This window comes from Leptinotarsa decemlineata, unplaced genomic scaffold, assembly GCF_025532065.1.
Source record: "Leptinotarsa decemlineata unplaced genomic scaffold, Ldec_3_MD MMD2_tig00000505_RagTag_RagTag, whole genome shotgun sequence".
In the NCBI taxonomy this organism is placed as follows: Eukaryota; Metazoa; Arthropoda; class Insecta; order Coleoptera; family Chrysomelidae; genus Leptinotarsa; species Leptinotarsa decemlineata.
In genome coordinates this window covers 2,544,948-2,617,036 of record NW_027412549.1, presented here as the reverse complement: position 1 = coordinate 2,617,036, position 72,089 = coordinate 2,544,948, and the positions used below count along the sequence as shown (strand labels likewise).

Sequence of the window (72,089 nt, the reverse complement as noted above, 5' to 3'; positions counted from 1 at the left end):
CATTTTTCTGAATTTCTGTTTTTCCGGATATCTCCGGATACATTCGGAATTTCAGATCTTTCTCAACGGCATATTGTTAGGTAAATACGAAACTTTGCCCCAATTTAACATCTTCGTATCTTTCATAGTTTCCGAGATCCCAATGGTGAGGATCGAATTTGAAACACTCTGTATACCACGATCCTTTGGCATATACCACCACACAGTATAATAAATATTTATTGAGTTATGGAGCTACAAAAACACATGACATTGAAACGGACAAAACTTTTGTAACAACCTGATACTTGCTAGCTTGAAAGCAATTTTCGACACTGTCCTTAGAATGTAATAATAACGGATCTTTTCGATAGCAATATCAAGAATAGCTATAATCTAATTCCAATATATTGCATGAGATTTGTTTATATTGCAACACTCTAAAGACACTTGTCAGTCATAATTAGCAGTGATCTGGCCTTAGAATTTTTAATTCGATTAAATGCGTTCTTAGTTTCCAAACATCTACAGAAGATCTCTGCTGTTGAACTAGCATGTATGTATACCTACTTTTTGTTAAAACATCAGCTCTTCTAAAATCATGGCGGCTCTGGGTATCGGATTAATAATGTATGGTTTAGGCCTAACCCCTAGTTTATAATAATGCAAGGTAAGGTAAGGTAAGGTAATGCAGAGAGATAAGGTAAGGTATCCATTTTTTGACGTTCACGAAAAAGTAAAGTTTGAAGAATTTCCATGGTGATTATAGGTTTTGGTAATTTTTGGGTTGGCAGGAATGCATAAACAAATATTGACATTCCATTTCCATAATCTTGACAGCAGCAATCATTCAAATGAAATAAATAATAACTTTCATCTCTATAATACTATGGAAGACGCATATTTTATATCATTAATAGAACAATACCCAATAATTTATGATAAAAAAGATAAACATTTTAAAAATAAATTAATGAAGAAGAAGGCATGGCAGGTGATTGCCAGTGCGGAAAGTCTGGTAACGGTTGGTATTGTTGATTCCCATGCTAGTGAAGCACAAGAAAATGAAGGGTCTTGGTTAGAAGTTGAAGTGATAGAAAATTCCGAAGGTGTAAAACCACGCAAATCTTTCAAAAACACGTATTCAAATATTAAAAAAAGTAAATGGGAAGAAGATATTGTGGAAACTGTCACGAAAATTACTAATTCAATTACTACCCAGCCAAATTAACAAACAGATTCAGAGCTAGCCTTTGGAGATTATGTAGATTTAGCTTTGAAAGACATTACAAATAGAAAAATAAAGGCTAAACTGAAAACAAAAATTACACAACTTATAAATGACTCCTTATGTAATGACTCTGACTAAGTTTAAGTTTTCTTGATATAGAATATGTTTGAAATTTTTATACGATTTTCAGGTATTTTCTTGTGATAGGTACTGCAGTTTTGTTTTGATCATTTTGTCACAATAAGAATTTGAGTTCCTTATGTATTATTTATTTACTTGTCACCAACCTAGAAAGTAGATAAAATATTTTTTGTTCATGGAAATGTAGAAAAAACAATTGGGAGAATAAGAATTTTAATTTAAAGATCAAAGTAAAATAGTCTCTCGACAAAGTAATAGAAATATCACTTGAAAATGAATTATAACTCAAAGACTAGAGCTCAATTGAAACTTAAAAGTGTAATACTTTACATAGTGAAGGAAACAAAATTTGTAAATCGCATCAGTGACGAGTTCCAATCGACGCATATGTCAGTTTCCTGTCAGTAATTCTGTTTTTTCAAAAAATTGTGGAGAACTACACAAGCCTTGACTATATCGACACTATTATTTAGTTCATTCGGTATAACTCATCAATATTTACCAACTAGCTCTTGACATTCGAAAATTTAAAAATTAATTTTTTATCTGATAAGTTACTACCAGGATATGGTTTCATTCTTTTAAATAACTGAAGTTGCCTCTGAGTATTTCTGCTTCTCAGAATGGGTCTAACATTAAACCTCCTCCTTTTTAGTTTCTTTCTCTTGAGTAAAAAATACACACTATTGACACGATAGCGGCAATTTTTGTATTTATATCCATAAAAAAAAATCAAATTTCACAATGTGACGTTTTAGTTTATCTGGTGACATTACCTTTACACCATTCGGATATATCCGTCAAAGTTCGGTGTATGGCGCTTTCTGATTGGTTGGAGGTAAGAACGCAACGCAGAAAGTTGAAAATAGCCAACTCGTTACCTTGCATTACCTTGCCTTACCGACGTTACCTTACCTTACTTTTTATCTAGAACGCAAGTGTGTTTTCTCAATACTTCAACTTTCTCACCTTACCTTACCTCGTTACCTTGCGTTTTTATAAACTAGGGGTAACCGCAGACATTTTCGATATCGGTAACTTCCAAGTGAGTAGATATTTGAATTGAACTAAACATTTTTTTTTCATTTTTTTAAAGATTCTTTCAGGTATTGAGTTATAGCTATGAAATTTCAATTGTATCTATACATAGTGGTTAAACCATTTCAAACACTTTGAAGAAAATCACAATTTCTATTGGTGCTGAAATCTATTAGTTCTAGGGAATGTTTTTTTGTATTCTACTGCTCCAAATACTATAAAAAAAATTGATGGAAAATTTCACTACGAAGAAAAACTTTTATTCTCCAGGCGTATTTCTAGAAGATTCGGGGTAGAACACTTCAAAGTTTTTCACTGTTATTTAACGGAGTACTGAAGAACCTTATATACCTATATACAAGTGAATAAAGTTCACCATTTCGAAAAATTGGACTGTGAAAGGTGAAAATTCACAAAAAGTTCAAAAGATACCGTGTTGGATGTTCGTATGTTTCGTCCATATATTGCCTGCCTCCTGTGATTCAGCGCCTCACATTCGCATAAGTTGTGTAGAGCTGTTTCTATCCCTTCGTTGCATAATCTGCAGCTGAGGTATTCGTTGTACAGCCCCATTTTATTCAGGTGTCCTCTAAGCGTACAATGACCGGTTAGTAACCCTGTAATTATTCTGAGCCGATCCCTACTATATTGAAGTAGTTCTTCGATTCTTTTCTCGGACGGTTCCCTAATGAAGGTTCTAATGTGTTTGTTGCCAGATACTTTTGTCCAGTACTCTGTGTGCTTCTTATTGGTCCATGTCCTATCTGGTTTCGTATCAATGATTTTGGTACCCCCATAGCTGGTTCAGGACCTATATATGAAGTTGCTGATCCGCGTCTAGCGCATTCATCAGCTTTATCATTACCTGTGATTCCTGAATGCCGTGGCACCCAGTGCAAAGTTAATTTGTTCCTGTTTGCAAGTTCATTCAGTTCTACATGGAATTCCCACACCAGTTTTGATGTCACCTTCGGATTTGTCAGAGTCCCTAGTACGTTCTTGCTGTCTGTTAAAATATTGATCCGCTCATTTCTTTGAGGTCTCAATTTAATAAAAGCCTTGCACACTGCAAGATAGCATACACTTCCGCCTGAAAGACGGATGTGTATAGTCCTAGCGGATAGCTGTAGTTTAAATTTCTATCCGCTCGGTATATTCCAGCTCCCGTTCCATGTTTGGTCTTGGATTCATCTGTATACCTGGTGTTTTTTCCAAACATGTTTTCGCCCTTACTACTAAATGGGGGATGAGATTTTGACAGTGAACCAGAAATCCTTGTTAAACGTACCCGATAAATTGGCGTGAAGTTATCCACAGATAAAATCTGTGGTTGGGATACGGAATTATTAGTACCCGTACTAATATCTGTGGCTGGAAATACCTATTCACTAGGTTGGACTATTTGGTGTTTAACTTTTTTATAGAATCTTGACTAGATTGACGCGTCGATGATCGTTTTCTCATCAACAATACAGTTTTAGGGAATAATAAAATTGTAAATATTAGACTTACTTCCAATAACCCATATAGAAATGATATCAGATGATGTGCGTCCATCAAAATCACACAACTTCTATAGTTTCTTGAGAATATTAACTTGGTGATGACAGTTTTCTTGTCATCTAAACAGATTTCGAAAAAGAAATTGTTGAAACAATCAGACTCATTTTTGAGATTCCTTGTATTCATGAAAATCACACAACTCTTATAGAATCTTGGGTAGATCGATAAAGTGAAAACTGTTTTCTTGACACCCATACAGATTTCGAGAGAAAAATTGTTGCAAAAATCAGACTCACATTTTAAAACACCTTGTAGAATTGGAACCAGAAGATGTGCGTTCATGAAAATTACACAACTGTTATAGAATCTTGGGTAGATTGATATAGTGAAAACCGTTTTCTTGTCACCCAAACAGATTTCGAGAGAAAAATTGTTGCAACAATCAGACTCACTTTTTAAAACACCTTGTAGAATTGGAACCAGAAGATGTGCGTTCATGAAAATTACACAACTGTTATAGAATCTTCGGTAGATTGATATAGTGAAACCCGTTTTCTTGTCACCCATACAGATTTCGAGAAAAAAATTGTTGCAAAAATCAGACTCACTTTTTGAAACACCTTGTAGAATTGGAACCAGAAGATGTGCGTTCATGAAAATTACACAACTGTTATAGAATCTTGAATAAATTGATATAGTGAAAACCGTTTTCTTGTCACCCATACAGATTTCGAGAGAAAAATTGTTGCAAAAATCAGACTCACTTTTTAAAACACCTTGTAGAATTGGAATCAGAAGATGTGCGTTCATAAAAATTACACAACTGTTATAGAATCTTGGGTAGATTAATATAGTGAAAACCGTTTTCTTGTCACTCATACAGATTTCGAGAGAAAAATAGTTGCAAAAATCAGACTCACTTTTTAAAACACCTTGAAGAATTGGAACTAGAAGATGTGCGTTCATGGAAATTACACAACTGTTATAGAATCTTGGGTAGATCAATATAGTGAAAACCGTTTCCTTGTCACCCATACAGATTTCGAGAGAAAAATTGTTGACAAAGAAACGGTTTTCACTATATTGATCTACCTAAGATTCTATAACAGTTGTGTAATTTTCATGAACGCACATCTTCTGGTTTAAATTCTACAAGGTGTTTTAAAAAGTGAGTCTGATTGTTGCAACAATTTTTCTCTCGAAATCTGTATGGCTGACAAGGAAACGGTTTTCACTATATGGATCTACCCAAAATTCTATAACAGTTGTGTAATTTTCATGAACGCACATCTTCTGGTTCCAATTCTACAAGGTGTTTTAAAAAGTAAGTCTGATTGTTGCAACAATTTTTCTCTCGAAATCTGTATGGGTGACAAGGAAACGGTTTTCACTCTATCAATCTACCGAAAATTCTATAACAGTTTTGTAATTTTCATGAACGCACATCTTCTGGTTACAATTCTACAAGGTGTTTAAAAAGTGAGTCTGATTGTTGCTACAATTTTTCTTTCGAAATCTGTATGGGTGACAAGGAAACGGTTTTCACTATATCAATCTACCGAAAATTCTATAACAATTGTGTAATTTTCATGAACGCACATCTTCTGGTTACAATTCTACAAGGTGTTTTAAAAAGTGAGTCTAATTTTTGCAACAATTTTTCTCTCGAAATCTGTATGGGTGACAAGAAAATGGTTTTCACTATATTGATATACCCAAGATTCTATAGGAGTTGTGTGATTTTCATGAATACAAGGAATCTCAAAAAATTATTCTGATTGTTTCAACAATTTCTTTTTTGAAATCTGTTTAGATGACAAGAAAACTGTCATCACCAAGTTAATCTACTCAAGAAACTATGGAAGTTGTGTGATTTTGATGGACGCACATCATCGGATATCATTTTTATATGGGGTATTGGAAAGTAAGTCTAATATTTCCAATTTTATTTTTCCCTAAATTTGTATTGTTGATGAGAAAACGATTATCAACGCGTCAATCTACTCAAGATTCTATAAAAAAGTTTTACACCAAATAGTCCTAATAATTTCACGTTCAACCTATAGTGAATACTTATTTCCAGCCACAGATATTAGTACGGGTGCTAATAATTTCGTATCCCAACCACAGATTTTTATTTTCCTCTACGTCAGCATGTGTGCCTAGAAATCTGTGGGTAACTTCACGCCAATACACGATAATATGATCAAAAGGTCCAATAACTGATAGACCAATCCTTCTGAAAATTTTACGATTTCATGTGTCTTGAAAAGATAAACCTGCTCCGTTGAAACATTCACAACTGGTTAACTCAATTTTTTCATTCAAAAGAGTCATTTTCATGAAGAAAATAAAATGTATTTTTCTAATTTACTGAAACTTTCAATTCTACTTTCCTGCGTAAATGAAATATTCAATTTTGAATGGATTTGAACAGTAGGAACTATCAGTAATAAAATAATGGTAAAATACCATCTGACAAAATCACGAAGACATATTATTCGCATTTATAGCCATTTCTTTGTTATACGTTTCAGAACTCTATTAGTCGAACCCTTGGTATTTCAAACAGTGATTGTAATTCAGATATACTGCGAACATCAATAGGAAGAGGCCCTTTTGTCGGCTTTGTGAAGCCTCTTTGAAGTCATGTTAGCTATTTTAAAAACGTCCTACTTATCTCTATTCTTCGGTAAGACACCTTCAAAAGACACTCATGAATGTACTTATGCATGTCAGCGGGCTGTTGCTGATTATACGGCAAAAATTTTCTCCTACAATAGTTACTCGAAAGTTACTATACGTATAAAGACTATTAAGAAAATTGTTAACAAAAATGAGTAATTCATTTTTCTCATTTCTTTTCAGAATTACCTAGATTATCTATCAGTCGTTAGCCTTTTGGTGGGTTCAGATATTATGAATGAGGGTTAGATCCCTTCTCTCAAGCGATGGCTCTTTACTGTTTCCCCAAGCAAATACGTTATAGTTTCTATGTACTCAGTGTTATGTTTTACCTGAAATATCTAGGTTTAATCCGGTCTCGAAGAACGAAATATTGAAATTCAATATCAGTAAAAAATGTTTTTATGCTCCTTGTTGTAGTTACAACAACTGATCATCAAACTGAATATTACTATATACAGGGTAAAACACAGAAAAAACAAATAATACTGAATAAAAATACTGAACAGTCAGAACATGGATAAAATACAGAAATAATAATAATGGTTCCAGGACGATTTGATGATACTATTTATTCAATTTATCAATTGTCGCATTAAAAATTTTATTTGAGTTTTACTACATGTTAGCTTCATCAGCTGGACTGGTACCATTTAGAGTACCAAAATTTGTGACGGTTCTTTTGAAAAATTCATCAGCCGTTTTCGCATTTACTTCTCTTGCCATCTCGTCCAGCAAAAAACTTTTCCGCTCTTCCTAATTTCCAAAAATTCCTGAGAACATTATTTTCGAGAACAATGACTTGCCGTCGTCACGTCAGTGTCGGTATATATTCCTTTTTCCATCTTTTCAAAAATCCATTGGTTACTCGTTGTATTTTTTCTCCACTATATCCTTCCTTAGATCACAATCTTCCATTTCTCAGAATTTATCTACATTTGAATTCCCAAGGAGAAAAGGGTTAGGTGTCAAGGCCTTGTAATCGTTGGAATCTGTAGATACTTTCTTTATTGGCCTAGTATTGATCATCGTCTCTATTTCAGCAAATAGTGTCAACAAAAAATCATCCTTCAATTGTTGAGTTTGCAAAATAGTACAAACGACACTTTGACCTCAAACTCCTCCCATGTGGGGTGATGGCCGGTGGGATGATTTTCTATTCAATAATATTAATTTGGATTTTTCATCGACCTTTTTTGGGTATTTTTTACCTTCCACAATCTGAAAAAATATAAAAATTATAATGGAGAACTTTATAAAAGTGTAGAAAGGGTAAACTAAAAAGGTCGATGAAAAACTGATTTTCTTCCACAAAAAATGACTTTCGTTGAATATTAATTTGGATGTATTCTTGAATCTTCTGGTTATCAATTTTTTTCACGCTTTTTTAAATTCTTCTGAAGCTCTTCAGAAATAAGTTGCCTTATCAGAAAAAAATCTCCCGTGGATGTTTGTTTGAAGGTGATTGACAATGTTTCATGATGACTTTCACTAGTTCGGACTTCCATTGTCTACTATATAAAATGATTTGAAATCCCTGAAACAACTAAAAAAGAAGAATTGAAAATGAATAGCTGAAAATAACAATTATATTATAAATATTATAAATATATAATAACTATATAAATAATAATAATATTTTGGTTAATATAATTGTTATTTTCAGCTATTCATTTTCAATTCTTCTTTTTTAGTTGTTTCAGGAATTTCAAATCATTTTATATAGTAGAACTAGTGAAATTCAGGAAGAGACGTGTAGGGCCGTGACAGTGGAATCGGTTAATAATGAATATGCTATCTCAAGATGGATAGCACGAGTCGAATGGTTTGCATTTTTTAATAACTGGTTTTAATAACTGGAGAGACAAGAGGGAAAAAGGTAGGGGTAGAGTAGGTCCAAAGTGAATGGTTCCCTTTGACCCTTCCAATGCAAACCGCCAGGGTTTATTGTTATTCACACCTATTGAAACTCGGCCAAATAAATCTTAATTCTCAACGGAGGCGATAACTCTATTGAATTATCTTCGATACTTGAAACATTAATAAAATCGAGAGAAGATGTTTTGAAGAACTGGAAAAACAAGGTGAACGAGAATAGCTGCCAGGATACTTAGGAATCAAAAGTAAAGCAAAAACTGAAGAGTTTGCTAAACAGGAAAGAACACTATATATGAATCGTTAGCTGTGGAAGTGAATATGCTTAATAATATATACGGAAAATTATTTGTAAAGGGACCACCCGAAAATAGAACTGAAGAATTGCATCATAGAACATCATAGAACATAATAACTGAGACCCCAGATGTTTAATGAATATTTTAGCTGCAACGAAGGGACAGGGACAGATTATATCCAGAAGAACCTATAGTCAAACCCATACAGAAAAATTGGTAGATCTTCTATAATGAGCCCTTGAGGCTGACTAGTTTACCGAAAATTTGAAAAAAAAATGAAAAAGACACCATACACATGAAAATATTCTATACAGATGAAATTTCATTCATCTAATTCCAAACAGAAAAATCGAAATAAAAATATACATATGCAGGAGAGAAGAGACCTAGACATTGCAGTTTTTCTTCAATAAGACCATTTTAGTGCTGAAGATATCAATGGAATATAAAAAAAGTGATAAAATTTGGAAATATAAAAATTTAGAAATCATTTAAAAAAACGAAGTTTTTTAAAGGCGGGATTATATCAAAACTAGACTAGAATGATATGCGAAAGTAACCACAATAGTAGCAAAAAGAAAAGAACTTCGCAAAAAATAACAAACAAACAATACAACATTGAATTTCATACACTCAATATCAGCTGTAATGATAAAATACGAAAAGAAGAATCTATATTTCTTCTCTATTCTAAAGAAAAAATCAATACTTAACATAACATAACTTGAAACAAAAAGAGGATGATTTCTCCACCTAATGGGCAAGGGACATTTCCATTGATATTGGGATAACCGTATAGGTTATCTAACTCGTTTTGATTTTTTACAATTTTTTCAACAGTGGTGTTTTTAATCTGGCAAAAACAATGATCGTTACGACACTAACATTGAACATAAACTTGGCAACATCGTATAACTTATATATAACATATTCAAAAAACACTTCATTGTTCTGACTGTGTGTGCGAAAATGCCCATTTGTTTTTGAGGTCGAATTGATGGTTAATTCCGAAATTAAGAAACATTTCATATTACGAAACAGATACTTAATATTTGAAAATTTGTTAAAGATATATTTGATTGAGTAGTACTAATTGAATAACTATGTCGTATAACTCATTCTTGTACTCGTTTCTGCTTTACAACGTAGTTGTAAAATCACGTTTGGAATGTCGTTCAAAAGGGGATGGGTGACGTCACAGTCGTTTGTGAAACTTCAGTGTTACTTCCTGAAGAAAGATCCATTTTTATAAAGAACTGAATAATATTGATTTTATAATTTTTTTTTGGGAAAGTAAAGGTCTAGTGCAGTTGTTGGATCTTTGCTAGTTGCATCATGATTTGTTGATGAACTCAATAGCACACCTACGCTTGACATGCGATCGTGACTGTTTTCACGAAATGCGAGATATAAACATCTCTTCGGGTTACTAATGGTCACGATCTTCGTATCTTCGGCCAGATGGTACTCACTGTAGTAATAATGATCAAGTTCGTAGATCAAGATTATTTTTTTATTCGTACTTGTTATCCATTGAACTGAAAATTAAGTATTTGACTGATATATCACGAAACAAATCTTTATTATTCGAGCGTACTTCCCCCATTCCTAACAACTCCGTACTTCAGTATCATCAATATTGCCACAATACTTTCGATTCATTGTCTTTAGGAGAATTCAATTGCACTCACATGTGTATAATGGAATTGAAAATCCACTGAGTTGGAAAATGAATGACAAAGGTAAGGTAATAATTTTCGAAATGTACGAGTATATAGTGTTGTTTTACAGGCGTATAGCTAAGATTATCTATAACTCTTCCACATATGTCATTATAAAAATTGGTCTGGATGGTAAATGTTTTATTTTTCAATTTTCTCCAGAAGAAGTAATTTTTTTCAATATATCTCGTAGGGCACTATTCTAATGCTTCTTTACTTTCCAATTACTCTTCCAATTACTGACCAATTACTGTCCAACAAAGGACCAAAGCCAAAAATATATTTTTTATACACTATACGAGAAAGATAACAATTCTTACTATATATTATGGAACTGAACAATTTGCTGAGGCTATTGCGGAAATTGCTAGGAAAAAACGTAACATATCAGTACAAATTGATACGTCCATGGAACCAGTATCAGAGCAAAATATGACATTAGGCAGTCTCTATTGCGTTGTAGGACATGCTGTAATTATTGACATTATGGAGTATCTAAATGCAGCCTATATCTGACAGAAGTTGAATGTCCTCCCTATAACATTTATTGATGAATATTTTCCTCAATACATGGAAACGATGAAACAGTTGAAGATGCTTTCGTGCAGGAATCACACGTTGAAAGACCTCGTTATTGTTTAGCTCGCACTAGATTCGACTTTTGAGAGTTGTCATTCGTAGGAGTGCGACAGCTGAATAACGGCAAAATAGATTTTGACGAACATATTTTTCTCAGGCATCATTTAGAGTTTCACGGTGATTAACTGCACTGGACATATTTATTCGATTATAATAAATCCGAACTAGGTTGAGTTAGGTCCAAAGTGAGTGGTTCTATTCGACCCTCCACCGCAACCCGTAAGGGTTTATTGTGGCACACACCTATTCACACTCGACCAAATGAACCCAGCTTCTTAACGAAGCCGATTAGTTTGTATGGTGAGTGGTCTTTCAGGTCAGATGGTAAGAGTACGATTCTACAGAACTCTAAAAACCTGATTCGGTCCCCGGCTGGGCAGGCACAAAGTATGTGCTCTGCTGTTTCATCATTTTCCAAATAGAGGCGACACACACTGTCTTTCGACAGTCCGAGTCTCTGCATATGATGATTCAAATGACAGTGATCTGTAAGAAGGCCTATTAGACATCCTAGTTCATCTCTACTGCAGTCCAACAACTGATGTTTGGTATCAATCTTCGAAGGGTGAATAAACGCCTTGGAGTGAGCCAATCCTGGAAGATTTTGCCAGAAGTCCATAAATCTTCTTGCCATCTAGGTGTTCAATCTTTGTTTGGCAAAGCCTAAAGCGATGGCAATGACAGGTTCTGGTCCGATGAAACTGCTTGCAGCATCCTCCTTTGCATGGGAGTCAGCAGTCTCATTGCCTTCCAGGCCAGTATGGCCAGGAATCCAGACCAGATACAATCTGTCAAGTCTTTTTATCGAGGAAAATCGTTTTTGGCAATTTGCTACCAATTTAGAGGTTGCTCAGTAGGAGCCAAGAGCTTCCAACGTCGCTTGACTGTCCGAGAATATTTTTATTGACTTGTTTATGAGGTTGGATCTGTGAACCAACAACTATCTGCTATTAATATTTCATTCTCCCGAAGGATCCAGTCCTCTCTACTCGGGAACAATATTCTATAAGGCAGCTGGTAGTTGACAGTTGGAGGAATAAAGTCAGAGGTCATTTCCAGAATGCTGTGACTTCCAGTGTCAACCAACAGTCTGTTGGACTCTGCACTCTGCATTAAATTGATTTGTGCAATTGTCAATGTGCACAAGTCTATATGTAGCCCATCTAGCCTCTCTCTCCAGAAAAATGTGGAGAGGAGGTAGATCTAGATGGATTCCTATGGCAGCTGACGGTGTGGTACTGATGGCACAACTGATAGCCAGACAAGCCTGTCTCTGAAAGTCAGAGAGCATCGCCTGGGCCGTTTTCTGTACAGCCTTCGGCCACCAGGCAGTTGCACCATAAGTGATCATTGGTCTGACAATCATCACATAAATCCAATGAATATGTTTGAGACCTAAACCCCAAGTTTTACCGAAGTAACCTCAATTCTGAATATTGAATTTCAAGTTCATATTATCGTTTTATTTTTCTGGAAAAAATCTCAATATAGGTATATCCTTTATACACCAACCTCAATCGAATATGCAATCCCAAAAGTTTAAAAATTTTGCTTTGAAAGAAGTGCTTTCGTATATAATAATTGAAGATCTCCAAACAATAGTTCGAATAATGTTATCAAATTGCTATATAACTCAGTATAAGTTTTAAAATTATGGATTGGCATACATTTTTATCGGAAAAAAAACTCGAGGGCACTCGGGATATAATCATTGATGATGATTATCTCTAGAATATGTGCTTTTTATTTATTTATTTGAATGGCCATGTGAATAGGTAAAATCGCAAATGCTTGAATAATGTAAATCAATATTTATACAGAAAAACCCAATCACAATCAACCCAGAAACTGCATTTTCAAACTATGATTTTGTTGTGTTGTGTTATTGTGTTGCACCTGTAGGAACCTCTTGCCTTGAATGGAAATTTCATAGAGTGATGGAATGGAAGGTGAAAACAAAACGAATGCGAGATCTTCTGATTCATCATTATTAGACTTACACTAGTAAAAACAAAAAATGTTCAACCAGCCTCGTTATGCTGATGAATAATGCAGAAGAATTGGAGATGAGGATCGTGTAGTGACCGTAGAAATGTTGAGAATATGCAAGGACATTTTGAATATCTTTTAAATGTCTGTGAGGAATGATATATAATGATACACAAGTATAACAGAAATTCATGACATCTAAATACATGTTCAACACAAACTTTGCAGTTAAGGTCATAGAACAATGAAGAGTGAATAATAAACAGTCATCCCGAAAACATACCCATCGGAATTGCCTGGCATACAAACGAGCCAAAAACCGAACATGGGACGAGAGCTGAAATCAACTGCAGGGTAAGAACCACACTTCAGTACCGCCCTGTCAGTACATATCAGTCTTTCAGGTTGAAGTGTATGTGAAACATTGATTGAAGTCTAAACAAAGTGAGTGGATTAATATTTCAATAGACAAGACAGGCTACACTTGGGGTCTTAAAAGTGACATCGAGACCGGTCTCATCGCATGTGACGGTGTCACATGCAATGAAACAGCTGATGAGTGTACCAAGTACGGATCATAAACTCCATATATACATATTGTTGCTTGCTTAACCAAGCAGCAATCGGCAAAGAACAATTACATGACTATTTTAATTACTGCACATTGTCCATGGAAGGTACAAAAACAGAAACAATAGATATCATAGCTGCAGGTAGAGCAATGAAGTGACAGAGACATCCCATCATATTTCATGCGAATGTGAAAAATTGGACTAGAGGAGGCATCAATTTGAGAACAACTGAAATTATCGCCAGAAGGATATCAGTAAACATCCAGCATGGGACATGTGAAAACTAGTGCAGGAAACGAGATGGTTGGAGTGGGTGTTATGAAGATGGGGAATAAAATAAGTAAAAATGTGTTAAGAAATGTACTAAAAACTAAAAAATAATTCTGCAATCTGCGGTATTGATCAGATAAAAAGAAACAATAAAATCGTTGGGCATAACCTGAGTAATGTCACATAATTCTCGGCACGTGTATCGCTAACGACATATCAATTTCAGCCACCTTAACGCCACACAGTCCTCGACACGAAACAAAATCCATGCTTATATCTCGATTCTGAGTTCTAGGTATAGATTATATTGGATTCGCATCTTTTTTATAGTGTACTACTATAGTACTAGTCAAGCCCTGTCATTTGATATCCATATTGGTGTAGTTGTGAAAGGTATATAATCCGCCATTTTGTAGCTGTGGCCATCTTGAATTCGCATCTTTTTCAAAGTTTACTATTCTTCTATTAGTCAAGCCCTGTTCATTTGATATCTATATTGAGGTAGTTGTGAAAAAATATGTAATTCGCCATTTTGTAGCTGTGGCCATCTTGGATTTACAATGACACTGAATTTATTATCATTTATATTGTCATCAAAACTTAATGTGCATAACAAATTTAAAATCAATTTGTCAACAGGGAGGGGGTCAAATTTCAGTTACTAAATTTCATCCAAATAAATAAATGAATAAACAAACAGGGCAAGCTCAATAAAATTGTTTGACAACATAGTAAGCCCATGTGGCTTTTGTCTTTTCCTGAGTCTTGAAAGAAAGGGACAAGTCTGACGGCACTCAAGTAGTAGACGATGAAATTTCAGATGATGAGAAAAAGTATCTATCATTGGATTTACAATATTCTTTCGATATTCAATTATATTATACAAACTAAAGAGTTAATGAGGTTTCAGAAGCGATACATTTTTATGTAAAAAATATTTTATTTTTCACTTTTCTAACATTATATAAAAAGTGTAGAACTCCCGAAGAAGAGAAGAAAAATTGAATATACAGTGTCACCATTAAAGTGCGCACCATATGTGAAACTTTTTTTTTCGAAAAGTTTCAATGAAGTTTAACTTCGGCACTTGTTTGTGCTTTAAATTTTACTTAAAATAATGTGGCCAACTGCGACCCACTGACGTTCAGTGTCTGTCAAATTCAACTTTTTTTTTGAAAAAAATTGAAAAAGTGCATTTCTAGATCGAATTTAACAAAAAGTTACTTGAAAAAGTTGTGTCTACGGCAATTTTATATCCATATGCCAAATTTTTTGCAACTAGGATACAGTTAACGTTTTGCTTATTTTTGACAGATATCCCTTTATTTTAAAAAACAAGTTTGGTTAATTGTCATCAATTCATGTAAACATAACAAACTCATCATGAAGTTTAACTTTTCTGATGAATTTTTACTTATACGGACATTTTTAGAGAGAAATTAAAAATGTGCTATAAAATTTTTAACATGACTGGTGCAAAGTTTCAATCACTTGGCTATTTTCTTAAACAAACGTCAGTACCTTCAATTTTGAAAAAGCAGACACAACTCAAAAACTGCAATAAGTATTATTGAAATTACTAGAGTTGAAATTACATTAAAATTTCAATATTCAGTATTTACAGATTATTTATAAACACTAACTAGGGCGGTAAGGATGTTTAATCACGATGAATAAATTTTTTAAGTAGGTCTTCACAAACAAAATGCATGTTATGGTAGTGTCAAGTTGTTGATTTATTTATCAAATGTTTAACAGTTATTGTTGCAATAATGTTGTCTCTTCAGGAAAGAATAGAAATAGTTTTAATATGTGGTGAGAATACACCATACCGGCAAGTGGCTAACATTTTTAATGAACGGCATCCAGGAAAAAATGTTCAACATACTACTGTGTCAAGGATAATGTCGAAATTCAGAGAAACAGGATCCGTAGCAAATCAATTTAAGAAAAAGCACACTCCAAGTAAATATGATGAGGAGGCCCAACTTAACATTTGTTTAAAAGTTATTGAACACGGGCAAACGAGCATAACCGATGTTATAAAAATACCGATTACAAGAGAGAAAGTGTTAGAAAATAGTATATTATGCAACGATCATGTAATGATGGTTATTAAGACACGAGCATTAACCGGGATACGAAACGAGCCGAAGGCGAGTTTTGTATGGTATATGCGAGTGTATTAATAACCATTACATGAGAGTTGCATACGCTATTTTTTCTAAACCCGATAAATAATGAAAAACTATAAATATTATATTTGTATTGAACACATTTACAGTAATTAACTCATATTTTTTTAAAAAAACACAAACTTAATGGTATTATCATGGATATATGAAAACTATAAAGATTCTAATTATATTTATATTGAATATAACAACTGTAATTAATCTGATCTTTTAAAAATATTGGAGTCGATGGTATTCCTTCTATATCGCTGTTTTCAGACACTTTGATAATATAGGTAGGTAATATGAAAACTGATTTTGACAAATGAAGCAATTAGTTACTTAGGTTAGAATCTAGGACAAACAAAGGAACAAAATTCTTGATTGAAAAATTATAGGTTTCTATTGGTTGATAATCTGTATCGTTATGAAAAATCTGTATCATAATGGATATCATTATGAAACGGATTTTGGTCATATAAGTGTATTGTTAGAGTACGGGTGTAGAAACATTTTATTAAAGAATACATTTTGGCCTTACAAGCCAAAATTTATTAACACATTAAAAGAACGAGATTTTGATGTCCGTTTGGGGTTTTCATTCTGGTTTCAAGGAGAGAGAGAAGAAAATGTAAAGTTTCCGTATAAAATTTTATGGACAGATGAGGCAACGTTCCCTTCAAAAGGAACGGTAAGTTTTCAAAATTGCCGATGGTGGGCCCAATAAAATCCCAATTCCTTCAAAACTAATGTATGGTGTGGGATACCAAATAATTGGGCCATTTTTCTTTGGGGAAAATTTATCATCCGTCGGTTATCTCAACCTTTTAAATAATGAGATTAGTGAAGTTTTAAATAATATGCCTTTAAATATTAAATACGACCTATGGAATCAGCTTGATGGCGCACCAAAACATCACACGGTTGCTGTAAAACAGTACCTCCAACAAATGTTCAGAGGCAAAGTTATTGGACATAACTGGGAACATTATTGTCCACCTTGATCACCCGACTTGACGCCTTTAGACTTTTTCTTGTGAGGTTACCTGAAACAAAAAGTGTACCGAAGTAGACTATTTACTGACATACAACATTTGGAAAATACCATTCGCGAGTGCTGTGCAAATATAAATCCCCGATTTATTAAAAAATGCAGTTACAGATGTCAGTAGAAGGACCATAATTTGTATTGAACGTGGAGGACGACATACTGAAATGTAGGCTATAAGTGTTTGACAACCTCATTTAGATCAATGAGTAATTTTTTGTACCCATTTGTATTTTCTATAATATTATTGTTGTTTAAAATTTTTAATAATAATAATATTTCTATCGAAATTATTTGCATTTTTTTTTAGTTGCCTCTGCTTTTTCGAAATCAAAGGTTTGTTTAAGAAAATAGCCAAGTGATTGAAACTTTTTATAGCAAATTTTTAATTTCTCTCTAAAAATGTCCATATAAGTAAAAATGTATCAGAAAAGTTAAACTTCATGATGAGTTTGTTATGTATACATGAGTTGATGACAATTAACCGAAATTGTTTTTTAAAATAAAGGGGATATATGTCAAAAATAAGCAAAACGTTAACTTTATCCTAGTTGCATGAAATTTGGCATATGGATATAAAATTGCCGTAGACACAACTTTTTCAAGTAACTTTTTGTTAAATTCGATCTAGAAATGCACTTTTTCAATTTTTTTCAAAAAAAAGTTGAATCAAATTTAAAACGGCACGAACAAGTGCCGAATTTAAACTACATCGAAATTTTTCGAAAAAATAGTTTCTCATATGGTGCGCACGGTGCGCACTTTAATGGTGACACTGTATACGTATACATTTTTCACAACGATGTTGAGATCATGCACGTGAGTTTCAGATGAAAAATTAAAAAATAATCCCATCCAAAACAATTAGATAATTTTGAAAACGAACATTGAATTACATGAAGAAAGCAATTATTCTTAATCACTTTGTGATCCATCAATATTGTGATGAAATTGAAACATATATCATACAAAGGAACCTCTGGTAGAAGTCCATTATATCTCAAAGTGGAGTGCAGTAGGTTTGCGAAGAATAGAAACTCAATTTATTATCACCCTCAGATGGTAGAACGGTAAAACCATCAATCAGTACATGTTTCGAACCTATATAGGTCCAACATCAGCTAATTATTTAAAATTCTACAATAAAAGAAGAATAACATAAAACTAGTTAATACAATGGAGTATAAAATACATAGAAAATACAAGAAAATATTTTATACTTCATTGTATTAACTATTTTTATGTTATTCTTCTTTTAATGTAGAATGATGATTAACCTATATAGGTTCGAAACATGTACTGATTGATGGTTTTACCGTTCTAACATCTGAGGATGATAATAAATTGTGGAGACGACTTTGACTTTTTATTCTTCGCAAATACAAAGGAACGCTACACAACGTACGTAACGAATATTCTAGATGTCCGCCTGGAGATTGAAAGTTTTTCCTTGCAAGTGAAATTCCATAGTGTTTTTGTTGATGATATCGTTTTCAATTCCAATACTGATGCTTGCAGTATACTGCTCATTATCAGAAGTAATTGATTTCCTATAATTTGTACCTGAAATAAACTACTGTGCATGATGTTGTTTTTTTATGTATTTATTTTTTCCTTCCCTTATTCGGAAAATCGATCTATCTGAGTGATGATCAGCTTTTTTAAATTGTTTTGTATTTATTCGAAACATATTTTCCAGATACGAATGAGAAATTTTTCAAAAATGTCCCAGCTATAAACATTCGAGTTGTTGGTACTGCAGATAACAAAAGTGATGCGTTATGCCCAAATGTCTGTCGGATATAATTCAATATCCAGCGTGTTAGTAGCTGGGAAAGAAGTTATTTTCCGACAGACGTTTACCAGACCCTACTGTGTAGGTAGTTGGGAGGGATTGATATTTCAAAATATTTATTTCCTTATACCTACAACAGATAATGTTGATGAATCTATTGAAAATAATCACTTCTCTTTGTGGGGGAATACATTGAGGAAAAACAAAACTAGGAACGGAACCATTTAGCATAGTTGAAGATGAATCATAAAGCCAACGATAGACTGAAGCTGATTGTTCCATTTCAGTTATTCCCAGAAGTGAACAAACTTATCAGTGATACCATAAAATCCATTTAGACCAGTTCGTATCTAAATTTTGTATTTTATCACCAAGTCAACAATGCAATGGTGCATTTCGCTGCCGGCTCGAGTGGCATTAATAAACAATGTTTGACCCACTTCGAAATAATCATCGTTATCAACATGTTCAATTCAAGTAGTTGGAGCTCACAGGATTTGGGAAAATATGTATATGTATATCTTCCAACACATTACATCCGCTGGAACGGAACGGAATGTAGGGTTTGGTATTTGAATACTTGAGGTAAATCAGTGAAATGTTCCATTGATGGAACTTTGGGATTCAATGATTTCCTCACACAAGACACACAACGTGAAACAAATAACATGAGAAAGTCATTCTATGTTTGAACGAATGATTGAATATAGAAAAAAAAAGTTGAAAAATCAATATGTAACAGCGAAATGAACAAACAGATTGATGTGATAGAAAAAAGAACAATACACAACCTAAAACGGCAATAACTAGGAAAAATCATTCTTTGTTTGAAATAATGTTTGAACATAGAGAGAGAAAAGCTTGAGAAAGCAACATAAAATAAGAAAATAAGAAAACCAAGGGTCGACTCAAGACTTTTGTTTTCATTCTGCCAGCTGTTTCTAAGTTACTCGAAAGAGTGATTTACAAACAACTATATGAATTTGTTTCAACTAAAAACCTTTTACCAGAAACACAATCGGGCTTCGGCCCATCCCATCTCATAGTCGTGAAACGACAATTTTAAACATTACAGATGATGTTTTCAGCGCACTTGACCATAAGAAAGCTACAGCACTTGTTGTGTTATTCTCCTCACTATCTTCGAATCCATTGGTTTGTCAAATGTCGCGGTTCAACTTTTTGAAAACTATTTGAGCGAACGAGTGCAAAGAATCAAACTAAATAATATAGTATCCAGTCCATTGAAGATAAATCGCGGTGTTCCACAAGGCTCGATTTTAGGTCCTCTTCTATTTATATAACACACCCCAAACTTTGTGAACGTAGTTAAATACTCCAAAATAAACATATACGCTGATGATGCACAATTACATATTTCATTCCACCCATCGGACATGAGCACTGCAATGCAGATACTAAATGAAGACATAGCCTTATTGATTCCTACCTCTGCGCAGCTTTGTCATCAAATCAATGCTAGTAAAAGTTCAGTTTTGGTCTTTGGGGTTAAGAGAGAATTGAATGGCTTTCAATCAACTGTAGACAAGGACGTTGTTGCACCGACTGAACATGCAAAAAATTTAGGTATCTTTCTTGATTCAAATTGTAATTCAAACATCACATCAATAAATGCATCAGTATTGCCTATATGAATATCAAACAAATTTATACTAACAGACAATGTCTCAACAAAAATGTAAAAACTATACTCTGTGAATCTCTTGTATTATCCAGATTTAATTTTGGAAGCACAGTATATGGGCCAAGCATTGATTATGAAGATAAACGAAGAATTCAAGTTGTTCAAAACAATTGTCTACGTCTACACGGCATCAAACGTGGCCAACATATATCACATAAACTCAAATATACCAACTGGCTCAATATGAATATTTAGAACGAAACCATTTGGGTTGTTTGGAGTAGGTATTATTCGTTAACACTTTTATCCAGTTGGATATATTTATGACCCCGACCATATTGTCAGTGATGATTATTCGAAAGTGACTTCGAACTTTTTTTCTTAACCGATGCCTCCATTCGGTTCTGACATTTCGGCCGGTTACTAATCCTAATTCTGATTCTCCGTGCCACGAGATTACACTGTTATTTTCTGTTTGTTCATTTGTTGGTGTCAATAAATTTTATTTTTTGTGAACGCTGTGTCCGTCTGATTAATAATTCACCTATCACACCTGTCTCGACAGTACACAACGTGAAACAGAAATAATCTAGAAAAATCATTCTATGTTTGAAATGATGCTCAAACACAGAAAATGAAAGATGTTCACAACGAAACAGCATTTTTTATTTTTTGAACACCCGTTAATTTCCGGCTCATTCCTCAGAAATTAAATAGAGAAATTGTTCTATATGTGAACGAATAATAGAAAGGGCCAAGGAAGCAACATGCGGATAACATTATAATAAAAATTCATTCATAAAATTACGGTTTTTTGTTGAGATTGTTGCAATAAGTAGATGACACTAAACTATGATGGCTTCAAAATTCTAGAGTTTTTATATAGAATGTGATATGAACAGAGAGAAGTCTCATTCCGAACATTGAAATTAATTGCTTCCCTTCTTTCTCTGGAAGATTCCCACATTTTTTGTATCAATAGGTTTCATATTAGGTTCGATCAACATATCTTTCATCACAGTCTTGACAGTTTGTTTAATAAATCCCAAACTTTTTGATTTGCAGTCTTTATGGTTATCTATAACACTTATTGAAATGAACAATCAGAACAATATCCAATAATGTACCTTTTAGCATGTCCTTCAATATCGTTTTTTCGTGTATGGGAAACAATAGTATGGCCAAGAAAGTGTAGTCACTTGATAAAAATCCATTTGTAAGTAATGACTAATATAAGTAATGAAATTTTTTTGTCAAAAATAGCAAATACATAATTTCACTTGTGGAATTTGTATTTCCTATTGTAGTGTCTTCAAGTGTCTGTAGAAAGAGTTGTTTTATGACGATTTGTGCAAGCTGAATGCATTCTTAGACTGTTTGAAACATTGGTTCCAGGAAAATGTTGTAGGTACATGATAACAACTTGGACATCTCTTCTTCATGACCTGACATTCTTATTTTTTTTTAATGAATTCGTGTGAATCATACTTCACTTGAAATTGAAAAGGATTTGAACTGATGTGTTAATCATTTGGCTATTCGATGACCAAATGTATTCGAAGGTATGGCAGAGACAATTGATTGTACTGACTTATCAGGTTTGTGAATTATTAGCAGATTTAGGTACTGCAGGATTACAGACTTGTAAATTTCTTCATAACCTCACATTCTTATTTTTTATGATTTCGTGTGAATCAATCACACTTCAGCCGAAATTGAAACGGATTTGAACTGATTTGTTAATCATTTGGCTATTCTATGACCAAATGTATTCGAAGGTATGGCAGAGACAATTGATCGTATCGACTTATCAGGTTTGTGAATGTTTAGCAGATTAAGGTACTGCTGGATTACAGACTTGGAAATTGCTTCATGACCTGACATTCTTATTTTTTTAAGAATTTGTGTGAATCAATCACACGTCAACCGAAATTGAAAAGGATTTGAACTGATTTGTGAATCATTTGGCTATTCTATGACCAAATTCGAAGGTATGGCAGAGACAATTGATCGTACCGACTTATCAGGTTTGCGAATTATTAGCAGATTTAGGTACTGCGGGATTACAGAATTGTAAATTTCTTCATGACCTGACATTCTCATTTTTTTATGAATTTGTGTGAATCAACCTTACTTCAGCTGAAATTGAAAAGGATTTGAACTGATTTGTTAATCATTTGGCTATTCTATGACTAAATGTATTCGAAGGTATGGCAAAGCCAATTATTGATCGTACCGCTTATCAGGTTTGTGAATTTTCAGCAGATTTAGGTACTGCAGGATCACAGACTTGGAAATTTCTTCATGACATTTCTTATTTTTTTATGAATTTGTGTGAATCAACCTTACTTCAGCTGAAATTGAAAAGGATTTGAACTGATTTGTTAATCATTTGGCTATTCTATGACCAAATGTATTCGAAGGTATGGCAGAGACAATTGATCGTATCGACTTATCAGGTTTGTGAATGTTTAGCAGATTAAGGTACTGCTGGATTACAGACTTGGAAATTGCTTCATGACCTGACATTCTTATTTTTTTAAGAATTTGTGTGAATCAATCACACGTCAACCGAAATTGAAAAGGATTTGAACTGATTTGTGAATCATTTGGCTATTCTATGACCAAATTCGAAGGTATGGCAGAGACAATTGATCGTACCGACTTATCAGGTTTGCGAATTATTAGCAGATTTAGGTACTGCGGGATTACAGAATTGTAAATTTCTTCATGACCTGACATTCTCATTTTTTTATGAATTTGTGTGAATCAACCTTACTTCAGCTGAAATTGAAAAGGATTTGAACTGATTTGTTAATCATTTGGCTATTCTATGACTAAATGTATTCGAAGGTATGGCAAAGCCAATTATTGATCGTACCGCTTATCAGGTTTGTGAATTTTCAGCAGATTTAGGTACTGCAGGATCACAGACTTGGAAATTTCTTCATGACATTTCTTATTTTTTTATGAATTTGTGTGAATCAACCTTACTTCAGCTGAAATTGAAAAGGATTAGAACTGATTTGTTAATCCTTTGACTATTCTATGACCAAATGTATTCGAAGGTATGGCAGAGACAATTGATCGTACCGACTTATCAGTTTTGTGAATTTTCAGAAGATTCAGGTTTTTTTTCCAAAAACAAAATGTCCAAGTTTTAACATTTCTCGAACGTGCCTTTTCACTTCTAACATCTTTGGGTAATGTATCACAAGGACCGTCAGAGTAATATAATTTTTCCAATATCACAACCTTATGTTTTTGTGGACTTAAAAAATAATCATAGTCAAAAAAAAAATATTGCTAGAGGTCGTTGAAATGAGTAGATGACACTGAACTATGATGTCCTCAAAACTCTAGAGTTTTCATGTAGAGTGTGATATGAACAGAGAAAGGTCTCATTACAAACATCACATAGGTTTATAGTCCTGGTGTGTGGGGAAGAGGGTTTAATTCACCAAAGTTGATCATTATTAAAATCCATAACACCAATCTCCATAACAGTGAATATTACTGGAGTGTTATCCCAACACCAAACCGTTATTTTTAACACCTCGACACGTTTTTCAATCACCAAGTGATCATCTTTAAGATTGAACCAGCTATTTTAATATTTCTTGTGATTCAAGATTGAACCAGTTATTTTAATCTTCCTCTTGAAGATGATCACGTGATGGTAGAAACACGTGTCGAGGTGTTGAAAGTAACGGTTTGGTGTTGGGATAAAACTCCAGTAATATTCATTACTACACCAAAGTTTCCAAACAGTGCATCACAACTCCATAACACTGTTGTAAAGAATGTATTTGTACACTTTATCTTACCGTTTATACCTCACTTCATTTACATAATCTACTTCTTTAGTTGGATACGTGATTGTTCATGTTTTTACTTTCATAAAAGTGTTATCTCTTGTTTTCTTCAGTTCCACCTAATTTTTGAGGGACAATTCTTTCTGTTTCCTTCTGTAAATGCCGTATACATTTTCCTATAACGAATTCAACAAATTTACATCTGAAGTATGTTTATTGGCAGTATCTTGCGACAGACACTTCGCAAATCTTTCAGCCGTAAACTTTTTCGAACAAGATTCGAACAATTCACTCTGCTATCTCTTTGGAGGTTTGTGAGAGCTATAGAAACAAACAAACTTCACGAAAGTTGTAATGGAATGAATGGTTGTACGTAGTTCAATTTTTTGTGTTTTTCGAAATTTGAATGTAGAAAACGGGAGGAAATCCTTTCGAACTTTTCGTAAAAATCTGGTCGACATACTCGAGTATGTCTGTTGTTTATTGATAGTAAATGAGCATACTGAAGTAATACACTATAAATACAATAAACATTACAATGAACCAACAGAAGTTGTTGAGAGCTTCAACAACTTGTACGTGGTAATACAACACATAATTACATTTTTTACAATAATAAATTTAGTACACTAAACACAATATTCTATCATGTAGGTTGTATATAAGTATATAAGTACAATAATGAAAATTAAAAGATGTATATAACAAACAAGAAGAATAAAACGTAAAATTTGAATTGTAGAAACAAAACAGCATCATTCAATTATAGTTTACCAGAATTATCTTGACAATCCACTCAACGATGTGTAGTTGTATTTATGATTATTATCATTATCATTATTGTATCTCAATCAACTCACGAATCTCTCTTCTGGATCTACTTCTGATATGAGCTATGAGGCTCCTTTTGAATTTTCTTACATTATTTTCACTTCTGACATATTCCGGTAGGTTGTTATAAAATTTAACTCCTTTGTCTGATATTTCTTCTCATAGTAGGTGCAACACATCTATCCTTATTTCTTGTTTCATGAGTATGAATGATACGTTGCAATTTGAATCTATTTGAGTATTGCCATATGTTGACCTGCATATAAAACAGCTGTCGAATGTCAAGAAGATTTGTTTCAGAAAATAGTAATTCGATGTTTGTTCAACAGGATTCTCAGAAATTTATTTTGGGACACTTGTAACGTATTACAATATGTTTTTGAAACACCGCCCCAACCTATAATCCCATATTTCAAATGTGATTCCACAATACACTATGATTTTTTCTCTTGAATTCAAATATTCTACTATTTTCTTATATCTGTACAGTATGCATCTCAGTTTTTGTATCAGATAGTCAATGTGGATATTCCATTCAAAACAACAATCCAACATAATTCCTAAATATTTTATTTTATTTGTGGGTCGTATAACAAATAAGTTTTGTATGGTAATGTTGTAGTTTGGGAGTGAAGTTTCAAAATTGCTAAATGGTAGATAAAATGTTTTCTTAAAATTGATTGATAGAAGCCTATTATCTAACCAAGATTTTATTTTTGTGAAATCATTTTCAATTTTCAATTTCATGTCATACCAGGGCGATTGGTCAGGGCACATGATTCTCGGACCCAATGATCACTTACCCCATGGTGTGGTAGTTGATTGATAATGCTGGCGCGCCCTCCCGAATGTATCGGGGCTTCGGAGGATAAGGCCTGACCAGCGCACACTACGGTAGAAAAAGAAAAACAAATAATACTCCCTCATCCCTTATACCTTATCCGTTGCGCTCAGAAATACTCGAGGGTATAACTGTCGCACCCTCAAAAACAGAAGGCAAAATGCCACCCATTTGTTTTATATGGGTGATCTTAAACTTTATGTCTCTGGAGAGAAGGATCTCCATCAGTCCTTGAGGGTGCTGGAAGAGTACACACATGCTATCGGAATGAAATTCGGGATCTCTCAAAAGAGAACGATGCGGGGACTACGAAGAGAATGTGCAGCTCATAGATGGAAGCGTCCTACACCATATGGATTCCGGAGAGACATATACTTACCTCGGGGTGGAACAACGCCACTCACAAGAGGTAACAGCAGTGAAGAACTCTCTCCGCGGCAAGTATCAGCACAAACTTCGACAGATCTGGTCATCGGAACTGTCGGGAAGAACAGAGTTGCTGAAACGAATATGCTTGCCGTTCCAATCTTATTATACTCGTTTGGAGTAGTGAAGTGGACTCGGGAGGAGCTGTATCAACTCGACGTAAAGACCCAAAAAATAATCCATCTCTATAGGAGTTTGCATCCCAATTCGTCCGTTCCACGGTTGTACTTCCCCAGACAACAGGGAGGCCGTGGATTTTTGAGTTTGGAGTGTCTACATGACGTAATGGTACTTACTGGATATAGCCTGTTAAGTCGTCAGGAGTTGTCTGCATGGTCCGTGACCCTGAGAGAGCAGGAATTGGAGCATTTCTCTTTAGGGCAGCTGCCCGAGCAGCTGATGAACACGGTATAGTTTTCGACACTGAACGAAATGACCAAAACTCTGTCACCGAGTTGGAACCCGGTCAGCAAGAAGCTCAGATGAAAGCCGCAGAGATCACCTCACTTTTGCGGAGACACAAGGATAAGTCAATGCATGAGGCCTTCTTTAATAACATTGAAGACCTTGACTTACAAAGCGCCTGACTTTCGCTTTCCTCAGGTCGAGTGGGCTGACGTCGAAAATTGAGGGGTTCATCATGGCTTACCAGAATGGTGTCTTCAACATCTTAGTCTACCGCAGTCGCGTGATGGGTATATAGGGGCCTGACACAAGGTGCAGGGCCTGCCGCGAGGCGCCTGAGACCCTAATGCACTTGCTATCAGCATATCCAGCATATGTGGTATCGGCTTATGTCCATCGACATAACACGACCCTGAGAGTGCTATATTACAATCTACGGCACTCTTACGGTAATGACGAGACATCGGTGTTGCTCTAAGCTCCGGGGGCTATTGAATCCATTATGGGAAATGAGAAATGCCGAATTTATTGGAACTATTCGTTTCCCACCCTCAGGTTCATACAAGCTAATAAGCCTGATGTAGTCCTTCTCGACCACCAGAGACGAATATCGTCCGGAAAAAGGAGGAAAAACGGATAAAATATCGAGATTTTCTCTTCGAACTCCGCAGACTCTATCCAGACCACTCTGTCAAGATGGTTGTTCTGATTATTGGAGTACTTGGTGGATTGATGTCCTCTCTACACTCGAATCTTAAAATCGTACCGGCATGCCGCACTAAGACAGAAATCTTAGCCGCACAGATGCAGATGGCTGTCATTCTTGGCTCACTGCGCTTGCTCAGGGCACATGATTTTTGGACACAATGATCACTTACCCCACGGCGTGGGGAGTGGTCATTGGTTGATAATGCTGGTGCGCCCTGCCGAATGTATCGGAGCATCGGGGGGTAGGGCCTGACCAGCGCACACTATGGTGGAAAAAAAAGAATTTTTTGCCAACAGAAATAACATGATACAATATTGAGAAAAACAAGATATAAATTTGCCAATAGGATATGAGATTGAACAGAGTTCATTCCTCCTCTTGCAGCTTACAAAAAAACGATGGAAAAGATGAAAAACAAAAAAAATAACAAAGGACTTGAAATTGTAATTGTAAATATAATAGCGGGTACAACATTTAATTCTAATAAAGAGGAGAGATGAGGCGGATATCGATACAAACATAAGAATACTACAAATATTTTAGCTATGGCATACAAGAGCCAATGTGTCGTAGAAGATATTCGGGTAGTATTGTTTTTTCAGAAGGTGTTCTTTCAGGCAGTATCTGAAACTGGAAACAGATTTCGACCGAAAAGAAGGTGGTAGATGTTCACATTTTGAACATCAGTTCATTAAATTATTTTGTTATAGAGGTAGGGAGGTGTTCTATCTGGCGCATATAGCTGCATAAGCCACCCCACAAGAAAAAGTCCAAAGGGGTCAAATCGCACGATCTCGGTGGACTGTCTACATTATCTTCGTGCCATGCCCTAAAATCGCTCGTGCAGAATATGCAGTGTGGCATGAGCTGCGGGGTACGTAGCGCCGCCCTGTTGAAACCCCATGTCGTTGGTGTCCAGATCATCCAATTCAGGCCAAAAGAAGTTGAAAATCATCGACCTATTGTGCTCGCCGCTGACAGTGATGGCCTGGCCAACGTCGTTCTCAAATACATATGGACTGATGACGTCGCCAGCCCAAAATCCATACCAAACAGTGACTTTTTTGGGATACATTGGCTTTTCTCTTGGATCTCATGTGTATTGATATATTCCCAAATTTGACAATTTTGTTTGTTCAAGTACCCATTCATCCATAAATAGGCCTTATCGCTAAAGACAATTTTTTGGTAAAAATTAGAGGCAGTTGTCAACTGCTCCAGAGCCCATTCAGCGAACACTCGTCGATGTCTATGTTTGTTTACCTTCAATTCCTGGATCACTTGAATTTTGTAAGGGTGCAAGCCCAAGTCACGACGCAAAATTTGCCACGTTGTGGTCTGAGAAAGGCCGAGGTCTTGTGACCGACGCGAAATCAACCGCCTCGGATTCTCGTGCACACTCTCATAGACGGCGGTTATGTTTACGGTATACCTTGCGTTTCCTCGACGTACCGGTGTTGGTCGATCGTTTACTGAACCAGTGGACTAAAATTTATCCACCTCATTGCGAATAGTCCTCTCGGTAGGACGATTAGGGCGACCGTAAAACGAGCGAACCGCGCGGTATGTTTCCTGAACAGAACACCCGTTTTGATAAAACGATTTTATTGTTTGCACGTGTTGTTGAATGCTATATACGTCCATGGTGATTTGGCAAAACAGACAGAATAAATGAAAACTAATTTGACAGATGTAGCTTTAACAAGATGGCCGTTATCAATTGCTAAATTTTGGAATTGCCTGTTGGAAGACTCTATTAGTATGTATAGGTCTCTTGCTGGACGTATGTCATATTCTAGTAGACACAATTTGGGTTTTTCAAGGACAAAACACAAGCACTATTGGAAAATCCTTTAAGCGCTCTCAAAGCGGTGCCTGTGCGAAAGTAGTGATTCACATTGGATTTGAATCGCTGGAGATTAAATCCATTTGGAAAAACTTTCTCGGGAAGTTTATTTCACATCAACTCCGTTCTCCAAATGAAAGAGTTTTTAAACAGTGAAGTTCGAGGTGTACTGAGGTGTACCCATGACGATGAGCAGCCGCAGTCCGTCGCGTATTTCTGATATGTGTCGCTTTTGGTGGAATCAAATGTGCCAAGTCACTTGAATACTTCCCGTGAAAGTATCTATAGAAGAGAGACAAATCTCCAACCTCTCTTCGATGTTACAGACTATTAGGATTGCAAGTGATGCTCTCGCCTCCAATCATGCGGATGGCTCTTTTCTGGATGGAATCCAGCAGCTTCAGGATATATTTGCCTCTTGTGATCCAAAGCCTCACATTGACATAAAATATGACCAGCTGTCTCTGTCCCTTCGTTGCATTGCCTGCAGCTGAGGTCTCCTTTGTACAACCCCTTTTTGTTCAAATGTTATCTTAATGGATACTGTCCATTGAGTAGCTTTGTAATTATTTTGAGCCGATCCCTGTTTTATTGAAGCAGTTCTTCGGTTCTCTTTTGGGATGGTCCCTTTATGGTGAATTCCCCGGGTGTGCTCCCGAGTGATTCTGTACCAGAATGTTGGTACCCTCACAGCTGACAAATCAGACAACGGATCAACCTGAAAATTCCACAGTATGCATAAATAAATATGATCCACATACTTGAAATATTTTAGACGATACGGCGTTGCCGCTTCTAGTATAAAGTAGCGGCTAATTTGAATTTTCAAATAGAACACCCTGTATATAACATCATATTATGATTTTTTTCACTCCATCAGTAACTTCATGTACTATTTCTCTATACGTATCTGTTACCGTTTAGAAGATTTAAATTAATTTCGATTTTTTTTATCAAACATGTACTTTTATAAACGGTGATAATATTGAACTCTCTGGTACGAAGACGATCAAATCCGAAATGGAGTGGAGTAATACCATGAGGATCTTCATTTTGAATCATATTTTCATTTGCTTCATACAGTCTATAAAAAATGCAGGTACTTTAATCTCATGAGAAAATGAGTGGAAGTCAATTTTTTCAAATGAAACACTCTGTATATTTCCACATTTTTGAGCTCTACATCCAATTTTAGATTGAGACTTTGTTCAGATAATCCTATTTCGATTTCGAACCGTTCTCAAGACACACTGTTTCAAACAGAAACTGACGTACTTTTCTTGTATTCCTCACTCATTTAAAACAACGAATAAATAATTATTAAAATACTCTTCAACCATCAAATTGAACTTCTCTTCAAACAATAATTTCATTAAAACGGACACATGAAATGCAAATAATTTCATTTCATTTCATAATATTTTCAGAAAATTTTCATGTGTAACGCTTCTGATTGAGTCTGAAGTTAAACTATTAAAAGCAGTTCTAACTCTTGATTGCACATCTTGCTTTGTTGTTAATGGATTGGAGTAAACCATATTTCTAAACAACCCCACAGAAAATAATAAAATGGATTGCCATCTGGTGTTCTAGGAGGCCAACAAAAAGGTATTCGAAGATTTTAGTTGAAGCTTCGCTTACTGAACAAGAATTATAGGGTGGAACAGCATTCATTTGGTACCATGCACGTCCTTTTCCTGTTATATCATTTAAAATCATTTGTACTCCCTTTATCACTGAATCTTCATATTTTGCTGCATTTAAATTATCATCATAAAACTCGATATAAAAAATTGACCCATCCTTAATGGCATAAAATACATTAAATTGCCATCTTTCTTAAAAACCCCTTTGGCGCTCAGAAATGTGGAAATATAAAGGTTGTTTCATTTGAAAAAAATGATTTCCACTCATTTTTTCATTTTATCAAAGTACCTATATGCATTTTTTAAAGATCTAAGCAATAAAATGACTTGAAGTGAAGGTCTTCATGGTAATACTCAACTCGATTTCAAATTTGATCTTCTCAGTATCAAAGAGTTCAAAAATATCAGCATTTATAAACGTACATGTTTGGTAAAAAAAATCAAAATTAATTTATATCTTCTAAACGGTAACAGATAAGTAAAGGAAAACAGTACATAAAAATTGTTGATAAAGTGATATGAAATCATAATATGCTATTATATACAGGGTATTCTATTTGAAAAATCAAAGTAGCCGCTGTTGTTGACAAAGTGATGAGAAATCATAATGAGATATTATATACAGGGTATACTATTTGAAAAATCAAAGTAGCCGCCACTTTATAGTAGAAGCGGCAACCCTGCATCGTTTAAATGATTTAAGGCAGTAGATCATATTAATTTATGTATACTGTGAAATTTTCAGGTTGATCCGTTGTCTGGTTTGCCAGAAACGTCTAAATACCGCTTATCGCGAAAAGCCCTGTATGTGGAATTGACGAATCGTTCTGGCACATTATTCAGATTTTTCGTTATTCATGTTATTTGAGTGTTCTGGCACCCAGTATAAAGTCAATTTATTTCCGTCCGTTAGTTTCCTTCGTTCCTAACGTCATTTCATGACTAGTCTTTTTGTCACTTTGGATTCATTTGTGCTCCAAGGGCAGCCTGGCTGTCTGTGAAAATATTGTGATCTGAGGCTGGTAGTCTCTATTGCATTGAATTATATGATTATTCTGATATTCCAAAATAAGCATTATCCTCAATCACCAGAACTGAAATACTCATGTCGACGAGCGTTTCATAAACCAACTTGGCCTATTCAGGAGATGAAGAAATCTGATTTTTATTATCGGAGAATAATCATTATGAAATATAATGGATTTTACATTACAGTGGAAATATCGCAGGGAGTTGTAGAACATATTGAAATCAAACTAACCGTTTCTGTCACTTTTGAGAAACAATAACCATTATCAGTGAAATTTGGGAGTTGAGTAATGATATCTTGCTCCAAGTCAGGTATATAATAAATGGAAACAATATTTTCATACTAGAAATGAAATACAAACTTACCATTGATGGTCTAGCCCATTATTCGAAAATGCTGGATAAACTTTATGTTTCAGTGGTGATGTATATATTTTCTATGACTATTGGAAAAAGTATCAATTATGTGATAGTTTCAGGTCTTCAAAATCGAAGAGAGTACCATTTCTTAAGACAAAATGTTGACCAGGCTGCTGCTTCTAACTGATATCGCCTAATGGCCCACTAATGCTCGAGGAACTGTTACAACCCCAGAATTTTTTTTGTTTTGATTAGTGTTACTTTTTCGTAGAGGATCTACCTTTGCTGAATATTCAATCGTTCTGAAATCTATTGCATTTTCCTACTTTTCGATTCAATTTTGTTTTCGCCTTCTTGCTGTATTGCATCACCTAATCTAGGAGGTTCATTTTGTTGAAGTGTCGAATTTTTTTGATAACATCTGAGAAGTAGCTCTTTTTATAGTGTTCTGATTGTTGAAGTATCAACATCTGTTTTTTAAAAATTTTTTCCTGGCTCAACATTATCTTAGTTATTCACACTGTACATACAGTCATAGATAGTTATTGATTATACCTAACATCATGAAATGACAAAATTGCTTGTATTTTTTCTTTCAGTATTCTTTCTTTCATATACTTGATCAGTCGTCGTCATGAATTGTTACATTTCTGAGTATATGTCTTCTATTGAAAATTATCATTGAAAACATATCTGAACTTTTAACAATCGACTGACAACTAATAATTGAAAACAATGAAGTTTGGAACTGTATCATTAATCATGAAGAAGTCGCCACTTCAAATGCTGTGGTTACCATTTTCATTTGGATTTTGGACTGCCACATCATGTTAGTACTTTTTCATTTCTGATCACAAGTTATTCAGTGCCTCTTCTCTATACATACCTTTTATGTTTCAGGAGGTTAACAGAAGCACCTCTTGATTTCTTTTTTTTGTTTGTCCGGGCTTTTCTGTACTCCTGTATAGTCATTTTTTGCGTTATTGAATACTCAACAAATGGATATCTAGAATAACGTTCAAAGCCTGAATTCAAGAGATACACTGATAACCTCTGCCAGGAAAACTCAAATTCAATCCAGTTCTGATATAATATCCTTCTTGTGGGAAATAGAAGTCCAAGATATTATCATGTTCCGTTATATTACAACTCATAATTTTCTCTGTAGCAAGCGGTTAAGGAGTAAATTTCTGGGTAAACCTCGCCGCCTCCTTCTGGTTCATTTTATGATAATTTCTACATTTTATAGAAATATCGGTTTTCAGGTATTCAAATCATACTCCATGGTTCATTATTGCCTTATTTGAATTGTTCAATTTTCCTTGTTTCCTGTTCTTTTGTTTCTATATACAGCCTTTAATATACCTTCAATATACCTTTAATGTACCTACATCATGCTTTTTTTGCAGCCCGAAATATATTGAGTACCTATTTCTATTTCCATAATTACATGTTAGTATCTTGTCATTATTGGTAAGTTTTTTGAATGAAAGAAGATGTAACTATTCAAATTGTTAACTTTCCCCAACAAGATTTCACCGAAAGAATGTTTCCAATCAACCATCCTCTACTTCGCTTACTGTTCGCGAATTCATAACCATGCATTGATTATTCCACCAAACAAGATTTAAAATATTCATAAAACTTTCCCCACTTGCCGATGTGGGAATCTGAGTCAGCATCAAATGCATACCCGCAGAGAAGACCATCGATCCCCATTTCTGTGAGCAAATAAAGGAGCGAAAAATTAATAAATGAGACGTTCTATCGGAATACGTGCTTTCTCTTCAGTTTTCGAATTTTAATCGCTGTCAGCTTTACGGTCAAATGAGTACCTGTAAGTGGAATAGGGGCCTTTGTGAATTTTTCAGTTTGCCTGTTTTAAAAACGCCTTCAGATTGAGGCCATTGCGGTCATTGACTCCATAACCATGCGCCTTCTTTGCTCTACGATTATTGTCCACTATATGTTCCTCGTTTCGATTGTGGTTTTTGTTTAGAGTTGGGTCAACGTTTATTAAATTTAGCTGATTCAAAGCTACTGACGGACTGGAATGCATGCTTTTGAGAGATTATGTGATTAATGGAGAATGCAAGTTGGAGGACAGCAACCTGAGCGCTGTAATGACTACGACTTCGGAGATGGGATCACCAGTGAAATAATCCGCTACATTCTTCATTTATTTGTCACTCCTTGTAATGATCCCACCTATCGTAATCACTTGTAGTATTGGATTTTTTTTTGGACAGATAGATCCTAAGGGCACATCGTGCCCTTAGGATCTATCGCGACGCGGTAGTGTGGGACTTTCACCTCATTAAAATCTCCTGTTCATCGCCAACGGTCCAATGTCCTGGCCGGTCTTTTTCAGACATTCATCAAGACGTTTAGCGGTATGTAGTAGAAGGCACTGTCCTAGTCTATTTGCCTCTATGTCCTTTCTCTCCATTATTTCCTGTATCATCTTCGCCCCTTCTTCCCACTTCTTACGAGTTTCTAGCATTTTCTTTATCAGGGTGTATGGACTTATGTAACTTCTGCCCTCATTCTCTGAGTCGCCCACCTTGGGAAGATGAATATAGTATGCTTTGCGGTGTCCCTGTCATTACAGTATGGACAGTTCTCTGTATCAGTTTTCCCTATTCTTTTAGTATAGGTAGCGAATGCGCTATGTCCTGTTAATGCTTGACTAAGGAAGTAGTCGATAGTTTTGTGTTTGCATTTATACCATGTGCCGATGTCTGGTATTAGAAGCTTTGTCCATTGTCCCCTCTCAATATTTTTATCCCACCTTTTTTGCCACTTCTCTATCGTCTTCCTGCGTGCATTTTTCCTTCTATGTACATTTATTTCTGTTGCGTACTCAATGACTTCTCTTTCTTCCGACAGGAGACTTATAGGTGGAACGCCAGCGATCACTTGTAGTGTCTTCGTGGACACTGTTCTGTACCCACTGACAATCGTGAGCAGCATATTTCTTTGTGACCTTTCCATAATATCCGTGTATTTGTTGCTCCTCATAGCTTGGTGCCATAATATCGCTTCATATAGCATTATGCTCTCGGCTATATTGTTCAGGACTACACGCTTTTGGTAGCTCGGGCCTCCAATGTTTAGCAGGATCCTTTGAAGTGATCCTATTCGCTCTCCTGCTTTCTTAGCCGCCATCTCTATGTGAGCCTTAAACGTCCCTCCCTTTTCCAATATCATTTCGAGGTATTTGATAGTTTTCTTTTGTTCAATTTGTACGTCGTCGATATTAAATTGTATGTCTATTCTTGCTCTGGGGCTAGCTGGAATTAGTGTTTCTGTTTTTTCCGGTGCCATTTCCAAGTGATTGCTCGTCATCCATACCTTTACTCTTATCAGTGTTTCGTAGTATTGGACTGTTTTTTTCCGGTGCCATTTCCAAGTGGTTGCTTGTCATCCATTCCTTTACTCTTATCAGTGTTTCGTAGTATTGGACTTATTGTATAAAATCCCGCCGTAGTCACAATTGTAATACTACGTCATTTAACTGTCTATCAACACTACTAACACTAGCATTTATTCTGCGCTATCTGTTAGTAATTGAAGAAAAATATGATTTAGCTAAAATCATTTGTGACCACTCTCTATTGCTGTGTGCTTAGTTTGTCAAATTGATTTGGCAGCTGCTGTCACCAGATGCAGATTTCTCTCAAATATTGAATATTAAGGCAATACCGAAAGGAGCTTGGATTCGGCCTCCTGCACGAAGAAGAGGCCTTCAGTTGCAGTTGAGAAAGATCGCAAGAACTCGCAGACATTTCTTTCTAAGAGGTTACTATGCTAGAAATAATCTTTTATGGAACCATCTTCTGTAAGATCGATAAAACTTTATTCTAGTTCCAATTAATTTGGTGAGGTAATCGAAAAAGGATCTCTGATTCAGTCTACTTTTGAATAATCTTCATAGAAATTCTTTCTCAAGCTTTTTTGAAGGCATTCCAAGATTTCGTTTTCTTCAAAAAATGATGATAGAGTGTGAAATGCAGATGAATTCTCCTTCTGTATTTGTGAACAAAACAGGATCATCTTTCTCTTGAAGGAGTTAATTTTGTCACTGACTGGTGAAGGCTGTTGTTTTTTGGATCTTGAAGTCCCAAGTTTGGTGTGTTGAGTTTGTCAAAAATGTCGGCTAGATAATCCAATCTTGACGACCATTCTTTATCGGCGAACAATTTTTTTATGTCATGATTTTTTTCAATAAAATACATAAAAACTCCTGATCTTAGTTTGAAGAGACGGTACAAAATTTTCCCCCGAAATAACCACCTCACTTCTGTATGCAGGAGTAAAATCTTGAAATTACCACCCATTTCTTCACACATCAAGGAGAATTATCTTGTGTTAAGGGCCCTAGCCTTTACGAAGTAATTAATTTCCACAGCATTTGATAGAAGATTTTCCGGCATACCTCCACTAGCTAATGCTTGTCGATGGATGACACAATGCATAGTTTTGCATTCAGGAGCAACTTCCTTTATTTTTGCTGCTAGTCCTGTCAAGCCATTTGTTCTTCAATATTATCAGACATATTCACTGTGTTATTTGGCTGCGGTATTTTTTTAAATTTCTTTGGCTGCCTTTTCTATCAACACGGCTTTGACCATATCGATTTTATAAGGCTTTCCATCTTTTGCAATTTTTAAACTAGCAAGGTATGATGCCTTTATCAAGTTAGTATCAGTAGTGACAAACTTCGTCAAACATTGGGTTTCTTTTTAAAAAAGATTTATTTTTCTTTAAAAAAATTCAATGGGCTTACCAATCAAATCAGGGTGCTCAGTAGTTTGGTATCGCAGCAATAAATAAGGCTTCGTGCTTAGGTTCGAAACATACAAGACATACAACACGTTGAGAAATAGAAATGTCACTGGTTTCAGCTCTATAAAGCCGTTCTGTAAGTAGCTTGAATCTCATTTACGATTGGCCGATGATTTAGGTTTTTTAGCATAATCCTTTGGAGCAGAAGAGGATGTCTGAAACCGTTTCATAATTCAGTTTTCTTATACGAAATCACAATTAATTATTACAACAACCACAACGGATCATTACAACAACATATAAACATTGCACAATCACTGGCAATATTGTGAGGCGGGAGAATGTAGGCATTGGGGAAGGGGGGCAAGAAAGCTCTCGTCGCCCCAACCCCGGCGCCATCACTCCTCACGCGTACCACCTGAAACACTCACTCACCCGTACCACCCCTGCTCTAGTGTTCAGCCTAGGAAGCCTCATGGCTATTCGCAGTTTATCCGTCATGTCACGTCGTAGAATCATCCCGAATTTAACTAGAAAAGTTCTTTCGAGAAGAATGTCTGGTCGAGGTGGAGATTGAACTCATGACCTTTCGGTCGTGACCAAAGCGCATTACCAGAACGCAAATTCACCGCTCACAATTCCTGTTAAATGAATACCTCTATGTGGAGAATTGAAACTTTGCATTTACCGATTGAATAGAACAAGATCCGGGCTGGAAGGCCGTGGTAAAATGGAACCTAAGGTACCAAGGTCTGCAACTGGGGCAGACATAATCAGTGATATGTGCATTGACGCAGTCCTTCACGTAGTCAACGCACGTACCACTGAAGATGCCTGCTACAGTAGCAGATGAAACGTTTGGTTCAGAGGACTTGAATCAATTCCTATGTTGTCCCGTGACCATTTCTGAGTTGGTTACGTTGATAAGCTTTTCTGATTACTCATTCTTCACATTTGCGAATACTTCATACTTGTCACTGTTCCTCTTTTTTTATAAAAGATCAAAAATAGATGGAAGCTGAAAACAAAATGGAACGTAACTTATAAAATTCGGGCTGGCATAATCTGAGAGTAGATGGCTTACATAAATCCTTTGAATATGTATGCTTCTGAAGAAAGACAAAACTCGTTTATGAATATTTTCAATCAATTGAAGGTGACAATTCGCGGAAATAGATTCCTGTCGAACTGTCAGTAATGTGAATTTTCAAGTGACAGTTATATGAAAGTCGAACAGTTCTTAAATACTTTATCATGAACCTATTGTTTTTTCCAACAAAATTCAAGTCATGTCGGATAACCGAGTCCAAAAACTTCTTTTCTCAGAGTACAGCGAGTTCGAAGATATGGTACTAATCGAAAGCCCGTTTGCTCAAACCACCAAAGATGGTACAGGTATCCGTCAAGTACATTTAGGTTTAACTCCATCGAAATTAGTCTTAGCCACAGATGTTTTGCCACCAGTCGAATATGTCAATTTCACATATTCTCCCTTAATAGATCCAGAGACTGAAACCTTCGAACTCATCGCAATCTATCCAGTGGAATGCGTCAATCTCAGTGTATATAGAAGGAAGAAGACTCAGGCACTCAAGGCGAGGTTCTGTAACAATCGAGTGTTGTACTTTGAACTTGGGGGATTTGAGAAACGGGCAATGTTCTGGAATCTATGGTGCGAAAGGGTGAGATTTCTTTGTCCCGGAGAAAGTGGATCTTCGCGTTCTGAAACTTCTGTAGGAACTTCCTCCACCGGTAGTACCCTGTACCTCCTGGATAAAAAACTTGTAGCGGTGAATGGTATCAAACAACTTTGGTGTAAGTTCGGTCCCAATTCAACTTACGACACGAATTCAATTGCTGAGACGATTAACACGCAGGTGAAAAGCAGAAGTAAATGGACTGATAGACATCTATATTTAGGGAAAAATTATGAAAATGGTGATTACCAACCAGTCGTGAAATCACCTGTAACTGATGATTTTGTAGTTAAACTTACCCCTGAGAAATCAAAAATTGCCTTGAGGAAAAAATATCCTGAAATTATTACGTACATGGAAGAAAAAGATCTTAGCATTGGAGACACCGTTCAGGTTAGTACTAATTCGATATGATAATAAATGCAATACGTTTATGTAGTTTGGAGTTTGAAAAGTCAATTTTAGAACGTGTCATTCTTTCTTGAAGAAAGGTCTGTGTAAAACTGACCTACCCTCTTAACCTATAATAATGCACGAAGATCCTCATTATATTATTGAATTTTTTCTTTCGTAGAAAGTAATTTGGACGAAATTTAGCGAAACTGTAAATGTTTTGTTGAATAATTGAATATTTTTCAGCAAAAAATAAAAAAGTTTCGTCGATCTTTGTTGATTATATTTTCCAACCTAACCTAACCTAACCTAACCTAACCACAGTTTTTCACATCAACTAAATTGTTTGATTAGTCTAACCAAAATTGTATTTTTAATTCATCCAGTTCAAAGATTTTTTCAATTATTGGAATGTAGGCTTTCACGGCTGGCGTCAATATTTTGGTTGGTTTCCGGATCTTGCCATGGTCTTCTTTGGTAACAAACTCCAAATGTTTCAACTGCGGCAGTCATCTTCTTCCTGTTGAAGTTCTCTTGGTGTTTGTGTATTTCTATGACTTCCAAACTCGAATCCTCGGTATTATCGAAAAGGATCTTGTGTTCCCCATCGGGCAGTGCATGTTCGGCGACTGCAGACTTGGTCTGTCCCAATCAGCAACTCCGCTCGTTCTCGACTAGGCGGGTACCAATGCTTCTTTTCGTCTATATAGACTTTACCACAGTTACATGGAATCCTGTAAACTCCCGCTCATTTGAGTGGATCTCTGTTGTCTTTTGCTGATCTCAGATAATCTGATATTTTCGTCATTGGTTTGAAGACGGTGATAATTTTTTCCTTCATCAAAATTTTCCCGATTCGGTTGGTGACACCTTCTATATATGGCAGATATACAGAGCCTTGGGGTTGCTTTCCACTGTTTTAGCACGGATTATGTCTTTTCTGTCGTAGTCGTTCGCTTGTAACATAGTTGTTAGGTGTTTTATTTCGTCTGTTGCTGACGGTTCGTTTCTGTTTTGGATATTGGTTAGAATTGAAAAATTTCAAGCCAAAAGAAATGAAGTAGTTTGGCTTGAAATATTTCAATTTTTAGTTTTAATTGTTCAATTTTCAATTTATCGCTTAACTTTTATTCAATTGTAATTTCATTGAAGGATTTTTTTGCTTAATATAATTGTTAGTTTCAGCTATTCATTTGAATTTTATTTTTTCTTTAAGGAATTTCAAATCATAATATATGATATCAGTCAATGGAAGTCCGAACTGATGAAATTCACCATGAAACATTGTCAAACCACCTTCAAACAAACGGATAACGTATAATTCTCTCCCCGTCTCATGTTCGGTTTTTGACCCGTTTGTATACCAGATGTTTCGGCCGAGCATGTTATCAGGTTGACTATTCCGCGTAGGTATCTCATGTCGAACATGTTTAATGATAGTATATCTATACACTTATCCAAAATTGCTGTTTTGTTCGATTTCTTGTAACTCAATTAATTTTCCTGTCTGAATTAATCCGCTGCTGCTTTCCCAATGTAAATGAGAAAGATTCAAGAGTGTTTACAATACAGCTGTTGGTGTAGTTTTCATTGCTTTCGTTTTTCCTAAACATTCAAGTTTTCATACTTGTCCACTCCTCTGATAGAGGTCGTTTGTTCCATCTTTGGCCACCAGATCATAATTGCATGCAAATGTTATCATGGAAATTACCAAAGAGTTATAGGTTCAAATATTTGAAACTGGAATATTTCCTATGCAAAAGACAATTGTGTGAAGATGCCACATCACGTTTGGTTTCAGCTCCAAATGCCGTAAGTGCGTCTGGCCAGCATCAACACTTCTCTTGTTTTTCTTTTAACTCTTTCTAGATTTTGGTTTTGGGTGACTCTCGGATATTTGATTTCCTCAGATAAATGCATTTTTTCACCTAGAAATGTTGGATTTTAAGCCCTCTGTTTTTGCCCTCTTGGTGAATGTTAGCAAGGCTGATTTCTTGGGTCTATTAGTTTCTTTTTGATAACTTTTGAAATGCTCTTTCAACTGAAAACAAAAAAGTTGAAACAAAAATTTATCTAACTCCATTAAAAAATAAATCTTGGCACCTCCAAAACATTCACTTATAAACTTTTAAAGTTCGTGACTTCTAGGTCAACCGATTTGGATACGGTATAAATGAAGGTTGCCATACAGGACTCTTCCTAACAGTAGAGGACTATGCTGTTCCACACAGATACACCCCGATGGTACATGATTTATCCCCAACTGAGAGTATATCAGCAATAGTAAACTATGAACAACTAGCTGAATCGGCAGTATTAGTATGGGAATTTTACAAAGTTGCGGATCCTGATAAGTACAAAATAAAACATAGGAGAAGGTACGGCCTAGCCACGAAACCTTTGTTTTTGTACGGGTTTGGAGAGTGGGCCCTTTCGAAGGGGGCGAAGTACTCTCTTCATCTGAAGAGAGCAGTATCCGAGGTTACTCTGAGTTCGAGGTTCAAAGAATTGGAACTGGGATATGCTTCATCCAAAAAACAATTGACAGCATCACTATCGCAGCAGGAGTTGGACACGAATAGTATCCAATCACCAAAGTCTCCCGCCATTCTTTTTTGGACTCCGGGGTACAGGTATGTAGGCACATTGCTTATACAGTTGTATTTTCAATTAAAAAGCCTCTGACTGCGTGTTAAGAATTGACATTTGATGTGAAAACTATTTTCAATTGGATTTCATTTGGAGCAAATATATTTTCGGCTACTCTGTTATTTGTTTTTAGTTAGTTGTCATGTTCACGCTGTTTCCATCAGTGAATATCAAAAATGTCAAATAGAAAATGAATACAATAAAAACAGCAAATGAAACTCTGAAACAGACAATAAAAACATTCAATGCATATGAAAATCGATATTAATGACAAATACCCTCACAGAGTAGGTAATTCATTGAAAAGAGACTACTTTCAACCACCAAATGAAACTATATAATATACAATACCGACATCATTTACATACGACAGCATACATTGATGACAAATATACAAGAGTAGTAATCAACAAATATCTTTATTCCATACGGTTTATTCTAGTGGCATTAATCGAAAATGTTGAATACAAAGTTTAAAAACCAAAGTTATAACCGAACTTATTCCAGATATTTCACCTGATATATGTTCCTAAATAATCATTGGTATTTGACAATCTTGATTTTACCTTCACAAAGCTTTCTTAGTTTTTTCTTCATTTTTGAATGAAAAAATCAGATTATCAAAAAATTTAATCAAAAATGTATATTCATCATGAAAGATAAAACTTTACTCTTAATGTGTTCTTATGATCAATGAAAATTTTGTTGTTTACAGAATAAATGTGAGATATTTCAAAAATGTTTGTCAGGGAATCGAAAAGTTGAACCCAAAACCGATCTTGAGGAATAGAACAATTTTTGAACATCTGTCAGATATCACCCTTATTATTGGACTGCATCTAGTTCGGTTTGTGACATATGAGTTATGAAGATTATAGATTCTTCGAAAGAATTGATATTTTCTTCACCTCTTTTAGGTGCACAAAAACAGCCACTACTTAGCTTCTTCATCAAGATTCTTCTGAATGAAATTAATCCCATCTACAACTAATAAAAAGGTGCTTTGAAATATTTCTTGTCAACTGTTACAGATTTGGAATTTCATTATCTAAAAATCAGAAGACAAATGAATGACGTATTGAAAATACCAATACCTGAAAATTAGTTGAAAAGAGTGAAAATCATATCAATGTTTAGCTCATTCTTGAAAATTTTTACAGATCATTTACAGGTTGATTGGGATTATTTTTCTTTTTTTTTGATAGCGGGTTTTCCGGTACAGTGAAAACTAGCTAATTATTCTACAATCTTTACTTTTTTTTCATGAAACATATGCATTTGGGTCAAATATTCGTGATTCTTTACCATTAACAATTTATATAAGAAACTCAGTGAGACTCTATGTCTATTCCTCTATTCCTCAATACAATCACTTAGATTTAATATTTGTAATATATAGTTTTATGAAGATATTCTGTTGTTTTTATATTCTCATCTAGTTTTTGTTATACAGGGTGATTCAAAAGTACTTTGACAAACTTCAGGAGGTGATTCCTCACAATATTCTAATATGAATTGTCCAAATAAATAAATGTCCGGAAACGCTTCGTTTCCAAGATACAGGATGTTGAAGTTTTATTTTTATTTTCGTTTTTTTCAAATAACTTTTGAAATACTGAACTTAATTAAACGAAACTTGGTAATAGGAGATTTTTGAGGTGTCGAATTCGGTTCTTATTGCTCTTACACGTAGGGGGCGCCACCTACACGTCTTTTTCTTTTTTAAAGATTCATAACTTTTTTGGGCGTACTTCTAGCACATTTTTCAGTGAAAAAATCGATTCCTCTATCATATCTACGTAAATAAGCTACCCTTGTTACTAGTCGCTGTAAGCAACCGTTTTCTAAATATTTGGACTTGAAAACTTCAAGTCGATTATTTGATAATCGATGCATGTTGAAGTTATTACGAATATTTTGCATTTTTCACAAGAATGCTTTGAAAATAAATTTGACGTTTGTGAGTAGTTTTGGTAACTACATATTTTGTGACAGTTAGACGTTTTGTCTAACAATAATGCTCATTTAGCCGATATGCATTTCGTTTATGGCCTTGCGGAAGGCAATGCGCGCGAAGCAAGACGTATTTACCAGGAGCGATTTCCTAATCGAGTACTGCCTTCAGCTCCAACATTTGCTAGTCTCCACCGTCGTTTGGCAGAAACAGGTAGCTTTAAGAGGGCAGCTGATATTATTGGAAGACCACGAGCAGTCCGAACCCCAGAATTGGAAGAAGCTGTTTGAACGCTCTCGAGAATAATCCAGAAACAAGCACAAGAGTAATTGCTGAAGCTGTCAATTCTACTCAGTCCACAGTTTGGAGAATTATCCACGATCAACAGTTTTATCCATACCATATTCAAAGGGTACAAGCTCTTTTGCCACGAGACTTTCCCCAACGCATTACTATGTGTCAATGGTTTTTGAGAAAATTGGCTGGAAATCCTCAATATTTAAGATATGTACTCTTCACGGACGAGGCAAACTTCTCCCGAAATGCTATCACAAACTTTCATAACAATCATGTTTGGGCTCTCGAAAATCTGCCCGCAGTTAGTGAAAGGCATTATCAGTACCAATTTTCTGTAAATGTATGGGCGGCAATAATTGATAATTACTTGATAGGTCCCTTCTTTCTTCCGCTCCGACTGAATGGTGCAACTTACAGACACTTTTTAGAAAATGAATTGCCGAGACTACTTCAGAATGTACCATTAGAAATTCGTATCCGCATGTGGTTTATGCATGAAGGGGCTCCGGCCCATTGTAGCGTTGTAGCCAGGGAATTCCTTAACACAGTGTATCCAAATCGATGGATCGGTAGGGGTGTAAAAGAACCTAACCAGACGTTGGGCACCAAGGTCCCCAGATCTAAACCCGATAGATTTTTATTTTTGGGGACATTTGAAGTCACTAGTTTATAAGACTCCAGTAGTGAACGAGGAAGATCTAAGAAACCGAATAGTAGACGCCTGTGAAACAATAAGAAACACACCAATAATTTTTGAGCGGGTATGAGTTCAATGACTAGACGACTGACTGACTGTATCTTCGCTGAAGGTGGACACTTCCAACAATTTATTTGAATACAATTTAGTTTCGTTTATTTTAGTTTATTCTACATATTCAAAATTTCCTGAAATAAAATGTTGACATTTCTTGCAAATTTTATTGAAACAAATACTGATTATGCACCCTTGATACAAAAATAACTATTTCGCTTAAGGATGTCATAAAGGAACGTACCCAACAGTAATGACCTCTTCAAACGAGTAAAACGTCAAACTCATTTCCAAAGCATTCTTGTGAAAAAAGCAAAATATTCGTAATAACTTCAACATTATCGATTATCGACTTGAAGTTTTCAAGTCCAAATATTTAGTAAACGGTTGCTTACAGCGACTAGTAACAAGGGTAGCTTATTTACGTAGATATGATAGAGGAATCGATTTTTTACTGAAAAATGTGCTAGAAGTACGCCCAAAAAAGTTATGAATCTTTAAAAAAGAAAAAGAAGTGTAGGTGGCGCCCCTACGAGTAAGAGCAAGAACATCAGGTTCGAATTTGAAAAAAAACGAAAATAAAAATGAAACTTCAACATCCTGTATCTTGGAAACGAAGCGTTCCCGGACATTTATTTATTTGAACAATTCATATTAGAATATTGTGAGGAATCACCTCCTGAAGTTTGTCAAAGTACTTTTGAATCACCCTGTATAGTGAAAAGTCATCTTCATGTTAGGCAGGTTGGAGCCTAGGTCCCTTACCCTTTTAGCTGATTTTTGATTATTATATAGTCTTTTCCTGTCGCAGGTACAGGCCCAGAACGAGAAAAGAATTATATGAAGAGCGTACGAAACAACTGAAAAAAATTACGGAGTATCACGAAACCTTCACTAAACGAAAGAGAAAAAAACGTAGAAGAAAATTCTTTAAAAAGTTCTACCATAGTCATAACAAGGATACTAAAGACACAGATGAGGATTCTATCGATGAACCTTTCCATAAGAAAAGCAGAAAAAAGAAACACAGTTTCATCTACAATATGTTTAGTAGCAAAATCGACGATATTACAGATATAGAACGCAAACGAAAGCCTCAGGAAACTGCTCATCAATGTCTCAAGCGTATACTGATCGTTGACAGGAGTTTGACGGCATGGGATTTTGATTCCACTAATTTGGCAGAACAACTTACTATGATAGATAGAGACCTGTTTCTGAAAATACAACCTTCGGAGCTGAATGTGTTGGTATGGCAAGGGTCCTCAATTAACGCTCCCAATATAACAGCCATTTTGGAGTTTTCTCAAAGAATCAGCTCTCTACTGGCATCCGAAGTGCTCAATAACGATTCGGAGAAGTCTAGAGCTCGACTTGTTGCCAGATGGATAAACGTAGCCAATAAATGTCACAGAATTTCCAATTTCCATTCCTGTAGAACAGTACTGTGCGGTCTACAGAGCCCTGCGATATACAGGCTGAAAAAAACTTGGGCCTATATTAGAAAAAAGCATGCTAGTAAATACCAAAATTTTGAATTTTTGTGCAGGTTGTACAGAGATCCTAGATTAGCCACTTACCAGAAGACTTTTTTCATATTATCCCAGAGTTCTCCGTTCCTACCTTGTGTCGGTGATGTCTTTAGTAGATTACTTGGCAAAGTTCCCGAGTACATAACATCATCTTTAGGGCAAAACCTATCAAGAACTTCAAGTATTGAAACTACAAAATCCTTCAGAACTAAATCGACTGAGCTTATTGAAAATATGATCAAATGCCCCACCATATTCAATAAACTATTGAAAGTTTTCACGCTGACTGATTCCAAATCCAATCAACCAAAAGTGACAATGATTCGTGAAAGATGCACACAACGACGAACCCCTCCTAAATTTAAGGGGTTGTACGAATACTATAAGCCATTTGATGATTACGAGGACTCTAGGATGAACAATTTGAAGGCAACGAAGCTATTTTTAGAAAAATGTCAGTTAGGGGCTATAAATTATAATTTCGGCATAAACGAATTGGCTAAAAGTTATCTTCTGAAAGCAAGATACCAAGAGGATAGGGAAAACTTTTTTAATTCGCTTAGGATAGAGTCATCCCATAATTGTTACGAATCAAAGCAGTAATAAAGTGTATGAAAAATAAGTATTTATTTCATGAAGATGTGAGAGACGAAATATGTTAAGTGAAATCGATTTTCAATTCATGAGTGACATCTTTTTATCATCACCTCAACTGTCGTACCTTTTCTCTTGCCTCTTGGTAACCATCACCCTTGAAATTTGAAAAGGAAAAGTACTGAGTATATCATTGAAAAAGTGATTTAATAAGTTTTTGCACATTATAGAAAATATACACTGATAATTTTTGAGGTTTCTAATGTGATGCGAATAAACACATTTTTTTTGCGCTTGCATTGCAAACGCTGGCTGAACTCTACAACCCACAATAGCAATTTTTTATCCTTCACTTCTTGAGAGGAATGATGGCTTATTTACGAAGTGATATCAGGCAATAACCCTTATCCAGTTAGGTATTTTAAATACATAGTGCATTCAATATAGATCAATATGGCCCTCCACAACATGTAATTTAAATGAATATTTTCGAAGATATTACAGATTAAAAATGCAGGGACATAGTGGTTGCGGCCGTACCGGCCGAGGAGCCGGCGGCACGTCCATATAAATAGCCCGTCGGAGGCGGCGCTTCGCCCTATATCAGCGTTATAGCAGCGATCGCACGAGAGACCTGCCCCGGCTCCGCATCCAGGCGGGGCAGGTCGCTAGTCTCAGATAAGGTATTGATAATTTATGTAACATTTTTGTTATTTTAGATAACTATTGCAGGCACCTAAAGGACATTGACAGTATAATTGTAAAATTAAAGATTTGTTTGTCAAAATGCGTCAGTTCACTTGAGAATGGTTTAATGAATCGAAACCGGTTGCAACAAATGAAAACCTTAGTAAAAATAAACGTAAAGTTATTTTCTTCATCCTATTTTCAATTTTATAAGGAATTCATCCATTTCCAAAAGATCAGACAATATTTTGAAAGTAACTAATGGCAGCTGATGGAAAATAGTTTGAGCATATAGTTTGAAAATATTGGAATCAATGATGTATCACAGTCCTTTCCCTATCCAAATTATAATAAGCAAAAAGGTGCCAGCACCAGCAAATCAAAATATACTTTGGGCAGAAATCAGATCATCGGCAATTCTAAAATACAGCTTGCAGGTATGTTTGACAGCCAGTGAAGATAATTTTGAAGTGGACGATTTTATTTTCGAGGGGCTGTTGCGGTAGTCACAGATCTAAAACAAGTTATAAGGTAGTCGGTCCGATTTTTCAATATTCCCGTGGCTACTTCCCTTTGTTAGAAAAATGTATGTTCTACTAGTTCCTTCGCGTAGTTCTGTCACAGACACCTTTGCATCCTCGATTTATTGATATCTTAACAATTCTCTTGGTAGAATAATGGTGGTAGGATTCAAAATATAGGTACTGATTCGGGTAAGTGGTTTTTGCAAACATATATTTTTCAATTTCACTAGTTCGGACTTCCATTGTCTATTATATAAAATGATTTGAAATCCCTGAAACAAGTAAAAAAGTAAAAAAGAATAATTAAAAAAAGAGAATAGTTGAAAAATAACAATTATATTAAGCAACAATAAACCTGAAATGAAATGATAGTAAAATAACCTACAAGTAAAAATATAATAATTGAATAAATAAAAATTAATGGAATGCAAAACTAAGAGGCCATTGAATATTCGCATTGCCAAGCACAAGAAGCACACACAGCGAGGAGAAACCAGCAAATCAGGAATAGCAGACCATGTTTGGACCCATCAACACAACATCGAGTGGTCCCAAGCTGAGATCTTGCACAGAGAGGAACATTGGTTCAGGAGAAAATTTAAGGAAGCCGCATACATGTTGTCTAACAACGTATTCAGCCAGGCCAGCGTAGATATACGAAACATATGGAAACCCATCATCAAACGAGAAATGACCAACTCCCGCCAAATCGGTCATCTCTCACGAAATCAGTGAAGCGGAAAATGGAAAGTAGAGAAAGTGAAAGTATTTCAACGACCTATAAAATAGTCATCTCTCGGAGGAATCAGTCCAGTCATCACCCGAAGACGATTGTAGATACCAACAATCGAAACGTCGTGAACTAACGTGACTTGGAATCTCTACACTTTTTTATTTTTTTATTATTTTCTTTTTTGCATTCCTTTAATTTTTATTTATTCAATTATTATATTTTTACTTGTAGGTTATTTTACTATCATTTCATTTCAGGTTTATTGTTGCTTAATATAATTGTTATTTTTCAACTATTCTCTTTTTTTAATTATTCTTTTTTACTTTTTTACTTGTTTCAGGGATTTCAAATCATTTTATATAATAGACAATGGAAGTCCGAACTAGTGAAATTCATCACGAAACATTGTCAATCACCTTCAAACAAACGATATATTTTTCAGTTGTTGTTTCACCTTCACATCGGTAACAACAATTTTTGAATATAAAATATAATGCAATACAAAATAATTTTTGTAGATATTCAGATGCTGCAATATATTTAGGTACTACTTTTTTGTGAGATTTTGACTGAACAGTTCAGAAAACTGCTACATGTGTTTTGCTATACTCGTATAATAGTTTCCCCAAGCGTGTTAAGTGTGGAGGCTAGTAGCAGACGTTGAATTTATTTTTCCATTCTGGAAACTGTTTCTATATTTTTTATGAGTGTTTCGAAGGTTCTTCCAGATTGACCTATTTAAAATATTGCACATGAACTACAAATCAATTAATGAATGATCTATCTGACACCAAAGTCTTGTTTGGTGTCATATAGATGCATAATAAAAATAACAAAGACAAGACTTTGATCTCAGTGGTTTATGTCCGATGTTTCACATAGGTCGAACTGAAAAAATATCTGAAGCACGTATCAAAGAACATAGAAACAGTTTCCACAATGGAAAAATAAATTCAAAGTAGGCTACTCACCTTCTTACAGAGGGACATGATTCCAACCATGAATTTAAAACCCTTCATCTCCAGAAGAAAGGTTTGAAACTTGACCTTCTAGAAAGTATGGAAATGAATAAGTACAAAATTTCCCAATATATAATGAACGATCAAATTGAGTTGAATGGATCTTAGTTGATTCATATGTTCTTACCAGACAATCATGCTTTATCGCTCAAGAGAAAATAATGTTTATTGAATTGTTTTTCACAGAATTTCCACTAGTAAATAAGTATTTTCTGATTTTACTAGTTAGGAAAATGATTGTATCTGATCTTTTCAGCTATTCAAAACTAGATTAGAATTAATTATCTGATCGGAACGTAGATCATAGTACCTAATCTTTTCTGAATATAGACTGTTTCTATACTAGTGAATCAAAACCTGTTTGAGAAAGCTATTATATAGCGGAATACATGTCGCGGTCATAGTGAAAATCAAAATAAATCTTATCAGTGAGTTTTGATATGGATTTTCATCAAGTATCGGCTAATTCCATACAACAATTAAATTCATTGTGTTTACTTTTCGCGAATGAATTAATGTTTTTGTTCCTTGGGTATTCAAAATGGTTTACGATCCAATTGTTCTCTTATTCTCTGAGTGATTCTGAGTCTGAATGATGAATAAACTGGTAGATTCATTAACAATGAAGAACTCTTGATTTAAGTTCACTTGAAAGGTTAAATCAAAAGTACTGTCAAAGTTGCTTTCGTCCAGTTATGGGATTCCGTCTGTACTGCCTCATAATTTATATTGCATACCAGCCTGACTGATACTTTACAAGTTCCAGTTGTAACTTCAGATATGACCAAGCCTTATTCAGTTTCACTGAGACCACGTGAAATACTTAAATCGATAAGAACAGATAAGATAAGAATTGATTTAAAATTTTTCAAACGGTAATATTACTGGAGTTTTTTATTGAAGATGATCACTTGGTGATCGAAACACGTGTCGAGGTATTAAAATAATGGTTTGGTGTTGGGAAAACTCCAGTAATATTCATCACTACACCAAAGGTTCCAAACAGTGCATCACAAGTCTCCAAACCTGTTGGAGTAAGTAATATATCATTCTACGTCAGGGAGATTAATTAACACAACCGGCTCTACCAAGTATCTAGTATGTACACAGCACACAGGCGTCAACTCGATAGGGGCGGCCATATCGCATGATGAATGACGTTGAAATTTATTTCTGTAATTTTCCTAGAATATCAATTTAAGGTTACTTGTTTTTTATGATACCATTTTCTTCTATTTATTTCTTCATATTCGTACCAGTCCGGAAGATGTTTCCATAAATGAATAGTATGGGAGGCGGCCAAGTGAATCTCGCACACGGGCGCAATCACTTCTAAGGAAGACCCTGGTAATTACTGTATGTTTCAGTTGTTGATTATTCCAACATCTCGATCAGTGTTGTAAATAGAAATTGGCTATTATGGACTATGTGTCCGAGGGTAAAAAAAATCAGTGTGAAGGATGCCACATTTGGAGTGCGGAAGCGGAATAGGTGAATACAAAGGAAAAAAATCATAATGAATCATTCACCTATATTGGAAATGCACATATTTTCAGTAGTTACGCATCTCTACAGCTTGGTATCGCGAAACAAGTAAGGACAAATGCGAAGGTGGTGATGTTTCATGCGGAAGTTCCGCACTTGCAGAGGCTGAGGCAAGATTCCGTTACAAACCTAATTTGGGAGAGTGATCGGCGTATGGACAGACTCTAGTGCCATATTCCTGGCACGAATCATTTGGAAGCTACTGAACAGTTTGACAAAACAAAAGAGATCATATCCACACCACAAAATCCAAAACGTTTTGAATGAGGTAAAGCTGGATCTTTTAGAGGTTTTTTCATTCTCTTGCATTTTGGAATAATGAATTCTAGCCATTACCATTATTTATATTATTGTTTCAATCTCATTTGAATCATATATCATAATATAATGTTTGTTCGACTCAATATCACAAATGATAAGAATTTAAAATAAAATTCTGATATTGATACATATCTATTTGGAAAAATGCTAAATTGGAAACAAATTAAATAAGAACTAAAATAGATACAAACTTGTAGAGATTCAATACACGTTCTATCTTGAGGTAGAAAACAATCAATGAAAAAATCACTCAGAAAATCATTTGCTTTCCTAGTTTTAATGCCCGGGGGTTCACCTATAAAACGATCATATTTCTCGTTGAGTTTATGTTTTTGAATGACCTTCTAGTGAATGTTATCTTTGATAGATAATTACCAGCCGACAATGCAGAGTTGTTTTCACTAGAGGGTATTTACTGACCAAGTCTGACTCAAGTGATTTTTAAAGTTTACAATTTGAATGTGTACGTGTCCTGGTTGCTGCAACAAAAAGTTAAGTTGATTGTTTATATTATTTCTATAAACTTAGGCGGGAAAGACCCGAGATATGTAGATATCCTGATTTTAGACATGCAATTACTAAAATTGACTAGAAATGTTGCTGCTTTTGAATAAAATGTAAACAGGGAAATCATCCAACTCCTCGATTACTTTCAATTGACATTGGGTTGTTGTTTTGCAATTGAGCGCAACTTTTGACTTTCTTTAGAAAAAAGGAGACAGAAGTTGTCCTCAAAGGTAATAAGGATACTTCCTTCAAAAATCAAAATGTATTTTTCAGATATATAGACTAACTTCTTAATAAGAATTGTTACTGACAGGTTGGATACCTCAATTTTATTCAAGAGAAGATAAATTTCTAGACATACTTAGTAATATCCCCTCTTTATTTTAATTATTGTAGAATTTTTATGTGTTGTGAAACGAGTCCTCCAGAGAGGCATCAGTTGTTACAGACATCTAACTACTTGGTCGGGTACCGCTAGGCATCTAATCAAATGCACAATGCGCTCATGCAATGTTGTGTCAAACTCTCTCTGTCCATATACCCCTTAGAATATTATGCTAACTGCGGAGAGTATTCACGCAGATGCCAGTAAACAAATTATAGTACGAATTCAAGCAAGAAATTGGTCTGTAATTTTTAGGAATATATGAATCTCCGTTTTTAGGAATAAAAAATAAGTCGTAAGCTGCTCCCCGTTCAGTCAAGAATTGAAAATTCTGGCTTGGTAACGGTTGTTATTTAATAGAATTCTTCCATGAGTAATTATTCAAGAGTCCCAAAGGGTTCTTCGAATTTTTTTGGATGATTATCGGCTCGCGAGCTCATTTTGTTGGTGCTATTGAAACTTTATAGAGAAAGCTCCCAACTACGTTAGTGCTAGTGTGTCTAGGTTGAGTTTTTAGGAATGAAAAAATAAGTCGTGAGCTGCTCCCCGTTCAGTCAAGAATTGAAAATTCTGGCTTGGTGACGGTTATTGTTCAATAGAATTCTTCCACCAGTAATTATTCAAGAGTCCCGAAGGGATCTTCGAATTTTTTGGATGATTATCGGCTCGCGCAGCTCATTTTGTTGGTGCTTGAAACTTTATACAGAAAGCTCCGAACTACATTAGTGAAAGTGTGTCTAAATGTTCCATCCAATCTGTTGTTGACGGATTATCCACAAGTAGATGCTCTTGCAATTAGCTAGACAAATTCTCGCAGAATTTGGCATTCTGCGATACTTCTTGCTCGCTTCACTAGTGATTTTACAGACGCCACTAGCACTTGTATCCGTCCAAGGCAATGTTGCTTAATCGTAATCAACATTCTTTGACTTGAAGTGTAATGAGTATGTTTTAGTTTAGCGATTAATCGCCTCACGGTAAGCGGTAAAGGCCTAATTATTTCATACTGGATACACGTGTGTTGTCTCACCAGCTCGATCTTAGTTTACATCTATTTGATTGGCAATTAATTCTGCGCCCAATGGTACCCTGACTTTTTATTTTTTCATGAGCATTCTCCAAAAAATTCGTTCTGCGTGGGATTTTTTATTTTTTAGCTATTGTCCTTTTACAAAATAAAATTTAATTTGCGAGAAAGACATTCCAAACATGACATTTATTTACACTTATTTTATAAACTGTTCGAAATGTCCTCCATTCTGCTTTAAACAGTGATAACGTCTGTTTTCGAAATCCCCTCTAACATAACCGAAAACTTCACTAGGAATTGATTGGCATGCTGCTGTTATTCGTCATTCGGGTTCTTCAATATCAGAAGGTTGTGTTTTATAAACAACGAATTTAAGATGCTCCCAAAGAAAGAAATCTAAAGGTGTTGATTCCAGTTATCCCAGAGGCCATTCAACTGATCCCCTTCTGCCAATTCATCTATACGGAAATCTCTCGTTTAACCAATGTTGGACGGAAAGAAAATAATGAGGTGGAGCACCATCCTGTTGGAATTGTAACAGGTCCCCCTGCAAAAGTTCATTACCTTTCTACATCCATTTGAGTTTCTAGCTCGTGAGTTATAAGCATTTCGAGGTACAGATTGCCAGTAGAGTTTTCCTCCAGGAATAATGGACCAATAGTGGCATTTCCAAGGATACTAGCCCAAACAATAACTTTTTGTAGGGGTTATGTATGCCCTTCCCGAATAATATGTGGGTTTTCGTCACTTCAATAGTGACAATCTGGTCTATTAACATCATCATTCAGAAAAATGAACACTCACCGCCGAAACAGATGTTCAACAGAAGGTTAGGGATGGTTAGGTTAGGTCAGGTCTAAAGTGAGTGGGTCTATTCGAGCCTCCACCGCAACCCACAAGGGTTTATTGTGGTTCACACCTTTTTACCGAATAAACCCAGCTTCTTAACGAAGCCAATTAGTTTGTACGGTGAGTGGTCTTTCAGGTCAAATGGTAAGAGTACGGCTCTGCCGAACTATAAGAACCTAATTCGGTCCCCAGCGGGGCAGGCACAAAGTATATGCTTTGCTGTTTCATCATTTTCCAAACAGAGGCAACACATACTGTCCTCCGATAGTCCAAGTCTCTGCATATGATGATTCAAATGACAGTGACCTGTAAGAAGACCTGTTAGACATCATAGTTCGTCCCTACTGTAGTCCAACAACTGTTTGGTATCAAGCTTCGAAGGGTGAATAAACGCCTTGGAATGAGCCAATCCTGGAAAATTCTGCTAGAAATCCATTAATTTTCTTGCCATCTAGGTGTTAAAAGTTTATTTGGCAAAGTCTAAAGTGATGCCAATGACAGATTCTGGTCCGATGAAGCTGCTTGCAGCACCCTCCTTCGCAAGGGAGTCAGTAGCTTCGTTGCCTTTTAGGCCAATATGACCAGGAATACAGAACAGAGACAATCTGTTAAGTCTTCCTATCGAGGAGAGTCATTTTTGGCAATTTGCTACCAATTTAGACGTTGCTCGGTAGGAGCCAAGAGCTACCAACGCCTCTTGACGCTGTCCTGTTGGAAATATTGTATTTCATGGCGGATATTTAGTGGAAATTCATTTAAGTAGCCATCGAATTCATTGAATATAAAATGAAGATTCATTTGACTATTCAAATGATCATCGTGGAAGAAAGGCCCAAGGATGTTTGTTCCCACAATTCCCAACCAAACCTTTATTCCGAACCTTTCTTGGAAATTGGTTTCCCTATGTAAATGTTTATTTGTATTATTCCACATATAATGGATATTTATGTTAAACCAACTGTTGATGGTGAATTTTGATTCGTCCGTCCATATTATTTTTTTACAAATATTTTCAACTTTCCTATTTTTACGTCTGAACCACTTCGCAAATCGTTCTCTCCTTCCGTAATCCCTTCAATTGAGGTGATGAACTTTGCGTATCCTGTAGCATTTATATTTGTTCCATTTCAAAATAGTTCTGGTGGATTTTACAGAAATCTCCATTTCGTGGACAATTTCTCGTAAAAAACAATCTTGATTCGTATAATTTTTATAACTGGCCAAATCTAAATTTTAAAAAAAGATGTTTTCACCGTGTAAATTTTCAAGTGGTAATATTTGCTTATCCATAACATTCACTTGATTCCTCACACTTCCAGTAACCACACATTTCCTTGTTTTCTTTCGGTCAAATGCACCATAGTCCCTTAAATTTCTTTCTAATCGTCTGAACATTTGGATGTTCGGAATACGACGATTCGGGTATAGCTCAACATACATATTCCTTGCCAAAAAAGGATTTCTATTTGATTTTGCATAACTAAATAGCGTATCAGTCCTTTCATCATTTGAATATATCTTTGATAAGTTCATACACGTCTGACAGTTCTCAGCAGATATCAACAACGCATTCATGTTTCCTGCCATAGAAACCAAGCAAAGCCTACGCGTTTAAGATGGTAAATGAATTGAGATGCTATTTGATCATACCAAATTATACAACTATCGAATTTTGACCAAAAACAGATATTTTCGTTTCTTCTAGGATTGAGAATTATGAAAATATTGCGAATTATAATTGATTAGGGAGAAATAAACCTTGAAAGAAGGATAACGGCAATACAAAAATTTCCAAAACGAAAAAGTACGAATTTTCATTGTTTTAGGGTAACTACCTGTCGAATTTATTGGATTGTCTGAATTATATTTTGAAGAAATCGAAAAAATTTACAAAAGAAGTAACGACAGGACCGTAATTTGAAATTGTTGTCACTGATGATGGTAGTTATTTCAAATGAAACGCTATAAAAATATCAAATGTGATACAACCTTGGACTGTGAATTTATTTTTTTATCAATAACTGTAATAAAATAGACACGAAACGTTTTATTGAATATTTACTATGACATTTTTCTTTTCCTTTTTTTTGTTATTCCCCAAAATGACAATTCCATTCGAAAAAAACGAAAGACAGTAATTTTGGTATAAATCGAGAAGGTTGAGAGTCCCCTAAAATTGTCTTCGACCATTGTTTCCGATGACAGTTACCTTTTCTCCCATTTAATCGTCTTCGTATCTATAATGGTTTAGAATATAGCAATGTTACCACATTGTAAAAAAGGCCTGTATAAAATTAAACTGTTATCCTATTGATATACTCTTGAATTCCATATTTATATTCCGTTTTCTGATTATAGGAGAGATGCTCATAACAGTCCTTGTTCTCCTGTGGCTTCCGGGAGGGCATTTCGATAATTCATGTAATTTTCATAAAGAGGCCGTTAGCTGCGTAGATATACAACAAGAAGAATTTTTTGATGGATTCTACGAGAACGAGCGATATTTACAAAATAATGATGTGTACTCTATTGAAATATTGGATTCAAATTATTCACTTATAGAATCCTTCATCGATCCAAGAAGATTTTTTCCACGTGTAGTTGTTGTTCATTTGAGGATACGGAACTCCTTAATTCAACACATTGCCAGGAATGCTTTCGAAGATTTGGATAATCTGTATACTCTGGATTTGCGAGATAATTCAATAAAAGAAATCGTTTTCATTGAGACTCTCATACGTTTGACAAGTTTGGATTTGAATAACAATGCAATCAGCGTTTTAGACTTGAACAATTTCAAGTCACAAAATATGGTGGAAGTTAACGCGAGAAACAATAGTATTGTAGAAATATTACCTTCCAGAGAATATAATAGATTTTCTTCATTTGATGTGAGCCATAATGTAATTTCGGAATTCAATGAAACTCACTTAAATTGTTTGTTTGTATCATTAGATATGAGTTATAACCTAATTCAAAACATCTCGGTGGCATCATACAAAAATATCATCAATTTAGAAGGAAATAATATCAACTTCCTGACTTCACAGGAAGGCAGAACATTGAGGTGCCAACAATTATATTTAACAAATGTGCCTGTGTCTCTACCTTCACAATTGGGAGTCTCTAAAATTTTCAGAATAAGAAACTTTCAATTGCCAATACTAAGTGAATCGGAATTCGATATAGATCGGCTCGATGCCAGCTTTTATCTCAAAATAGATTTTTCAAATTCATCTTTAACAGATATATCTCAAAATTACTTTTCAAATATCGAGTTATCGCTTTTGAATTTGAGCTATAATAATTTTTCAGTATTGGAAAAAAGTTTATTCAAGAGTTCAAGTATAAATATTCTGGATATATCGTATTCAGGAATAACATATTTATCCAATATCGTATTCAAAGATATGTCGATTTTACAGCTATTGAATCTAACAGGCAATAACATACAAGTTGTTGAACATATCTGCAAGTTCGTCGATATTTTTTGTATTGATTTTTCGCATAATATAATAAATACTATTGAATCTAATTCATTCGGTAGCTGCAGACATCTACACACGCTCAATATTTCCAATTCTCAAGTTAGAAGCATCATGCCAAGAGCATTTTCAGATTTAATTCATTTAACAAATTTGAAACTGGATAATAATAATGTTAAAATTGTTGATGGTAATACTTTCGGAGATTTGAGATCAGTAATTGACTTATCTAGGAATGATTTGGGTATCTTGCCAACCAACGCCTTCTCCAATTCAGAAGTTATGGATTTGCGATTTTTTGATGCCCACATAGAAATTGTAAGACACAAATCATTCAATAATTTATCTCGATTAAAACAATTGAATCTTTCGCATACTGGCATCACAGATGTGGAAGATTATGCATTTTTCAGTTTACCTGCATTGCTAACTTTAGATCTGAGTAACAACAAACTAACAGTAGTTAAGAGTTACACTTTCATCAACTTACCAGTAGAGGTTTTGCTCCTATACGGAAACAAAATAAAAATAATAAAAACAGAAGCGTTTACCCATATGTATTTTCTAAAACAATTGGATTTATCAAGTCTTGAAATTCAAACATTAGAATCTTTTGCGTTTTCTGACCTGAAACAACTTGACATCATCGATTTAAGAGGTAATAATATAACTGAAATAAAGAGGAATGTTTTTACTGATCTGGCGGTACGTCACATCGATCTAACTAACAATGAAATTTCCAGCGTAGCCCCTATTAATAATACTGTTACAATTACAAAATTGAGTTTACGATTCAATGGAGTTTTGGAAAAGCGAGCTATATCGAATATCTATTTGAGAGAAGTAGTTTTTGTTAATTCTTCAATACGTTTGTTAAGAGACGGCTGTTTTAAAGGCCTGTACAATTTGGAGAAGTTGCTGTTCAATGAATCAGAGGTAATTATGTACGAATCAGACACCCTACGTGGGTTGTATCATTTGAAGTATTTGGACGCTTCAAATTTACTCAGAAGGAATGAAGTGATACAAAAAAACTTTTTTAAAGGTCTTGGTAACCTGAAATTTTTACAAGTTTCGAATATGAGCTTGAAAACAGTTGAAACTGGGGCTTTCGTTGGACTTGACAGCATAGAGAAATTGAATTTAGAGAATCATCATCTTACTTCCATAGATCTGATGGAGATTCTCAATGGAACCAGAAAACTGAAAATCCTAAAACTCAGTAATGGAAACATAAGCAATTTGATATTCAGAAAAGACCAAAAAACTCTTTCCAGTTCCGCACTTAAGATGTTGTTTATAGATAACAACCATATACAAACATTTCACCATGAAGTATTTCACAAACTGATCATGTTGGAAACTTTACATTTGCAAAATAACAAAATAAACATGATTCCTCTTCAAAGTTTCAGGTATTTGAATAATTTGAAAGAGTTACGACTAGACAATAACTATTTGATAACACTCGGTCCTGGCATGTTTGAGGGTTTGATAAATCTGAGAATGCTCAATTTATCACATAATATTCAAGTTTCCTCTGATTCTTTGATAACCTTGCGTAGTTTGAATATATTGAATCTGGAACATACTTCCTGGAAAGACATTAATGAAATCACTTCATTTAGGGATGATTTTCCAGATCTGCGAGAAGTATATATAAATAACAATCCCTTCTCTTGTCCTGAATTATCGATAATAATAAAATATTTTTACGAAAATTCGATCAACCATCCATCTGATAATCCAAGATATGATGTTTGGAATATAAATGGCATAGTTTGTTAATATTCAGATATCAGAAAATAAAGTAGTTGTTACGAATATACTTGCTATTTTAATCTTACTATCCTCTTTTGAACTAGTGAAATGGAGATGGGAGCAGTTGTACTAACTCCACGTGGAGACCTGAAAAATAAATCACTCCACAGTAATTTTCATTCCAAGTACTTCGTTCCACGGGTATTCCCACCACAACAGGAGGCAGTGTATTTTCCACTTTGGAGTATATATTTAACAGAATGGTACTGAATGGAGCCTGTTAAGTCATTATGATCCTCTACTTTGCATGATCTACGACAACGAGAGAGCCAGAATTGAATAATTCCTTTCTGAGCTGCCCGAGCGGGTGAACGTAACAGAAAGTTCAGGTTTTTAGTTATGTCTGAGGGAAGTAACCATAACTCTGTCCTCGAGTTGAAAATTTTTTCAGAAATTGGCCAAAACCATAGAAATCACTCAACTATTGTGACTACACACCTGCCAGGTTGATGTGTTCAATACCCCAGTACACGGTGGTTGTATGATGGCAGATCCTGCTTCTGACATCAGAAGCAGGATCTGCCGTGAGGAGTCTGGGACCCTCATGATTTTGTGGCTCTAGCCTCTATCTATTGATATACTACAGCACTACTAACACTTTCGGCTCTGGTACCACGTTGCTTTATGTTCTGGGAAATATTTCGTGCGTTGTGGAAAATCGCATTCAAGTTTTCAGCACTAGGTGTGACAAATATCCTTCGAAAACGAATGCAATATCAAGAATTTCTCTTCGAAATCTCCAGATTCTCCAGATTCTCCAGACCATTCTGTTAATATAATCCTTTTTATTCTTAGATTTTTCGGTATAATGATGAGTTGATCGCTTCTCTACTCTCGAAAGCATACCAATTTGTCACACTACGTCAAAAATCTTGGCCAAACAACCGTAAAAGGTTGCTATACTGGACTCAGTGGTTCTGAGAAGACACAACTTTTGAACCCAATTTTTAGGCTCAATGATCACTTATCTCATGGTGTGTAGAATGGTCGTTGGTTATTAATACCGGTGCCCCTTCGAAATGTCAGGGCTTCTCCTGAGAGACAAAATCTCGAAAGTATGGATTACGAAAACAGGTAAAATGACCAAATGCTACTGTATACGAAAAACCAAATTTGACAGAAGCATTGAATGTAGCCTTCTTTTAGAATAAATCAATTCTCATCTTGACTCAGCGTTTTCCTGCTATTTGAATAACCTTCATTTCAGACCACATAATCTAGTTTTAACACAATAACTATCGCGTCTAAATATAGACGTCATGGCACTACACGAGACAAAGATAAGAAGCGAAAAGAGCTATCATAATCCAGGATACAACATATATAGGACAGACAGGCGAGGGGGCGCCGCCCCGCTGGGAGGGGAGGCGGCGCTACTAGTAAAAAAAGATTTAGCGCAAAACGAAGATCGAAAACCAGATGTCCAACTCGGAGAAGCAGTAGTGGTCCGAATCAAACTAAGACACTATGAATTTCACAAACTACACTTAAACGATTTGATCTCCACTAACTTTATTGAAAATAATCATAACATGTTTCGCTAAAACATTAGCTTTTTCAAATGATTAATACATCCAAGCATCCTTACATTCATATTTATATGCTATTATAAGCTGATACTTTGTGTTGATACGGATGGGTAGAATCGTAATGTATCGTAATATCCGTATAGGACGGTTTGTGATAAATTGAAAAATCATGTTTGTTGTTCCTCCTACTAATTGTTAGGTCCAAAAAATTGATTTTTGAGAAATAGAGATATTAAAATTGCATATAGAACAAGTAATACGTTGGGAAAGCTAGTTAAAAATAATAAAGATAAGACATCTAAATTCGAGAAATCAGGGGTATATAAATTAAAGTGTGGAACGTGCCCTAAGGTATATATTGGTCAAACTGGCAGGACATTTAGGAATCGAATCCAGGAACATCATAAGAGCTATGTAAACAAGAAAACAAATTCAACGTATTCAAATCATCTTCTAGAAGAAAATCACATCTTTAATGAAGAATTCGAAATTTTGCACATTGAAAATAAAGGTTTCAAACTGAATCATTTAGAAGCAATGGAAATTAATAAACTTAAAAATTCAAATATTCTAATGAATGACCAATTAGATTTGAATAGATCACCATTATTGAACTTGTTTTCTTAAAAACCCATAAAGAATTATTATTGATGTAGATGGTAGGCAATTTGCTTTAGGTAAGCATAATCGAGCAGGTATGTGATGTAGAGATTCAGGTAATTTCTTACAGGTAGTCTCGATTGTGGTTACCTGTAGTATATAAATATGAATGTAAGGATGCTTGGATGTATTAATCATTTGAAAAAGCTAATGTTTTAGCGAAACATGTTATGATTATTTTCAATAAAGTTAGTGGAGATCAAATCGTTTAAGTGTAGTTTGTGAAATTACTATGGATCTTCATCAAGTAACGGCCGAATCAATCAGAAAAGACACTATGAGCAGCTAAGAATATTGTTGGTATACCTACCTCCGCTAGGTAGAAGACTAGAATGAACCAACATGATAGAATTATTCCCAGACCACCATACAACAGTTGCCATCGTCGACCTCAACGCAAAGTCGCGAGAATGGAACTGCAGATATGGAAATACGAGAGGTAGAGATTTAGTCAGAATTCTAGATGAATTCGAAGACATCGCGGTGGTAGCACCGAACACCCCAACACACTACCCGCGAGAAGACCATGTCCCTGACATTCTAGACATCGCACTAGTGCAGAACATCGATACTACGGAGATGGAAGTACTAGACGAAGGTTCGTCAGACCACAACCCCATTCTGTTAACAATTGATCAGAATAAGAAGACGCCTGAAAAGACAATACCAAAGGACACGCGCACCTTTGGACAAAAGGTGCATGCAAAGAGCCAACAGGATATTGAAAGAAGAACTGAAAGCTATCCGAGATAGATAATGGACTACCCGTCTGGAAGAATTGAATACTGAAGACCAGTCTGCATGGAGAATGCAGAAAGAACTCAGGCATGGACCTCGATAGCCATGCCTGCCAATACATGGTGAGCAAGTCTACACTGACCAGGAGAAGGCGGAAGCATTCGCGGATAACTTCGAAAGGCAGTGCAGAGAGAACGACGTCCCGTTCACGGATGAAGTAGACGAAATCGAGAGACAGGTGAAAGGAACGGTACGAAGAATATGACAAAGATCGGACAACGCACAACCCCTGCCCCGACATCTCCAGAGGAAGTGAAAGACATCCTTAGACGTCTATCCACTCGGAAAGCACCAGGCCCGGATCGAATAATAAACCGGGCCCTGAAAGTTCTACCACGCAAGGGTATAGCAGCCATAACCAACATCATGAATGCTATTCTCAAACTGCAGGACTTCCCGTACCCGTTCAAGGAGGCAACGGTTCTCCACATCCCGAAGCCCAAGAAGAACCACCTGTTCCCAGATAATCATAGGCCAATTAGCTTACTGCTTTCCATAAGCAAAGTGGCGGAGGGTATCATCTTGAAGAGACTCGAAGATTAAACCAGAGAGCTAGGAATCCTCCCGGATGAACACTTGACAGAGCTACAAGTCCTGAGGGTAGTAGACTTTGCGACTAAAGGCTTCAACCTCGGCAAAGGATACAACACCGGAGCTAGCGTTCGACAGAGTTTGTCATGACAAACTAATCCAGAGAACAACTTCAACAAGCTATGGTGCTCTACGCGGACGACACGGCCCTGCTGGCGAGATCTACGAGCCAAAAGCATGTCACGAGATATTTGCAGCAACATGCAGACAGATTAGAGGAGTGGGCTAATTTGTGGAAGATCAGTATAAACCCTGACAAGAGTCAGGCGATAGTGTTCACTCACTACTTTTAACACAATAACGCATAGCCACATTTCGCTACAACTGTGCACGATATTGTAAACCCCTTTTCCGATTGGTGGACCGAAAGGAATGTAATAGTAGAATGGTCCTCTTTATCACCTGCTTTCAAACCATTAGATTTCTTAAAATTCAAGTCTGCATATTGCAGAATTCAATACTCATTGATACACATACTTGAGAAATTAATGTGTAGCGTTCAATGGATACACATTTATTTTCATTTTGTTGTGAATTGGTTGACTGCGAGGGCGATGATAGTGTCTCAAAGTCGACGCATACGCCACTGAAAATATTTGACATAGTAGCAGACGAAACGGTCGGTACTACAAATCCCTTTAGATCACAGCCTGCCAACCTGGATTTTGTTTTCTCTATTCGAGACTCCGGCCTTGAGCCTATGTTCGTATACCTCTTGTACCAATTGACGTAACTTGACGTGATTCGACGTAATTTGTGATATACTATATTTGGAATCAGCTCACCAAGGTGACATTTGAAATTTGGAAAACTAATAGGGTTTTTCTTTCAAGCAGGCCCCATTATAAGAAGGTAGATCAATTTTCATTTAAAAAACAGTAAAACAAAATAAAAAATCTATCTGTTTCAAAATTTTTCTATATCGTAAGTAATAATTAATGTATGAGATACCCAACTTCACCTAGATATTTTTTTCAAGAGAATATTTCTAGTTGGGTTGATTGCGAGTATGCTACGTGGCATCCAGAACATAAGGTAAGTAACAATATAAGTCGATGTTGTTAATATCGAAAAACTAGAGTATAAAACTCACTCCTTATGAAATAGTTATAGAGGAATTGGCGGAACTTAAATGTAACTTTTTTTCGTAGGTATATTTTGTATATACATATATTTTATGAATAAAGGTTTTAAAAAATTATCAATTCTTTCTCTTCAGTAATATTACCACTCGTAGATTCCACGTTCAATCTGAGACAAATATTTGCCGCAAAAATTCAAAAGACTATTTCTTGGACTATTCTAAGGATATTTTGTCCTTTGATGATTTTTGATAGGGCGCTTTGTTTCGAAGATACGGAGCGAAAAAGAATTTCCACAATAAAAATGTATTACCAAAAATTAATATTTCTTAATCTACAAGAACTGTTGAAAATGACTACCCTCCACTCGGATGCAAGAATCCAATCTTCTCCTCATCGACTCCCAAACTCTTTCAAAAACACCAGGATCACTTACGAGACATACTATTCAAATTGAATGTCTGCAGTCGTTTGTAGTAATCGGAATGTTGTTGATAGATAACAACGGAATTGTTACATTTTTTATTACTTACTAGGTCCAATGTAGTACGCTATACTTTCATTTCGGCTACGTTGCAATTTTAAAATTACTAAAATTGTTATTGTCGAAATTCTTTTTGGCCCCGTATCTTCGAAACAAAGCGCCCTATCAAAAATCATCAAACGACAAAATATCCCCATGATAGTCCTAGGAATAGTCCCTTAATTTTTTGCTGGATGTTTAAAGAACACCCAGTATATAAAAACCACTGAATCCGTATATAAGAGCAGAACAATGCAAATTGAGTATTGTTCCCATTCAGTGATTCCATCTCTTTTGTTCGAAGATTTACTCCAAGATATTTCCTAGTGGCACTGAAGCTATCCGGTCCATCACATTCAGCAAGTATATGTATAGTAAATAGTCTGGACTTTGCGCCCACAGCGCAACGAGTACTCATGGTTTTCAATAGACTCCGTTAACTCTGGATCAGGATCTTATGAATTGACATTATCAGAATTCTCGAGTCGGCCTTCTACACGTTTTCTATCCCATGTCTGCCTTTTCTGTTTTGGAATATGAACATTTGACTCTTTTCCAAAAACTTGGTGTCAATGTCATTATTTGTAGGACCCGTTCGGTTCAAAATATGAGCATCTTTATTGACACATTCAGCCCAGACATAGATTGGCAGGTTCTACGAATAAATCATAGATTTTACACTTTTCTTGTGTACGAATTTTCATTTTCTCTCAGCCATTTTATTTAGTAGTAAACGTTATCGTGCTATGAAAATTTATACATGTTGAACTGCTTCTAGTGATGAATTATAAAATTCTTGACTTTGAACTCTATAATGCTATTGTTCGCTAATTTGACTCATTTTAGGAATGTCTATAAATAATGTACCACTTGGGACTCGGTTTTAATGAATAAATATCGCCGAAATTTTGAAAAATCGTCTTTGTTGTAGGTCGATTTTGTTCGGTTTGATTCCATCTTCCATGATATTTGAAAACTATCATAGTGTTTTATACCACAGTTGAATATTTTCTGTCCCACGTATTCCAGCTGAAGTTTCAGGGACACACATTTTCATATCCATTTCCCTGGCATTCGTTCCACTTTCAGTTTCATTCTCATGAAGAAAACACTGTTTTTATCTGCTCTGAATAAGAAATTTTTTGCAAAAGTGTGATTAACAAAAATCAATTTTTGCCAGAAAGTATCTGACAATAATACATTCTTGACCATATACCAAAATTACTTCACCCTCGACAATATATTTTATAAACCTTTTTGAAAAAATATTCGTAAGTAGTAAAGTACTTTTTGCTCGAAGCCTCTGTACAGATTGTCCATTAACCGACATCTGCATTAACAATCAAAGTTCCATTTCGTAATCACGAAAAACCATCTCCATTGAACTCTACAGGTTTTTTCAAAATCGTTTTCCTCCTCTCTCAATACTCCTAACACATTTCTCAAAAAATTTTTGGCTTATTTATTGGCATATATTGAAACATTTTCTTGAAGGCCCAATTAGTGGTCAGCTAGCTTTCTTGGAAATCGCATGGGGTAAAATTTTGTAAAAACTGTAGTCGAATCGTTGGATGAAGATTTGACTGGTAATCGCATTTCAGTTGAATGTACTAGTTTGTACGGATCTCTTGCTGGGTTTATGTCATATTTCTCTGAGCATAAATTGTCAATAAATTGTTTGCTTCCTGCAGTTGAGGTCTTAGATGAACATCCCTATTTAGTTCAGGTATTTTCTCAATTGAAAGTGCCCACTGAGTAGTCCTGTAATGGTTCTGATTTGATCCCTGTTTATTGAAGCAGTTCCTTCATAAAGCGTTTTCCTGTTTTCCAATGTCTTTTCAAAGTACTCTTCATCTTCCCTGGTTCTGTACCAAATGTTTTGGTACCCCTACAGCTGATTCAGGACCTATATATGGAGGTAATGATCCGTGTCTGACACACTCATCAACTCTTTTATTGCCTGTGACGCACGAGGATCTTCGCATCCAGTATATTACAAATATGTTCCTGTCCGCCAGTTTCCTCAGTTCTTCACGAAATTCCAAATCCAGTCACGATGTGACTTTTAGGTTCGTCACTGCCTCAAGTGCAGCCTGGCTATCTGTAAAGATATGATTTGTTCGGTTATAATAATGGTTCTATTTTTCAAAGTCTCTGACTCTTAGAATCGCTTGAGCCCAAAATATTAACTTAGAGTGTGATATAATGCGACGACTAGATCATTTTCACTACTGAAATACGGCTCCATAAGAACATTCACTATCAAAGGATCCAGTCAACTCAAAGTTAGCACCGTTCTTACTATCGACAAGAATCATATGTGCAAGCTCGTTTTCTTTCTTGAACTTTTTCAAAGCGGTCTCGTAATTGATTGGGTCAACTGGAGCTGCAGTTAAAGGTGACTTATCGGACATCTTGTTTCCACCTGTCACTATTTCTCAAAACTGCATTTATAACTACATGATTTGTGTTCCAAATTGAAAAACAAACGTTCACTTTCAACAAGATAATGTTGACGCTTTTCACTGTATTCAGTTATTTCTCCCTGTACTTAGCGATGACTGGCTCTATGAACAATTATATTTAGGTTATTATAATGAAGATTTGCAGGCAATAACAACTTGTAGGACACAAATAGACTGTTTTCTGTAAAACTTTTGAGAAATACGTCAGAAAATGTCAAAACTGTTTATTACATTAGAAAAATGTTTACAGAGCCTTGTAAAACAAAACACAAACGAAAAAATCGCTCATTTTCACAAATTCAATTCACTTTCAATGAAATCTGAGTAACCTCTTAGTTGTGAACATTATGTGATACCCATTCAATCTTTTGAAACGGCATTCTGTGGAAACTGACATTATCAACAAAAATTTCGGGTCATCGGTAACACACGGCCATCCTTATATAAATATTCATTTCTTGTAGGTCTCTTCCGATTTATCAGCTTCTATCCGAAAGATCAATTCTAGCCCTTATAAATCGCCCGAATACCGGTGCTTTATTTGTTTTATTTCCAAGCATTGACCGATAAATCTGCCTAGAAGCCCTTTATATGTTTCCCACTCTTTCCCTTTCCCTTTCATTAACTAGAGTAGGCAATATATGAGTTGAAAGAGCATAATAACATGAGAAAATGTTCAGAACTTTTCAGAAAATCATGCAATAAGTCAAGAAAGCGAGCGGAAAATGTCGTACGCGAAATGAAAGAAAGTGAGATAAAAGAATTTGCAATAAAAGAGGAAACAAAAAAGTCGTTTAAGTTTATTGACAGTATGCACAAACTTATTCGTGGTTACAATAAGAAGGGGCTCTGTCTGTTTTCGTTTTGGGCAACTTTTTGGATAGATAAACAAATACTTTATTCAAATAATAGCCAAGTCAATGAGATTATTAGGAAAATACGAGTGGTTGAAAGTACAGTCAGCGGTTAAAATAGAAGATATCTACAATACCTCATGTATGGCAATGCACTTCATTGCAATGAGTCCAGGTGGTGGAATTGTTGCTCCATTATACAATCCTGAAGAGTTTTCTTAGTGAAACTAGTAACTTACTGAACATCTCCACACTTAAGAAATTGTGGCTTTTTTGAGTTATTGTTATATGTTTCAAATTCATTACTTCCTTCCTTTCTTTGGAAGATTCCCTCATCTTTTTTTGTATCAAGATGGAGTAGTAGAAAGCCAAAAACTTTTTCAATTCAAATAAGATTCCTCTTGGCTGGGATTAAATCAAATAGGTGAATGAATGTCATTACGATGTCATCGATGACATAAGCAGATCAAACTTATTCCGTGACATTAAAAATCGTAATTCATGAATGAATTGTGTGTATTTTCTATAATGTTATCCAATTACCAACTTCAAGTGTGGCTTGAAGACTGGGGTCGGTAGTTGGTCAACAATTCATTAGAACCAGTCCAAACATTACTTCCACCTGCGCAGGAAAAACTTCTGAACACAATTTTTTGCAACTGCAAGAAACGGTGCAGTGCTAAATATGGTTGCAAAAAAGCCGAACTGTTGTGTTCTCTAGAATGTATATATTGTCAAGGCCGGTCGTGCTCTAATATTGAATCACCAACAGTGGAGGATCCGTTTGTTTCCAACGAGGCGACATGCGATACATCGCTATTAACGCAGTTTACATGTACTCAGGATGAAGATGAAGAAGAACAAGAAGAACAAGAAGGAGAAGAACAAGACGAAGAAGAACAAGAAAATCAAGAAGAAGAACAAGAAGAAGAATTTAAAAGTTACGACTCGGACGATTAAATTTTACAACTTTTTTTAACTAAATTTTTTTTAATCTTTTCAATCTTTGCTAATATTAATTTTTTTGCAATAGTTGCGAATTAATCAGGATCACAACTGACCCGCGGAATGGGGAAAACACTTTAAAAAACTCGATAAGTACACTACCTCATAGGTGGCTTGGAAACGTGTGCATATTATGATGATTACAACTTTTACAACTTTTTGAATCGTTATATCTTAAAAATGGTGACTCGTAAGGAAAAAAATATTGATAAATTTATTGTAGATAATTTTATGATCTACAATTTTTGTCAGAAGTATTTTTATTGTGATAAAAGTTACCGTTTCACTGAAAATCGCTAAAAACTGATTTTTTGACCTTTGACCTTGAATAAAATTTTTTCCATACAAGGGAAAGGTGAGAAACTTTCAAATTTTATTTTTGATCATATTTTGAACAATCTTACTGATTTTCAGCTTGGTGGGAATTTAGGTAGCTTCTAATGTCTAAATTGATCGGACTATGATAGTTTGAAAGTTTATCACAGAATGTGCTGTAGTCTTAGAGATAAGACCTTGACATTCACACTTTTATCTTTTTTAAATTTCAGAATACTCGTTCATATATCAAGACAATGGATGTGTTTTGGATACCCGCAGTGGCGGACCTAAGGGGCTATAAGGGGTGATGCACCCTCCCAAAAATATTTTAATCAACGACAAATTCACTAAAAGTCGGGAAAATACTGAATTGCCGAATAGAGAAAACTGTATGAATTACCGAAAATTGAAAAATGATAATTTGTAGAATTCATGTTTTTTATTCTTCACGAATAATTTTCACACATTTTTTTTATGAAAATGAATGAAAATAATCTATGGACTACACATGATTCCTCTTCTATAACATTCATTACTATCATGTGATTTCGTTGGATTTTAAATTAATTTTTGCTACTCACATCATTAAAACGTGGTAAAAACTGTAACTCTGCCGTAAATTTTATATCCTAGTGTAATTACCAGGCGCGTATCATACTATGGAAAAATATTTCAAGAGGATGGAATTATCGTGTGCAAACATAATATCCGCTGATTTCAATTTATTGGAAGTATCAGTTAATGGCACTTTTAATGAGTTTCGGTCAAAAATATTTGCATGCATCATGTGCATGCAACTCAACAGGGGTTTTCTCATTTTTCTAATTGATACATATGTTATATTCTGTCTACTTTGAAGGTTCATTTTGCAGGATTTTCAAAAATTGTGAAACCCTTTTATTTGAAATTAGCTGACAACGCGAACTTTGTACCGCATTAAAATAATTAATGAATGTTTTGTTGCTATCACAGTAGCTTTCACAACAAAAAAGCTACTGTGATAGCGAAATATGTCATGATATATTTTTTTTCGAAAATAAAGTTTATGTAGTTTTTGAAAATACTATGGATCTTCATCAAGTAATGGCCGAATCAATTAGAAAAAAAGATCATAATAGCAATCGAGATTAGTAACACGATTTTTTTTAAATGGGACATCTGATGAAGGAACTGAAAAACTGTTTCAGCAGAGCAGGAATTGGTTTAAAATGATTGGAGAGCTTCTCACTGGTTACTTCAACTATTAGAAGGGCACATAAATGGAATAGGGCAGTAAAACGGAGACCTTAGCTGATTGTAATGCTGTTAGGTAACAGAGACAGCTTGATATGTTTCATCAGAAAGTGAGGCATTGGATCACAGTACGCAAGCGGTATGTAGACAATCCAAAGTCCAGAAAAATGTGATAAACAGAGAACTTGTACAGGGTGATTCAAAAGTACTTTGACGAACTTCAGGAGGTGATTCCTCACAATATTCTAATATGAATTGTACAAATGAATAAATGTCCAGACACAGCACATTTTTCAGTAAAAAAATCGATTCCTCTATCATATTTACGTAAATGAGCTACCCTTGTTACTAGTCGCTGTAAGCAACCGTTTTCTAAATATTTGGACTTGAATACTTCAAGTCGATTATTTGATAATTGATGCATGTTGAAGTTATTACGAATATTTTGCTTTTTTCTCAAGAATGCTTTGGAAATGAATTTGACTTACAGCGACTAGTAACAAGGGTAGCTTATTTACGTAGATATGATAAAGGAATAGATTTTTTTACTGAAAAATGTGCTAGAAGTACGCCCAAAAAAGTTATGAATCTTTAAAAAAGAAAAAGACGTGTAGGTGGCGCCCCCTACGAGTAAGAGCAATAAGAACATCAGGTTCGAATTCGACACCTCAAAAATCTCCTATTACTAAGTTTCGTTTAATTAAGTTCAGTATTTCAAAAGTTATTTGAAAAAAACGAAAATAAAAATAAAACTCCAACATCCTGTATCTTGGAAATGAAGCGTTTCCGGACATTTATTTATTTGTACAATTCATATAAGAATATTGTGAGGAATCACCTCCTGAAGTTTGTCAAAGTACTTTTGAATCACCCTGTATAAACTATTACAATGAACAAGATCATTAGAATGGGTATCATGAGAAGAAAGAGACAAAATGCAATAAACCCATAGGACTGC

The 72,089-nt window shown here is 35.3% G+C and overlaps 2 protein-coding genes across 3 annotated transcripts; both read left to right on the top strand.

Annotated features, from left to right (window-relative positions):
• The first annotated feature begins 38,458 nt into the window (after nt 1-38,458).
• On the top strand, nt 38,459-47,195 carry LOC111517839 (uncharacterized). Of its 2 annotated transcripts, XM_023174120.2 has the most exons (4): nt 38,459-38,695; nt 38,801-39,390; nt 41,539-42,023; nt 45,853-47,195. In XM_023174120.2, exons 1-4 carry the CDS (start codon nt 38,590-38,592, stop codon nt 47,174-47,176), a joined length of 2,505 nt encoding a protein of 834 aa, XP_023029888.2. In that variant the 5' UTR covers nt 38,459-38,589; the 3' UTR covers nt 47,177-47,195. The 2 variants fall into 2 exon arrangements, with proteins under 2 accessions (XP_023029888.2, XP_023029887.2); XM_023174119.2 differs by having other exon boundaries at nt 38,459-39,390.
• A 5,135-nt stretch (nt 47,196-52,330) lies between these two features.
• LOC111517837 (uncharacterized) lies at nt 52,331-60,078 on the top strand. Its single transcript, XM_074173782.1, has 2 exons — nt 52,331-52,487; nt 57,126-60,078. Exon 2 carries the CDS (start codon nt 57,131-57,133, stop codon nt 60,038-60,040), a length of 2,910 nt encoding a protein of 969 aa, XP_074029883.1. The 5' UTR covers nt 52,331-52,487; nt 57,126-57,130; the 3' UTR covers nt 60,041-60,078.
• Nucleotides 60,079-72,089: the final 12,011 nt, after the last annotated feature.

Excerpts from the sequence above, each read along its gene's own strand:
- LOC111517837 (XM_074173782.1), top strand. The coding sequence starts at position 57,131 with ATGCTCATAACAGTCCTTGTTCTCCTGTGGCTTCCGGGAGGGCATTTC.
- LOC111517839 (XM_023174119.2), top strand. The coding sequence starts at position 38,590 with ATGTCGGATAACCGAGTCCAAAAACTTCTTTTCTCAGAGTACAGCGAG. Across the intron at positions 39,391-41,538 it reads GCATTGGAGACACCGTTCAG|GTCAACCGATTTGGATACGG; the intron begins GTTAGTACTAAT and ends CGTGACTTCTAG. Across the intron at positions 42,024-45,852 it reads TTTTGGACTCCGGGGTACAG|GTACAGGCCCAGAACGAGAA; the intron begins GTATGTAGGCAC and ends TTCCTGTCGCAG.